Source organism: Tinamus guttatus, unplaced genomic scaffold (genome assembly GCF_059628265.1).
Source record: "Tinamus guttatus ecotype Peru unplaced genomic scaffold, ASM5962826v1 Tinamus_guttatus_pri_ptg000071l, whole genome shotgun sequence".
In the NCBI taxonomy this organism is placed as follows: domain Eukaryota; kingdom Metazoa; phylum Chordata; class Aves; order Tinamiformes; family Tinamidae; genus Tinamus; species Tinamus guttatus.
In genome coordinates, this window is record NW_028288605.1 from 191245 (window position 1) to 263333 (window position 72089).

General features: G+C 41.5%; 1 protein-coding gene across 1 annotated transcript; it reads left to right on the forward strand.

Moving 5' to 3' along the window:
* Nucleotides 1–25305: 25305 nt before the first annotated feature.
* Nucleotides 25306–55473, forward strand: LOC148595723 (uncharacterized). Its single transcript, XM_088519789.1, has 2 exons — nucleotides 25306–25935; nucleotides 55375–55473. The coding sequence occupies exons 1-2, from the start codon at nucleotides 25306–25308 to the stop codon at nucleotides 55471–55473; spliced, it is 729 nt and encodes a 242-aa protein (XP_088375915.1).
* Nucleotides 55474–72089: the final 16616 nt, after the last annotated feature.

The window sequence follows — 72089 nt, forward strand, 5'->3', positions numbered from 1 at the left end:
GCCGCCGCCTGCGCTTATCCACCGCCTACGCTTATCCCCCATCTTTGTAGCCGCCTATGCTTATCTGCCTATGCTTATCCGCTGCCTACCCTTATCTGCCACCTTTGCCGTCACCCACGCTTATCCGCCTACCTTTATCCGCTGCCTATACTTAGCCGCCGTCTTTGCCGCTGCCTATACTTAGCCGCGCCCCCCCAGGCTCAGGTCTTCACACACAGCTTCCCCTCACCCGGACAGTGGATTCAAGGAGGTTGTGGTGTCACCACCCATGGAAGCAGGCGGGGATAGTAAAAGGGAAAGAACCGAGAATCCATGGGTGATGGTTAGGCATGAGGCATTGCAGGATGGTGATTTCGACATAGGAGAGGCAGCAGGGCAGGAAATGGAAGATAACTTGGGCGATCTGTTGCAGATGCTTGCCAGAGCTTATGCGTCTCTTGCCACAGCTCAGTCGTCAATGGGTTCCGGAGTTTGCTATGTGTGTGGACAGATGGGTCACTTTAAGCGAGATCATCCGCAGCACCGTAAACCGCCTGCGGCACTGGTACCCTGCCCCCGCTGTGATAAGGGAAGGCATTGCGCACATCAATGCCGCTCTTTAGCTCATCAAGATGGGCGAATTTTGCCTAAGGCGGGAAACAGGAAGAGCAGTGCAGGGGGATGCACGCCACGGACGTGGATCCCGGGATAGCCGTTCCCATGAATTTCAACTGGGAACGGCCGCCGAGGCAGGGCGAACAGTAAAGTGGACCACCGCTGATCCCCAAAAGGTTCCTTTGCGGGTCATACAGTGAAAGGAGGGACCAGTTCTAGTATTGGGATCAGAAGGGTCGGGCGTTTGGGTAACACCTCTGTAAATCCCCTCACCCGAAAAGCACAGAATATATGCTCAAGTCTCAGCCCCACGTCCACCCCAAAAGGTGCGTGCTGGGGATCCGATAGCCTGGGTCTATTGGCTGACCCAGATACAAGCAGAACAATGACTAATGTGATCCACCCAGCTCACAGCTGGGGCAGCCAAGTGCACAATCGTGGGTTTAATAGACAGTGGGGCTGATGTAACAATTGCGCAGAAAGATTGGCCACGAACATGGCCAACCCAAGCCACGCTCCTGGAAGTGACAGGGCGGGGGGGGGGGGTACTGTAACTTGTATTAAGTGCCTTATAAAGGACTTATGAGCTAGTACTTAATCTGCATAGATAGGTATAACTGGAGCAACATGGGTGAGTCAGGTTCCCAGAGGTGGTATTGGAGGTGCTGGGAGAAGGTAGTGCATGTGCCATGGGGCAAGCAGTGCAAACCTGAGTGGGGAACTGCAAGCGTTTGCTGTGCAAATAGATTTGACTTCAATTAAGCAAGTGTAAGTTTGGCTCTACCAAAGTTATTTCCAGAATGAGATGTCTTTGGGGAAGAGTTATTTTCCCTTTTTTTTGCCTTACCTCTCTAGGCAAGATGCCTTTATAGCGAGAGTGCTGCTAAGGGTCTCTCATGAAGCAAGGACCGACTCCTGTGAGAAATGTAATGACCAGGTGTCAGACAAGATGGTGATGAACAGTGTTCCTTCAAAGAGTGAGAAAGGAAACTTGCTTTCCTTCCATTGACATCAGAAACAAATCCATGGCCCACAGGACATTTGAAAGTAGAAATTCTGTTTTCAAAGGAGGGTATTACTACTGATACAATAGCTAGCCTCTGGCTAACTTCCTTGGAGTCTTTCTCAACTCTGTTATACAAACTAATTATTTCATCATTCATTAGTAGCAATCTCCTCCATAACATTTTTATTGTAACCCACTAATACATGACTTGCACAACTTTTCTTACTGCAGTACTTCGCTTAGGCAAAATTAGCCCAGAGACATCCATATCCTTTTTCTGGTGGCATTTTGTGTACACTTTGTACAAATGTAAATGAGCATATAAAATGCAGCTTAAAGTTAATATATATATAAATTTCAAACAAATTTTAAACAATCAGATTTGCAACCTTTCTAGACAAGATGCTCGTCTAAAGCAGAACTTAAGCCACAGAATGAAGTGACTTCATCACAGAAAAAAAAGAAATCACAACCATGTATTTAAGATCTTATTTAGGGTAACTTTAGGGCACTCACACTGGTCCTCATGCTTATTACCTGAAAATCATCAGAAACATTTTTTTCTACAGATCATCTGAAGGCTAAATACTAAAAGCAAAGGGGAAAAGGAAGTATTTAAAATATCTTAAATGGGCATCTTCATTTTAAAGTATATAGAAATAAAAGGAGGAAATAGTGTTTAATACTATAGTCACTATTATTAGTATTGCCTAAAGAGAGGACTTCATATTACTCATTTTTTTTTTGTACGGAAGAATATTTAAAGTCCGGAATTTGATTAATTTTATAACTTTGAAATTCTGGTGAGATTCATGGTGAAATGTGTAATAGAGCTTATCAGCAGAACTGTAACCTTAGAAATATTTGGCTTAATCTTCCTTTTAATCACATGCAAGGATGAGTTACTTTTATTCCCGTCCATGTTAATCCTAGTACCTTCTCATGGCTTCTTGTTCTGATACAGTGAATTGTTTGACTTAGGCCTGGGTGATACGAATCTGTTTTAGAGTTTTGGGGGATGATTATTAAATGTTATGGCTTGAGGTTTATTCTATATATTTAATTTGAAGATATTTTCTTTGTCTAAAGCAGCCTGCTGGCAGAATGTTTAGTCAGACAGTAATGAGGAAGCGGGTCATGAAATCATGCTACTAATGTATCTCTCTCTTGTTCATTGCTTTTTTCCTATCTGACCACATTTGAATGGTACCAAGTAACTTCCCGGTGGTCTGTGTATTGGTCCTGTTCTAAGGACTGTATACTGTTATTTAATAAAACATACACAGTTCAAGGCCTACATATTACAGCCTGGGTTCCATCCTTACATACATGTTGCTCACTTAATGCTAAATCCCACTTGCTCTTGAATGCATCTTTCACCTGATTTTGAAAATGGGTTTAGCTGTAATATAAGACTAGTGTATAACAGTCTCAGCTTCAGTATATTGAGCTGTCTGGAATTTCCCCTTCAGAGGTGGAAACCCAGATCATTGATGCTCTGGAAAAATGTCCTACTGGACACAACACACTAGCTAGTTTTGTGGAGAGCTGATCCTATTAATGGTAGTTGAGCTCAGGTGAGACTAGCAGAACCACCTAATCTGAGGATGCTTCTTAGGCTAAGATGTCTTAGGCTAAACATGTCCTGAACTGCACAGCTGTGGAAAGTCCAGGACACTCCTGTTTTCAGCACAAGTCCAGAACTTCAGGAAGCCAGGAAAGTATATTAATAATCCTACAGACTTTACACTTTTACTTGGGAATTTTGTGGGTTCATTTTGTGTACCAAAATCCCCCTAACCAAACCTTTTTAGAGGTCTGGCCTGTATTTGTACATGGGTGTAGATGTTTGGCCATGGACATCATGAAAATGTGCTGGGTTGCCATGCCTCTGACAAAAATGCACAAAGCAGCCCATAGGGTGCAACTTCCCCTTTAGGTAAAGTGGGTGGCACAAAAAATGGACAGAGAAGGAAGATGCTGGGACTTGTTTTCTTAACTGTTTCAATTAGGTTAGAAAAGCTGAAATAAAGTGCTTTGAGTAGAAGGAAAGGAATTGGGACTCAAAGGCTGTCTGAATTGATGGTCTCCTGGGGCTATTACTAGTAGGGTGACACGAGCTGCCCTCCTGTTTTTGTGAGCTATGCTTTCTGTCATGGTTTAGCCTGTATAAAATCTTCAACATCTTTCCTGTGCTGCCTCCCTGAATACATTAATTTGTCCCAATGTTGCGCAACGTACCCACAGAGGTTCATACAAGTAAAATGGATTAAAAAAATGTGTGTAATTTGCTGTACATGATCTGGATTCAGGTGAAGTATTCACAGTGCAGAGTTAATTATTCTGCTGGCTATTTTTAAAGTTGCTTGTGGGATTCAGTCTTTATTGTTTCACAATCTCTGAAGATCAGCAAGTTTTACAATTGTTCTGTGGTTATTCATACAACTAGTGTATGCAGAGAATTTAAACTCTCGGAAATCCATATCCAGTTCTTTCCCTTGATATGTGTGTGGATGCCATGCACTGCTGTTGATTTAATTCAGTTTTGGAAGTCATCGTCAAAGAATACCACAGGGCCAGAAGTATAAATAGCTTTAAAAGAATTTAGGCCAACTTGTAAAAGATAAGTCTTTTAATGACTATTGTTCAATAGAACAGTCCATATGTGCTTCCAACTCTGTGAGCCTTTTAAGTGCCTGTGGGTGGTAGCTGGGGAGAAGGGTCCTCAACCTAATCTCCCCTGGAGAATCTGGCCCTGGTCACAGCCATGTGTTGGATTTGGGACTCCTTGGACCTTTGGGCAGGCTCAGCATGGCTGCTCTTACATTCTAATGGCATTTGTGTTTTGCCTCTTGGATTTGTACTACTTTTTAATATTAGTACATTTTGTTCTCAGATATGCAGTATTGGGTGGGGGGCGGGGAGTGATTCCTGCCAGTCCTATAGATTAGGAAGGCCATTCGTTTCTAGGTATTTCTATGTATTGCTTATTGCCTTCTATATTCTTACAATCATAGTCCTGTTAGCCTTATCTGCTTTTATTATTTTATAGATATGTGATCTCGAGAGAAAGATTTATCTTTTTAATATTTTTTATTTCCTTTTAAAGTAATCGTATTCTCTACTGCAATAATGAGCATCCACACTAAACCGGGAGCTTCTTACTTTTTTTATACTCCCCTCAGATTAGTTCAGCACAATCTTGCAATTCAATGTTATGCTGCCACTGGATGAACTTCTGTTCATGATAAATTTCATAATGAAATGGTTTTTGTTCTAGCCCTATAGGTGGCATATTTATCCAAGTGCCTGCTGCAATGCTCTCTTTGTATGAGAGACTCCAGTGTAACTTTGCAGAGGGATGCAAGTCAATGATGAGTGAAGCAACCTCCTATTCCACAAATATCAGTAGAATTACCCAATGTCTCGTAGGACTGAAGTGCATTGTGTTGGTCTGCCTGACTTGCATGACTGCTGTTTGTGGCATCAAATTTGTTTTCAATTTGCCGAGGGGAATATACAGCACATATGAATCAACATCTCGGTTTATTAAGGCCATAGTGTCTAAAGTCTACTTCCTACACAACATTTTCATTTAAATGTATGTGAAAAGGATGAAAAACTTATTTGTATATATAAAAAGAGGTGAGGAGTGTGTGTGTGTGTGTGTGTTTTTTTTTTTCCAAAAACTACGTGTAAAGAGTGCATTTAGTTTAGGAAATGATGCTAATGGGGATTGAAAAAAAATGCCTCTGTTCAGACTTGGCACAGACAGATCATGAAAGAAATCTGTAGGCTGAAGGGCCTTACTCCATATACATTCCTAGTTTATATCTGGAAGTGACATAGTATAATGCTGCTTTTTTTATATAACACATGCAAAAAGAAAAATAGAATGGATGCTATTGCTAATCTGATTAGTGTAGAACTCCAAGTATTTCTACTAAGCTTAGAACATCCTCTGGCAAGTCTTGGCTCTTGTGCTGTTGTCAAGAGGAGGGCTGCTGAAAATTAAATGGATTAGGAAAAGCTAGCTGGTCCTGGCCAGTGGGATGTTTGCCTTTTCCTGTTCTATTGTTTGGTGTGAAGGGGTTGAGCTGGGTTGGGGGAGGTGCAGGAAGGTGAAGATGTGCAGCAGGAGGCTGATGAAAGCTGAGGAGATTGCTGGTGGTCTCTAGGACTTGCTTTGAATGTGCTTAGCCCAGGGATCACTGAGTCAGTTCCTATGCCCTGCTGCTGAATGGCCCCCTTTGGGAAGGTTTCTTGCAGGCATGTTTACAGTGTGAGACAATATGCAGTGAAGGTATGAGCTGTTTTACCAGAAGTACTGTAGTCAGAGCAGCTGTATGGGAGGTGGAAATTTGTATGATCTGTAAAGTCATAAAACTATTGTGCGAAACCTTGAGAAAGAAGATGTTTGCCCACCTGGGCTGAGCGATAAGGAGCACGGAGGTGGCTGCTCAGCCAGGTTCACAGCTGACCTCCTCCAAAAGCACTTGAAGGCAGCTGCTCGACTGGGCTCATAGCCAACATAACCGCAGGCATCCTCTAAACTAGGTTTGAAGGTCAAATGCCTGAGAAGGAGGAGGAAGATGAGGAAGGCAGGACCCTCAGACCAAGGACTGGGACCCCCTACTGGTATGCACGCCCACGCACCCAGGAGGGAAGGTTATGTGACTGAGGGTGGAGTTTGTCTGCCCCTGGCCTGCCTACTGGCATGTACTGGCCCTACGTGGCAGGATTCACCGGGCATAGAGAAGACACTGCAGAGAGAGGTTGGGGGAGGAGAAACTCCTCACAATGAGGCCTATGCTGTCTCCATGGGAGCCAGTCAGCAACTCTCCCTAATCTGCAAGCTTGAGAGGATGTTTGGTTCCAGTATCCTGCCAGCAGGTATTATCTTGTGAGTAACTATCTGTACTTTGCTTCTTTTATGTGTTTTCACCTGAATAAATGCTTGACATAGCCACCTCCTTCTGTGTGATTATTGCTGAATTCTGAACCCATCTGGAACAGCAGCCCAGCAGGAGCTTTCCTTAAGAGGGTGAATTAGCCCACTTGGAGATCTATGTCTTACAGCTGGACTGCTTCCAGGTCTAGCTGGGTTAGAGCTAAATGTACTGCCTTATGTTGCATATACATGTCCATAGAGACCTACAATGGAACTGAGAAACTGGAAAAAGTTTTGGTCTGTCTCAAACAATTTTGAGAAATAGGGATATCTTGAAATGAGTTATAGGCAAGTAGCAGGATACCTGGAGATTCCCTCTATGCTGAGTCTTAGACTTCCCTTCTGATATGCAGCTTTAACTCTTTGGGAACCTGACCAGCTTCAGTGTATGTGCAAAGATTGAGGGCTATGTCCGTACCCTTTTTTTGCAGCTCTGATATCAGGTATCTTAGCTGAATGAAGACTCATGGAAGCACAAAGATATTACTAACTTATATGGCCTTTTCACTGACCACTGCCACTAAAGAAAGTCTCCTAATAGTCTTCCCCTAGAGAGAGGGATTAAGACCACAATGTCCTTAATTTAGTTTGTCACCATTTTTGCTAATGTAGAGATGAACAGCATCAATAAAACTGATGGAGTACTTTGGTGTCATGTAGTGACACTGCTTGAGAGCAGCCAGAGGACAACCACCATACTCCATACTGGTTCCTGCCCAGGTTGCTTGTGCTCCTGGAGTTCAAGGTCTGCATTCCTACCTGCGCATAAGGGGCTATCTGCATATAAAAGACTCCCTCTAGGCAGATTGGATACGGATTTAGAGTATATGAGTTATTCCAAGGAGATGCCCACATGAATGCTTTTGCTACTTCAGAATCAATAAAGCCACATGCTCTCATCCTTTTTCGCTTTTACAGTGTGGTATGGGTATTCCTGTGGGTGCTCTAGGCCTGGCATTCTATATACCCACAACTGAATTTGCCTTCTACTAATTTGTTTGTGGAGCTGTCTTGTAGGAGACATAAAAGTAGAATACAGGCCAGTTAAGGACGGTATTCTCAAAGTAAAAACAATACCCCAAACACCTGCCGACTAGAGAGATAAGGAGAAAGGAGAAAACTTAGGCAGGTATATATCAAGTGATCCTTCCCCTGATGTGCCTTCCCACCTTCCAGTTACTTTTGCCTGTGGATTTCCTGAGCAGGAAGCTAAATGTGAAACATGATTTTAATAGCTACTGATGGACTGATCTCTCTGAATTTGTCTAAACCCTTTTGATACTACCTGTGTTTTTCACAGAATGGTTGAGTTTGGAAAGGACCTCTGGAGATAATGCAAACCAACCCTCCTGCTAACAGTGTGTTGCCCAGGATCCTATCTAGTTGACTTTTGAGTATCTCAAAGATGGAGATTGTACAACCTCTCTAGGCAACCTGTTCCAGTGCTCAGTTACTCTTGCAGTAAAGAAGCTTCTCCTTTTGCTCAGGTGGAACTTCCAGTTTGCGTCTCTTGTCCCTCATCCTATTCCTGGGCACCACTGAAGAGTTTGGCCCCATTCTCCTTACACCCTCCCTTCAGATACGTATGCATGTTAAGATCCCCCTCAGTCTTCTCCAGATTGAAGAGTCCTGACTTTCAGCCTTTCCCCATATACGAGATACTCTAGCTTGTTCATCTGACTAGCCTTTTGCTGGAATTGCTACAGTAGCTCCATGTCTCTCTCATATTGGGGGGGACTGGAACAGGATGCAGTACTGTAGATATGGCTTCACCAGGGCTGAATGGGGGAAGAGGGAGGGTCACATTTCTTGCTGGCAGTGCTCTTCCTAATCTAATACAGGCTACCATTGGCATTCTTGTCCTTAAGGGCATGTTGTTGGCTCATGGTCAACCTGTTCACCAGGACTCCTCTGCAGATGTGCTCTCCAGCAGGACAGATCTCAGCAAATATCAGTGCATGGGCTTATTCATCCCTAGGTGCAGGACGCCCCACTTGCCTTTGAATTCCATGAGGTTTCCCTCTGCCCATCTCTCCAGTCTAAGTTTCGTTTGCATGGCAGTACATCCCTCTGGGATATCAGCTACAACTCCCAGTTCTGCATCCTCAGCAAACTTGCTAAGGATGCCTTCTGTCTCTTCATCCTGGTCATTGATGAAGAATTTAAACAATATTAGACCCCATACTGACCCCTCTTAGCATGGCATTTTTTTTCCACAAGGAGCTCTCTCTATAGTTGTCAAGTTAAATAACTTACAACCACATAAAATAAACTTTTGAAATATCAGTTTTAAGCTTTTCTAGAGCTTGTTCTGTGACTTTCAAATACTTTGCCTTGCTTTCTGGCTTGTGTTTCCATTGGAGCTTTAGCAAAGAATAAGACATACCAAGCTCTCCCATCACAAAATTAGTATTAACAGTACAGCAGCTCCATAGTCATTTTTGCTCCCAATTAACTTGTAGATGCTAAAAACAAAAGCATCTTTTTGGTGCATTTCATTGAAATATTTATGCTGCTTTGAAGATACTGCTGTGATGTGATTCATGATTGTAATGTGAGGTCATGGAATGGTGAGAATATTGAGTTTGTGATTGCATGTTTTCTCAAAAGTGGATAGCAATCAATACAGACAAGCCCACCTAAGGAAATGTTGAAGTGGGCAAGCTTTTCTAGGCAGATATTTTCTTTCATGCTTGTTATTAGCTGCTTGGACCTTTCCTGTCTTGACCTCGTTGTCTATGCATAGAGTCAACTTAGTGTAGCACAGCGACAGGGCATAGAAATGGGGAGTTTTATGTAATGGCATCTTGTATTCAAACTTACTGGGATATGTGTCATGGGAGAGCTTTTTAAACATTAAATGTAATTTATGCTTAACTAAAAAAATGAAATGTTGAAAAATGAAATGAAGAAAACAGAAGAAATGCCATTATTTGGCATTAAAAATTGTTGCATTTTTCCCTAGATCCCAAGACTGTTTCTTCCTGATGTTCTCTTTGGCAATTTTCCCTTGCGCTATGTTTCATGATTACGTCACTAGGGAGAAAAGCAGCCTGCTGTAAGGTAGATGTGTGTGTGTTAAAGCAGGAGGATCCGTTAAGGGATCAACCATTGAAAAAAGATTTTTCTTTCTTTTAGGAAATATGTTATAAAGTGTTTAAGAAGTACAATGATAAGTACAAATGTGAGAAACCATAGAGTCTTATCTTTCTAATACCTGCCTCCTTGATACTTATTGCTGTACTATTGTGGAAGAATTGTTTGAAAGCAGGAACTGAGAAGAAAACTAGGGCCTAACAGAAGTTTTGGCATTACAAAAGCTTGCTTGGGGTGATACACAGTTGCCACTTCCAGGATGGCTGGTACGCATGGACTCAGCTCCTCCACGGTTCCCTGGGCAGCACAATCTGCCCTCCTTGCAGCTGCAAAGGGGAGTAACAGAGGATGGAGCGGAGCGAAGACACCGCGGCCAAACTCTGTTGCACTCCCTGTGCTGGGCTGCTGATAAGCCGCACAGTGGCTGTCTAATGGGAGATTTACGAGAACATGTCCGGTGCTGAGCCTGCAAAGGTGGCAAATCACTCCTTTCGGATGAACTTTGCTTGAACTTTGCTCATTATAATGTCAAAACCACACCTCCATCCCAAAAGTTACCTGCCTCTGAGATACGACCGCTCGGTTGACTGTACCTTTAAATGAAAGCGAGAAACTTTTTCACCAATCAATAACAATATTAAGTATGACTAGTCATTCAAGCTCCACCTGAATGTAAAGAAAAGTATAAAAAGTGAACTAAGGATGAAAAGTCTGGAGGGAAGAAACCATCGTAACTCCTGGGTCAGTCGACAGGCTGAGCCCCCTTCCCTCCCCTCAGGTCGGGGCGCTGCCTGAGGAGACTAAGAAGCGAGAGGGAAGCATCCACCGTAACTTTTGGATCAGTCGATGTGCTGATCCCCCTTTCCTCCCCTCGGACTGGAACGCCGCCTGAGGAGACTTGAGACCGAGAGCCCTCTCCCATCTTCTGGGGTGAGTGATGATTGCACATTTGTACATCAGAGCTAGCAAAAAACCCCACGCTGTAGTAGAGAATTTCCTGTACTGACATCCGAAACCTGCTTTGTAAATGTTGCATTTGAATAAATCATACTGTTTGTGAACTCGACTACTTGTTTGGGGGGAGGCAGTCGGACCTACAGTTGACGGACTGTTCATGAATCCGATACTGCCAGAGTCAAGCTTATAGTTGATCACACTATTTGGGAACTCGATTCGCTCCTAGGAAGGCGATCAGACCTACGGTCCACGGACTGTTTGTGAATCCGATACTGATTTGATATCTCCTCCCCCCCACCACCACCACTACAGCTTTCGAACTGCAACATTTCATTATACAGAAGAAAAAAAATCTGTAATTAGTAAGGTGGGGGTGAATTGAGGAATGGCTAAAGCTGTCTTCCATTTGCCTGCTTCTGGTTTGTTTGGTCAATACTGCTATTCCTCCTGTTTGTGAAAAGTACCCTTTTAAGTAGCTTGGGAGTTCTCCCAAGCTGAGCTGTTTCATATGCTTAGACAGCTGACCCAGTATAGTTTTGTGTACACTCTTTGGGTCTAATATATTAGTGGGGGTTTTAGACCTCTTAACTTCATAGTGACTGCTTTCTTTTATTTTGCAGTGAAGGCTACAAGACAAATGATGCCCTAAAAAAAGTGTTTTTTCTTCTCATCTTGGCTTCCTCTGTTTCCATCTTTCATCATGAAACAATGTGGCTACTAATGCTCAAATGTAAGGTCACTTAGAATATTCTTTTTGCAACATCTGAGGGGACTTCATTTGGAAGACTGAGAAAGATCTGAATATGTATATCTAAACTGTCAGCAGAGCTTCCAAACAGATTGCAGTTTCCTTCTCATGAGAAAATGTCTGTGTTCACTGAATTGGATAGTGTTTAAACCCAGAATGTGCTGAAGCATTGCATATAAATTATCTCCTGTGACCCGGATTCAACTTTTCTTGGAATGGTTGATGACATAAAATGCATTTGGCTGTCTCTCTTTAGTCCTTGTTTATTTTCCTGAAAAGCTGCACTGCAGACTGGCACAGTTGGCAAGCTCTACTTGGCAGAGACAGAAAAGAAAGGATGGAGGGTGAATTAACATTAAGGACATTAGCAAAAGCATGGCAGAAAACATGCATGAGACTTCCTTCAATTATACCTAGATCTCACAAATTATTCCCTCTAAGTAGATGAGCTCAAGCTGTGAAGTTGATATGGATCCATATTTCAATGCCTTCAAAGACCAGAGGTCTTAACTGCTCCAGGAGAGTGTTTTGGACCCAAAGACAGAGTACATGTGAAACCGTGTTTGGGCTAGAGTTAAAATCTAGGCAGGCCCTGGAGTTGAGGAACATTTGAATTTGGAGTTATGGTTGGAGCCACTGTTCAGCAATAAATATGAACTTTGCTCAAAATACTACACAAAAAAATGTAAGATAGAGATGAGAGAGAATCTGCAGTTAAATGAGTAACAGATTTGTTGTTAGCTAAATGAAATTAAAAGTATATGGGTGTAAGCCAACAAATGTATTCTACTGTGAGAAAAACTTTTTTTTTAATTTGTGATAGCACTGAGAAACTAAACAGGGTAACAATACGAATCATTGCTTCCTTGCAGCATTGTTGCTGAGAGCTGGCAATGTATGCAGACTTCTAGACTGCTTGTCTAAAGCCTCCTTCCCCTCCTGTATTAATACTTGAACAACTCTTTTTGAAGATAAACCTTAAAAATCTGTATGGAAGTTGCCAATATATATTTAATATGCCAGCTGCAACATGAAGCCATCTTAGAATAAATATGTGTCTACTTGGGCAGCAGATGCCCTATGGTAATAGCTCTTGAGGGCCAGGTGTAGAAATTATTGTTCTAAGTATAAATATTGTTGGATTTAAGTCAGTAATCTGGGAGGACTACAGACTTACCTAGGTTAATTTACATACAGAAGATGATTATTTTTAAGCCAGTACTTAACTGAGAGTGAAAGGTGAACTTTATTTTATCTTCCTATCCTCCCCTTCAACCTTTATTTCTTTTTTCCCCTCCAATGATTACATACTACTAGAGTCAGTGCTTAAACTCTGTAGGATTAAAAGTATGCTTTCTTCATCTTTCTGAACTTTCTTCCATAAAAAGCTTAGAAAGATGATCTCTAATTTCACTTCCTCAGCATGAAAAGTAAAACATCTGTTTGTCTTAGTTTCCCACCCTAACAGGTGACTTGCAAGAGAGCAAGTAAGTAATGATATGCTTGGGTTTAAAAAAAAAAAAAAAAAAACTGCTATGTACGTGCTGGCACCATGGAGAAAAGCATGCAAGTTTCTGTAACGCTTGTAATTACTGAGTGCAGATAACAAGCTGCAGTTAGCACTTTAGTATATCCTGGCCCCGGCTCTATATTATTTTTTGCCATCATCAATGGCAAGTTGATGGAAACAGCTGATAGGGGCTTCCCCTTATATAAATATAAGAGAAACATAACCAGCTGCTCTTATTAGTTCTTGCTTCCCCCTGCCTCTCATGCACATACTTTGAATGTGCGTTTGGTACAAGATAAGATACTGTGACTGGGACACTCATAACTGGTGGGATAATCAGTAGGGGCCTTTGATAAGAATTAGAGCACTCGAAATAACTCTTGCATATCAGCTTGCTTCATAAGGAAAGGGAAGTTGAGGAAAGTGAAAACCAGATAATGTTTGGGCCCAGTAGAGGTTAAGATGCTGACTTTATGTATGCCTGTCTTAAAGCACAGTGCCATGATAGTCCAACAATGGAATTCAGCAGAACTTAACTGTGGAAGTCATCAAAAGGAGCAGGGGCTTAAGGTTTAGGACCAGAAGCCATTTTATTGAGCATCAGACCAAACTTATATATTCTCCCAGTATGTGAGCATATACTGTCCACGCGCTGTCCACACGTTCCCTCCCCCTGCCTCCAGCCAATTCCTTGACTCTATTGCTATCTGGGTCCAATCCTGCTAACGGACAACAGGTAACCAACCAGAGATTGGTGCGCCCAGCCTGTGTTTTAGGTTTCTCTATCTGCTAATCTGTTATTCCTAACTTTCACAGTTTCTCACTCCTAACTTTCACTGTTCCCACGGCTTCCCACATTTCTCACGGTTTCTCAGTTTCCCACACTTAACCTATTCCTTGCTAATTATGTTACTCCCTCTTCGTCTGTTCCACTTGGATACTCAATGAGCAATTTTTCTTCTTGTATTTATCTTTCAATGGCTACCTGCAGCCATTAATATAATGGGATATTCTGCTTTCTTTAGTTTATTCCTTCCTAGTAATGCTCAGCTAGCACAACTCATTCTTCACCTGGGTGCAATACCTTTAGAGAGAGAAATTAAGGGAATGTTAGCAAAGAGGGGAAAAATGATCTATATACTTGATGCTTCTAGGTTTTTGCAATGACTAATTTTAAAAGTATTAATCGGAATCCTTTTTCAGTAATATCTTGTGACCTGTACTTCACTGACCACTACCTTGAAATATTTTAGGGTGGGATTCTACTCTGTCTGGGTCTCTATATATAGCTGACTGCTCTAGGAACTTCCATTGTCTTTCTGTATTGAAGTTACTCTTCTTGTGAGGGCTGGAGAATTCATAGCATAATTATTCAGGTTGAAAAGGACCTCAGGAGGTCTTTTGCACAAAGCAGGGTCATCTGAGGTCAGACTGCATTGATCAGGGCTTTTTATAGTCTGGTCTTGAAAACTTCCAGGGCTGGAGATGGCACAGCTACTCTAGATAGCAGTTCCAATGCTAGACTCTCATCACAGGGAAGATGTTTCTCCTTGTTTCAGGCTGAACCTCTCTTAAGTCTGTCTCTCATCCTCCCAATGTGCTCTGAAGAGCCCAGTTCCATCTTCTTGCTAACCTCCTTGTAGGTATTGGGGAGGATCTGTTAGGTCTCCTGAAGCAATCTCTTCTCCTGGCTGAACAAGACAAGCTCCCTCAGCAAGTGCTCCAGCCCTTCATCATCTTGCTGGCCCTCTGTTGTATTTGCTTCAACTGGTTAGCATCTTCTTGTAGTGGGGCTCCAAAACTACCCCGTATATTCTATTTACAGCCCAACTAATGCTAAGTAGAGAAGGATAGTCTCTTCCCCTCATCTGCTGGCTGTGCTCCTGCCAATGCAGCTGAGGATGCTGTTAGCTTTTGATGATGCCAGGGTTAATATGGTGCTAATATCTAAAGGCTTGATGTGTGTTCTTTTTTTGTTTGTTTGTTTTCTGTAAGCTTATGTGTCCTCTTCCCGCCCCCCAAGTCTTTTGGGTCTACAATATGGCCAGAACAGCATGCATTTATCTATCATGAAACTCTTTAAAGTGTGTTGAGTGACTCTAAGAATAAAACCATCTGCACCTTCCTGACTTATTTCCTTATCTTGCTTATGTGTGATATTTCAGTCACTCTAAGAAATGTCAAGCAAATAATTTATTCATGGTTTTGATCACCCTCCTTTTCTATATGAATTCTTTCTTAATTACAAAAGTGTGACTTGGAGGTTGTCTGCTTTGTAAGACAACTTACTGTTAGTGCTGATAGTGTCTGCTGTGACAATAAGATTTTCAATATTGATTTGGTAGCTTTCTCAATATGCATTTTTCTCAACTTGCTAATACAGCCCAATTAACGCTTCTGCTCTGAAGAAATAACCTGGGGTGTAGCCCAGATGTATTTTAATAATAGAAATTTTCTCTATTTCTATATGTCCTTGTTTTTATTCAGAAGCACAAGTTACCATCTACCTGAAGGGGTAGCCAAGCTTACTGCTAGATGATACAGAAAATCTTTCTTATCATTCTGCCATTTTCAATGTGCACATACAAATGATCAAATCAAATGCTTGATTTATGTGATCATGCAACAGATTCACTATAAACTCGTGGCCAAGAAGGTCCTGGCCTGCATCAGGAGGAGCGTTACCAGCAGGTCGAGGGAGGTGATCCTGCCCCTCTCCTCAGCTCTGGTGAGGCCGCGCCTGGAGTATTGGGGGCAGTTCTGGGCTCCCCAGTACAAGAGGGACATTGAGCTTCTAGAGAGGATCCAGCGTAGAGCCACGAAGATGATTAAGGGACTGGAGCATCTATCGTATGAGGACAGACTAAGCGAGCTGGGCCTGTTTAGTCTGGAGAAAAGAAGGCTGAGAGGAGATTTGATCAACATGTTCAAGTACCTGAGGGGTGATTGTAGGGAGGATGGGGCCAGGCTCTTCTCTGTGGTGGCCAGTGACAGGACAAGGGGTAACGGGTGTAAGTTGAAACATAGGAAGTTTAATCTCCATATGAGGAAGAATTTCTTTCCTATGAGGGTGACAGAGCCCTGGAACGGGCTGCCCACAGAGGTTGTGGAGTTTCCTTCTTTGGAGATCTTCCAAACCTGCCTGGATGCCACCCTGTGCCACGTGCTCTAGGTGTCCCTGCTGGAGCAGGGGGATTGGACTAGATGATCTCTAGAGGTCCCTTCCAACTTAAAGCATTCTGTAAACCTGATACTAAAGTCTGAGAACTTTTGTGTAGCCAGAAAGGTGAGCGTGGGAACCATTTTTAGGGGGTAATGTGAAGTGGGGATTTACAGCTTGTTTGCTGTACTGACAGCTGCTTTAGGTATGCTGCTGCCTTGAAGCAGTACATATTGTATAATGTCTTACTCTGCAGCGAAAGAAGGGTAAGCTATCATTCCCATGTTATAGGAAAGAAAGATATATCCAGACCTTTAGATAGCATGCTGAAAAAGGATTGACCATCTTTGCATCTATTCCCAAGTGTATCATTCAGGGAAGGGATTAGTCCAGGTATAATAGAGAAATGTCTGATCTACCATTTCTTGTTTCAATGGGCTACGTTTGTCATTACATGAGAAATACCTACATATTTTCTCAATTACCTATATCTCATATTTGAAGAATAAGAAATAACTGCTTAGAACATCATAAGAGAGCACTAAGCACACATGCTGCATCTGACAGCTGTGACAGTCTGTGCAGTAATGAAAATGGATTCACATTTCTAAAGACAGTAAATTCCTAAGGTAGATAGAGTAGCTGTAGACAGAACACAAATGAAATACTGGTTGCTCTTAAGTACAACAGATGAAATGTGACTCATCTCAAACTTCTGGCTGAAAAATATGCTTTCCCAAAGCAGCAAATGCTTGATTCACATTTTTTTTCTTTTCTTTCTTTCTTTCCCCCTCTCTCTCCCCCTTTCCACTGCTGCATGCGTCTAGCTTTCTGATTTGGAATGAAAGCTTAAGCTGAGCACCAAAGCCCCCATAATAAAAGCTGTTTCCTGAATATTTTTTGCATGCTCAGAAACTTAGCTGGTTTTATTATATTATTGCCTGATAATACAGGCTTAAAAGGCTTTGGTCACATGAATATTTTGGCCGAGTTTTTCTATGCAACAAAACTTTCAGGACTCATCTAAGCCAACCTTTCACTCCTATAGTAATTCATCTATCTCTAATGATAATGTGAGTAGACAGACAAGGATAAAACAGGTTTAAATCCTTTTAAGCCAAAAAAAGAAGGGAACTCAAAGATATCTGTCTGGATTGGCATTTTGGTCAGAGACCAAGTCCACACCCATGATACAGTAAGCATCTGGACTACATCAAACTATATGGGTGGAGAGGGCAAGTATTTTTCGCTTAAGTCTTTTATCGAAGATTATATGTGTGTATTTTTTTTTTCTTCAAATTTAGTTGCAATAAAGTGCCTTAATCTTATATTTGCAATTACTTTGGAAGCTTAGGTTACTCATTTTTAGGGTTGGCTATAAAACAAAGATCTTGTTTGCAACAGAAAAAGTTTAAATATTTCGCTTTCATTTTGAAGCAGAACAAATTTTAAATCTCTTGAATATCCAGTTGCAAAAAAGCAAATCTGTGCACCACCCACGAACGTGTACAAACATCATGACTGTTGTGCAGGTGGCGGGGGGGGGGGCGGGGGAAGGCAGGTAGAAGGAAACAGAGTCATTTGATTTCCACAAATAAGTGGGTTTTGGCTATCCCTCTCCTGCCTTGAAAATTACACATTCTCACATTTCTCCTCAGCTCTGTGATATGATAAAAGCTTTCACCTGGTGCCATCTCAGCCTGAATGACTTAGGTTAGAAGGTGGCTGCACACAGCAAGCCCTGAGGGTGCCCAGTGTGCAAGGGGGAGCAAAGACATGCAATGCCTTCTTGGCTGCACAGTTCCCTTCTGTAGCAAGAATGTTTTGAAGGCACAATCTGGGCCATCCCAAAGAATGAAACAACTAATGCTGTACTACTTTCTACTGTTGGTGAACATCACTGCCAAAATGAGGAGAGGCAAAATAAACAATCTGCCCAAGATGAGTCTGCTGGCATCTGATGATCTTTTTTTCTTTCTTTTTGGCTTGAAGATACCCGTGTCTGTGGCTTGTGCAGCAGAGGACACTGCCCTCCCTGTTTGGTTGTGGTTATTTTGTTTTCTTTTTCAAATATATTTAATGCTTATGTTAAAATCTCTGCAGGGCCACCTGCTACAGCAGGCCTGTAGGCACTAAGCTTTGAAGGGAGCAACGCTCCTCTGTGGTGCATAAGGAAGCAGCTGAGAGGAAGGACTGCTGGCTTCCTCAGAGGCTGAGACAGGAGAGTGGCCTTGCCATGCTTCCTGGGGCACCTGGCCTGGAGATGTGCAGTCGCAAAGTTTCCATTCCCACCGCAGCCCCCACAGTGAAATGGGGCTAATAATAGCTGTCTGTATCGTGGGGGTGGTGTGAGCATTAGTGCTAATGGTGGTAAGGCTTCCTGGTACCCCGATGACAGGGGCTGCCTGAGTGCTGTGACAGAAGGCAGGAGTGAGGGAGCCCACCACAGAACAGGCAAATGTGTTTGCTGCCCTGGGCTCATTGGGAAACAACAGGAGAGCAATGAGGGGAAGGCCAGCAGCCATAAAAGCTGAAATGACTGTAGGTGGTGAGATGCGTGTTCATTCTTATTCCCACTGCTCGCTTGTGTCTGTGTGCTGTGCAAGTACATGTTGTAAAACCCATCTCATCTGTGAGGAAAACATGGGTGTCCTGTGTGCTGGCATGGCATCTTGCTTGAGACCGAAGTAGTTCAAAACAGTTCATCCATCATAGCACAAAACAGAGGGAGAGAGGCACAGTAGCAGGAGAGGGAATCCAGAGCCAGGTAGTAAAAGGAGAGTTGTAGCAGGAAGTATGTAGTTTGTTTGCCTAATCCACCAGCTAGGAAGGCATGGGTGATAGTGTATGTGGCTTTTGTGCATGCTGACATGATGCCACCATATGCTGATGTGAATTAGAGGCCAGGATTCCTAATGGATGTTCATGCTCCTTCTGAAGGACCCTGTCATCCTTCTCTTTGTTTCTTTTGATGACAGAACTCAAACTAGGGCAACTTATTCCTTTTCTCTCCAACAACTGTTCCTTAAGGGAAAACAGTCTCTTCACCAATAATTTACTGGCAACTATCAGTGACCCAACAAAACAGTTTGTATTTTTTAAAAAGGTATTTAAGGTTTTTTTTTTTTATGTCAGAATTTGGTGGGAGTTTCTGTTTTTTCAGATTTGTCTATCTTGATTCAAACTCTTGCTAAAACGTTATTGCATCTGCATTAGCACAGTCAGGACCTGGTGTGAGGTTTCTCTTGATCTAAATCAAGACCCATTAAATGTCAAAGTCTGATTTGGGTCCAGATGCAAGTAATTTTTTTCTTAGATTTCCCCATGACCCTAGGATGTGACATTTCCTTCATTCCTCTGATTGTTACTACTTGGGGGAGCAGCTGTAGTGTGGGACTGCAGTGTCCAGTTGTCATGGCAGAGTGCCTGGCTGCTTGGCTGAGCTGTGACACTGCTTGCAGCTGAACAGGAAACCTACATAGATGTGACAAAGAGCAGAGCAGTGTGATGATATGCCTTTCTTCAAGCTGTATTTCAGCAAAGCTGAGAACATCTTCATCATTTGAATGTGGAAGGAGACACCTGTTATCATATATAAGAACTGATCATGTGTTACCTTGGGGAGGCATTATGTAGATGCTACTGTTTTTTTTTTTTTCTTCTTCCCTGAGGGAAATAAACACTTCTCAATACACTGAAGATCTCATTAAAGTAGAGATGATGGCGAAATACTAGTAGCACTTCAGCAGATGGATCTAAAGCCAGGCCTAAGGGTTCTGCAAATCCTCATGCTGTTATGCGCTCATTAATGTCTCCTTAACGTGTCATTTTTTCTGGTCCTTTAAAATGTTTTCCGTAGGCTATGTGGTAGGATGGTGTCCCGCTGCTTGTACTGGAATTAATACTCTGACTTGCCTGGGACTGCAAGGTTTTTTTAAATGCACACAAAATAAAAGAGCACTCATCTTTCATGACAAGTTGCAATTAGTATAGTTATAATCTTTCTAGCATGTGTAATATTTCTGTTCAAGGATGATCAAACTTTACTGAAGCCCTCAGTGCTTGTTACTCAGTATACTTTTGAACAGAAATACCGTTATAGGTCTGTATTGCAGCAAGATGTGAGGAGGCCCTGTCCATGTTGTTGCTGGAAAAGCTGTGACTACATATGGTAGAAAGTATGAGGATCCATAATTCAGCCAGAAATCCTGCTTAGCAACTAAGCCTATTTCATTTTGGAGAATAGGCAGAATGAGTTTGCCATGCAGACATGGTAAATCTCAGAGAAGTCCCCACTTCTCACATACGATCTCAAAACTGAAATCTTTCAAAATGATAGGTATTTGTGCACATATTTGACCAATAGGATGTGTCTTCATATACCAACACAAAGCATATTTGTCCATTTGTGTAACTTTCTACATCTAATTTGCAATCCTTATAGTTCAGGGTTTGCAAGGTATTAATAAATTGCTTCTCTCATGAAGAGCTGCATGCTTTTCAGGACTGTTAATTTCAAGCGGTCTGAATTTTGAAAATCCACTTATTTTTCTGGTGACTTCATAGTCCAGATAGATAGCTATTTAACTTCCTGTGATGTCTGGTGAGAAATTACTTGCTTTAAGAATTCTTGATTTAATTAAATCAAGGTTTTATCTGAAGGATACCGATCTGTTTCTGAAAGCAATTTGTTTTGCTTACACAGTATGGGAGCATAAATATATTGTACAGACTAAAAAGCAATATTTTCAAATTGTGGGGGAATGTGAAATTACAGTAAGCTATAATTTGTTTAATGGGATTCTCTACGTCATCCTCGCAGAGGCTAGACTGACAGCAAGGTCTTAATTTACAGTACACACTAAAACTGTCTGTGAAAAACCTGGCAAAAGAAGTTGCTTCTCTGTTCCCCTGTTTAGAGACTTGAAATCACCACAACTACAATGTGCAAGAGAAATTGATTTTGTGGTAGTGAATAAGAGGTAGCTCATTCATTTCTATGGAAGTTGAGGAGACTTGCTGCCTGATAGGATACAGCCATAAGTGTGTAAAAGATGCTGGAAGTTAGGGCTGTTGGCAATGCTGATCTCTGCAGGGATATGAAAGAAAGGAGAAGAATCATAACTGGAGAAGGAGAGTCAGGACACCCGGCCTATGCTCTGTGTATGTACTCCTTGCTGCTCAGATGAGGCTCATGAATGACATTGGGATTAGTCAGCCCTGTTTTGCCATATTTCTAAGTTATGCCAGATGTGGAGAGGCAGAAAAAAAGGAAAACACAATTTACTTGGCCAGGCAGGACCCCAGGCCTGGAGACTGGAGGTGTTCTGAAGGTGGGAACCTCTGGCTTCCAGATGCTAAAGAGCACCTGCTCTGCACCCTGGGGAAAGGAATTGTAAAGCAGATGTGCTGAGGTCCCTGAGTGTCAACTGCTTCCTGGGATTGAGGGTCTGATCTACAGTACAGTGACTTGCTTATTTTTCAGTCTTCTGGCCCGTGCATAAGGCCAGCTCCTCCAAATTACTTGGGCTTGGCTGGAGGCCTGAGTCTCCTACAACATGATCTGTGTGAGAGCAGCTGCATGGTGCAGACTGCTGGCTGGATGGGTGCCAGGTCCTGCTATGCCTTTACGGGATACCCTGGGAGAGAGACCCAGTGACCCTGGGTCAGACATAGTGGCTCTAGCAGCTGCCCTAGCCCCATGGAGGGCTGTTTGCTATGGTTTGTGAGTGCAACCTTAACTCTCCTGTAAATCCCCTTTTGGCCACTGTAGCTGTTTCTGGTGGCATTACAGCTCTCAAATCCCTCTCAACATTCTCTAACAACCATGATGAGGTGCTGAAACATGGAATCTGAAATCCCTGCATTATTGTTCTCTATCTAAGTAGACCTGAAAGGGAACATGCCTTGAAAACATCTGGTGTGGGCTGGGAATTAGGACCAGATATGGCCTTAGAGTGACCAGATTATTGCACATGACACCATTGCCAAAAACAGGGAACTCCTTGTTTTAATTTCTCCAAAACCAAAACAAAACTTACATTTTTTTCTCTAATAAATATATGCCTTTGTTTGAAGAGTATATCTTATACTGGATAAATAGAGGAAAGAATCAATTTTCTATGATAAGCATGGAGCAAAAAAAAAAAAAAAGAAAGTAGAATGAGTAGAAATATTGTCCATTAATACTTCCTGTAAGAAGGAAAAGCGCTCCTCTATCTCTGCTGTGTTGTAACTTTTGAAAGTAGATCCATATAATAGTAATCCTTAAAATACTGATGCATTTTCCCTAAAGGTGGAGATTAGATTTTGTTAAAGAAAGACAAATGTTGAACATTTTCTTCTTTTTTTTGAGTTTTTAGCAGATATTGTCAGTCTCGTTCTGTCAGAATAGTGAATTTCTTAAGTATTGTCTTAACAATTAAGAATTCCCATCCTTTTGGTGCTTGGAGCTTCTTCATGCCAATATCTCATGTGACATTAACAGAGTCACTTTCTTCTGACTTTGAACAAGAAAATTTCCTTAGAACAAAGAAGCTAACGGTTATTCCTGAAGCTATTCTGCCTCTGCCTTGGGATTAGCTCATTTCCTTCAGACTTTCCTAGCTCCCCTGCTGCCTCGTATCTTGACGGCCTATGCTCACCCAGCAAGCCTTTCTCATTAAAGCCCTTTCCAGTAAAGGAGTGCTAACACAGGCATACTGTTGGGAAACAGAGGCAAGTTGCCAAGGGAGCCTCTTGTCATGCAAATATGTGTGCAGTGATCCCCCAACTGGAAAGCACCCTGATACTGAAGAGTCAGGGAAGATTTGGAAAGAATTGTTTCTGATTCTAGTGGCTATTTGGACCTGGAAGAATTTAAGGATCACCTTCTCCCCTGAGGTAAACAGGCTGATGCTGTTATGCTTGGCAAGAAGTCTGTAGGAGATGCTAATGTCTGGGTAACGATCAGCAGAGGTAATATCTGCTGTGCCATGAGGTTTAACTGCAGCAGTGGGGAGTTATGTAGCCATGTTGAACCTAGTTATAAACAGCAATATGAAAAGTTTAGCTCTTATAGTAGCAGAGCCAATACAATATTGAAAACACATTTTTTGCGCATTTTTAATGACTGTGCTTCAATAATGCTACTATCCCATTTGTTCTTGGATTAGCTAGCTAAAAACTCACCAATAGTGATTTCATGGAAAAGAAATTTCTACTTCTTGCTCAGAGCAATATTTTGTGCCAGAAAGTGTTTGCATGCTGACTGAATTGGAACAAAATACCTTTTGTACTATCTCACTGACCATAATTAACTTGCAGGAGGCATATCTAACACCAAACCCAGTGAACTGTTTGAAATCCACCTGAGAAACTGAATGGAGGAAGAAATGTCATAGAAAATTCCTAATAGTAAACACCTTTGGAAAATTGAGATGTTAACAGAACTGACGCATTGTGGGTAAAATTCTAATTCCTTCCATGGAGATGTGTATCTTTCTGTAAGTCCAGGATTTTGCACTTCATTTCTAAAGTGATCATGCATGCTTCCTGCAAACTTAAGAGGGCCTATTAATGTTTGAATGTTAATAGCAGTTTCTGCTCAGGCTCAGAGACCCACAGGGATATTGTGGAGGATTGTGGAAGAAGTGTTTGTGGAAGAATTTTTTGAAAGCAGGAACTGAGAGGAAAACTAGGGCCTAACACAGCTCTGGCATTACAGAGGCCTGCTTGGGGTGCTACACAGTTGCCACTTCCAGGACAGTTGGTATGCACGGACTCTGCTCCTCCACGGTTCCCTGGGCAACGCAATCTGCCCTCCTCACAGCTGCAAAAGGGAGTAACGGAGGATGGAGCGGGGTGAAGACACCGCGGCCAAACTCTGTTGCACTCCCTGTGCTGGGCTGCTGATAAGCTGCACAGTGGCTGTCTAATGAGAGATATACAATAACAAGTCCGGTGCTGAGCCAGCAAAGGTGGCAAATGATGAACTTTGCTTGAACTTTGCTCATTATAATGTGAAAACCATACCTCCATCCCAAAAGTTACCCGCCTCCGAGGTACGACCACCCCTCACTGAGCATGCGCTCTAGATTTTTGGTTGACTGTAACTTTAAATGAAAGCAAGAAACTTTTTCACCAATCAATAACAATATTAAGTATGACTCTAGTCACTCAAGCTCCACCTGAATGTAAATAAAAGTATAAAAGGTGAACTAAGGATGAAAAGTCTGGAGGGAAGAAACCATCGTAACTCCTGGGTCAGTCGACAGGCTGATCCTCCTTCCCTCCCCTCGCGCTGGGACGCTGCCTGAAGAGACTAAGAAGTTAGAGGGAAGAATCCATCATAAATTCTGGATCAGTTGATGCGCTGATCCCCCCCTTCCTCCCCTTGCGTCAGGACGCCGCCTGAGGAGACTCGAGACTGAGAGCCCTCTCCCATCTTCTGGGGTGAGTGATGATTGCACATTTGTACATCACAGCTAGCTAAAAACCCCACGCTCTAGTAGAGAATTTCCTGTACTGACATCCGAAACCTGCTTTGTAAATGTTGCATTTGAATAAATCATACTGTTTGTGAACTCGACTACTTGTTTGGGGGGAGGCAATCGGACCTACAGTTGACAGACTGTTCGTGAATCTGATACTGCCAGAGTTGAGCTTATAGTTGATCACACTATTTGGGAACTCGATTCGCTCCTAGGAAGGCGATCGGACCTACGGTCCACGGACTGTTCGTGAATCCGATACTGCCAGGGTCGAGCTTATAGTGGATCACACTATTTGGGAACTCGATTCGCTCCTAGGAAGGCGATCGGACCTACAGTCCACGGACTGTTTGTGAATCCGATACTTTTTTTTTTTTGATATCTCCTTCCCCCCCACCACCACTACCACTATGGCTTTCAAACAGCAACATTTTCAACACAAAATTGGCGTAGTCGGCAGGATGTCGATAAAGGAATTCCTACGGAGACAAAAATGTGGTCCCTCAGAAGGTGGGGAAGATTGGGCCAGAGATAATTGGTCAGATCCTGAAAGGGTTTTGCAAAGAATGGAGGAATGCCATGCTAAGTTTAAGGACGGCAAAGGCAAGGGTGTTATTTGTGCTATTCTGGGCGGTTGCTTAATTCAGGCGCAGAAGGACTATAAAATATTTGAGAAATTGAAATTAGATTATCAAGGTAAGAATTCAGAAATTCAACATTTGCAGTATGAATTAGAGAAGGAAAAGAGACGTACCCAGTTATTGGAGCAGCGATTTGAAACAATGCTGATGCAGGCACCCCGACCCCCTAATATGCGGCAAATCAGAAAGTTAATTACTAACACTGAGCCTGAGGACTGGGACGGGGACATATGGGGAGATCCAGATGAAGAGATACAAGAAGAATCCTCAGAATTAGTGGCTGTTCGGCCACTGATAAAGACCGAAACATCTGAAGGACCCCGAGGTCGGAATCCCCGCACCACAGTTCGGACTACTCCTTATTCAGGTTCAGAATTAGGAGAACTGCAGACTAAATTTTCAAGAAAGCCTGGGGAAACCGAAACTGAATACTTGTGGAGAGTTTCCCTTTCAGGTGGCGACAGAATATTGTTAGACAGAGAAGAATCTTTAGGCTTCTGGGGACCAGGAGTGTTTCTAGATGAGGGGTTCCCAGATGATAATCGATCTATTACTGCTCGAGTTGCTTACTGGGCAGGGGGAATAGACCCCAGAGAAAGAGGTGAGCCACTAATAATCAAAGTTAGGGGACTGTCTGGCTTATCAGAGGCAATGCAGAAAGCTGCTTGTATTCAGGCAATGTATGACCGAGGACGCTTTGATGTTCCGTTAATGGCTCCGGTAGACCCAGTCCACCTAAGGCCCCTTATTAAGGGTCTGCCTGACACAGCAAAGATATATATGCAAAATTTAAAGGAAAGGGTCATTCGGGCCCAACAGCATAATGATCAGAACCTTCACGCCCCCCCTGCACACGTCCCTACTTGGGCAGAGCTGTTACATGACATGGTGAGTTATGGACGAGAGATGGCATGGTCGAACCTTGAGCCTCTATCGGAACAATCAGGGAGAGGTAGGAAGGTATTTCACACAAGAAAATTGGAGGGTCGACCATACCCAAAACATGAACTGGAACCCTTTCAGGGTCTGCCGGCATCAGTAAATCAAATTAACAGCCCTCTGTGCAATGATTTATGGCGACAGGCATTAGCTTTAGGAGTGCCCCGCGCTATGCTGCAGGGGCAATCCACTAGCTGCATCAGAAAATTGGTTGAAATCCTGGAACGCAGAGCAGCTGAATCTCCTCCTCCAAGCAGACAAGAGAAGAACTCCCCCTCTGCCCCCGCCTCTGACGGAACAAACAATCCCTTTGCGCCTCTAAGTGAAGAGTTTAGGAGATCAAAAAACTAAGCAATGCGGATTGGGATTCGGGCCGCCCAACCCGCATGATACATATTTTTCAATGGTCTGAAAACAAAGAACCCTATATATCAATTCCTGTTGGTCCAAAAAAACTTAGTCTAGAATTTTTGATTGATACTGGAGCACAGATTAGTGTTCTGAACAAGTTGCAAGCAGAATCATTAGGAATTAAACCCTCTCAAAAATTTATTGTGATTAGTGGAGTAACAGGTGCTAAAGAAAAATGCCCACTTGCTAGGACACAATTATGGTTGCCTGGGGAAAAGAGGATGACAGCTGTGGATGTGGTACTAAGTTCACACCCAGGGAACATTCTAGGATACGATGTGCTTAGAGGAAAGCGATGGTATCTGCCTAATGGTAGTGTTTGGAATTTTGGAGGAAAGGAGCAGGAAAGCATAATGGTAAGAGTGCTGGAAGTAACGCATGCCCTGCCCCCATCTCATGTGACCAATGTTCCCCAGTACCCTTTGCCTGCAACTGCAAAGAAGGGAATAACTGAAGTAATTGTGGACTTAGAAAAGCGAGGCATAATTGGCCAAACACATTCTCCGTATAACTCCTCGGTGTGGCCTGTCATGAAGCCGGATGGCAAGTGGAGAATGACAATTGATTACTGAAAACTTAATCATAACACCGGTCCACTAACAGCGGCAGTCCCTAGCATAGCTGAGATTGTCATGGCTATACGATCAGCTGCACACTCCTGGATGGCCACCCTAGATATCAAAGATATGTTCTTTATGGCACCCTTAGATGATAAAGATAAGCCACAGTTTGCATTTACATGGGATCGTGTACAATACACCTTTAATCGATTGCCACAGGGATATAAACACTCACCCACTATTGCACATAATGCGCTCGCAAAGCTTCTAGCCACAGTAAAGAAACCCCCTGAAATATGCATTTATCAATATGTAGATGATATACTAATAGGTGGGAACAACAAAGAGTCTGTACGAGAAACTGCTCAAACTGTTTGGCAACTATTAACAAACCATGACATGGAGGTACCACCATCCAAATGTCAAGGTCCAGCCCAAGAAGTTAAATTCCTGGGGACTTTGTGGATATCAGGAGCTGTAGCTGTGCCCGATGATACATTAACAGAGATTGAAAAGGGACGCCTACCCCAAAACAAGAAGGAACTACAACAACTAATGGGAACACTAGGGTATTGGAGGAAACATGTTCCTGGGTTCTCTGTAATTGCCCGTCCTCTGTATGATTTGCTGAGAAAGAACAAACCGTGGGATTGGACTCCGATCCATGCAGAAGCTATTAAAACCCTAAAGGATGCATTAGTTATCAATCAGAGGCTAGGCCCCCTAAATCCAGTGGACCCTTTTTGGGCTGAATGGGGTTTCTCTGAACATGCCTCCTATTGTGGCATCTTTCAAAAAGGAGCTTCAGGTTCTTCATGACCCCTGCTTTCCTCGTCTACCTCCTTTAAAGAGACAGAGCAGCGTTATTCTGAGTGGGAAAAGGGACTTCTCTCCTTAGTTCGTGCAGTGAAAGAGGCAGAAAAACTACGAACCTCACAGGATATCATCGTTCAGGGGCCTTTTCCATTGTTAAGCCCTATCCTTCAAGGCGCCCCCCCCTCCTGAAGGTGTCGCACAGAAGGGAATGATCCGCAAATGGTATGCTTATCTAGAAGGAATAAGTCACTTGCTAGCACTAAAAGAAGGACCAACTAAGACCTCCAAATTACAACAGCCAGTAAGCTCAGACATTACAAAGTTATGTCTTCCTTATAAACCTTCACCTATTAAGGTAGCTCCAGAATTCACTATATCCTCTAAAAAGGATGGAGTGTGGTTTACTGATGCCTCTGCCTGAAGAACAAGCACGGGGTGGAATTATAAGGCAGCAGCCCTGGAAATAAGCTCAGGACGGTCAGTAACTGAGAAAGGTGATGGTAGCACCCAGGTCGGGGAACTCCGAGCCCTGCTGTTAGCTGTGGAAAATGGAGCTGAGGTAGTTTATACTGATTCCTATGCCACATTTAAGGGAGCAACAGAATGGATATGTCAATGGGAAGCAAATAATTGGGAGGTAAATCGTGTACCAGTGTGGAGGACAAGTGACTGGCAGAGACTTTTGGAAGTAAGCAGACACCGACCTTTAGAAATAGGATGGGTAAAGGCACATGCAAAAACTAGTGCACCAGCGACAAAGTGGAATGAGGAAGTCGATAGGTTAGCACAAGTGCAAACAGTAGCTGCTGAAGGAGAGGAGTGGCAAAGGCTAATCGAATGGTTGCATGTAAAAAGGGGACATTCGGGGAAAAATGACCTATATCACGAATGTGTGGCACGGGGATGGCCTGTGTCAGTTGCATTAGTTAGTGAAATCATATCAGCTTGCCCTCAATGCCAACTCCGACTGAAAATGAATCATCCTAATCAAGCCCCCCCTCAGCACATTCAGAGAAACAAAGTCTTATGGAGCACCTGGCAAATTGATTATGTAGGACCATTAAGACCTGCTCCTGGTCGAAAATATATCCTGGTAGGCGTGGAAGTAGTATCCAGACTAACCATGGCTACGGCAGTAAGTGCAGCCACTGGTGAGAATACTGTGAAAACCCTGCAGGACTGGTTTAGTAGCCTCCCAGCACCAGAGTGCATACAAAGTGATAATGGCAGTCACTTCACTGCTACTGTAGTGCAAGATTGGGCAAAACAAGAAGGAATAAAATGGGTGTTTCACACTCCCTATTATCCCCAAGCTAATGGTATAGTGGAAAGAGTCAATGGCTTGATTAAGAAACATGCAAAAGTGTCACAGCCTAACTGGGATCTGTGGCTATCCCAAGCAGTCTACACAGTAAATAACAGATGGGGAACTTATGGAAGCCCCAAAATACAAGCTTTCTGTCCCACAGGACTGCCTGCTCCCACCTTATCAGAGCCCTCAGAGTCACAAAGGCATACACCTATTCAAATGCAGGTGGGACAGCCCGTGATGGCAAAATTGCCCTCTATTGGTGTTGTTCCTTTAATTTTGGCTAAGCCTCGAGGACTATGTGCCTGGGAAGCCACTGATGCTAGTGGGAAGACACACCGCATAAGCAGTTGGTGGATCATTCCAGACTTCTGACCAAATATAATTGCTTGTTCATGCTTGCAAAATCAATAACAATCCAATTTATGCCGGTCAAGGCAGAGACCGAGCATTCTTTCTTTTGTTTTCCAGGATGTCAAAAACCCGGAATGCTGGACAATTGTACCTGGAACCAAGGACTCTCCTATACTGATCTTCAGTATCCATCAGGATTGTTAGTTTCCTGCATAGTGTTGTTTTGATATTTGTAAATCAGATATTTGTAAAAGGGTTATAGAGCTGTAGTTAGGATTAGCAAATATGATATTTACAACTTGCATTGGGAAGATATGCTTTGGCTTGATATGTTTAGTGCACTGGAATCAAGGAGATAGATACTCAAAGTGACAACGCACAAACCTTATCCGCCCCTGACTCTGCCACCCATGGTTTGAAGGATAACTTATCCCTAAACTTTAATAAAGGGGTTTGCAACTGCTCTCAATGAATCTAGTATTACCACTTGCTTGCCTCTACCCAAATCTGTAGCACCATTTGGCCCAGGATTTTCTTTTGGCTCAGTATCAAACAAGTCAGCGTTGTGGTATTGCCAAAATGTGATAAATTGCTCCAATTGGGAACAACACGATTGGGTCAGACACTATTGGCCAGTTTACATTTCCCTAAAAATGGGCTGTCTGTGCCATAATCACAGCATAAAATATAAATCAGTAAGTGAAGACTTTGTGCCTCGTAATGATTGCCGTATAGCTTCTGGTGACGCTCCGGCTGGTTTGATCTGGGCCTGCAGTGATGGCAATATGTATACCTCCTTATGCGCTGGATTACCTGAACTCCAGTGTACCTTGGGCCTTCCAACATTGTGCCCCATGTGGAAGAGGACTCCTCTCTGACCTCACTGGATGGCTCAAGCAAAACCAGTAAAAATAGAACTGTCAGGACATGTAGAGGGATGGCAGGACTGAGAAGAAACCAGGGTCTTCCCATCATGACTAGGGTCCTGGGAGCTCCAGTGTGCACACAGTAAATAATAAATGAGGGCTACATATTTAGCACAGGTATGGTTAGATGTGTTACAGAATGTTGGAGAAGGTATGTGCATGTTAAAAGATGTTTAAATGAAAGCGAGAAACTTTTTCACCAATCAATAACAATATTAAGTATGACTCTAGTCACTCAAGCTCCACCTGAATGTAAAGAAAAGTATAAAAGGTGAACTAAGGATGAAAAGTCTGGAGGGAAGAAACCATCGTAACTCCTGGGTCAGTCGACAGGCTGATCCTCCTTCCCTCCCCTCGCGCTGGGACGCTGCCTGAAGAGACTAAGAAGTTAGAGGGAAGAATCCATCATAAATTCTGGATCAGTTGATGCGCTGATCCCCCCCTTCCTCCCCTTGCGTCAGGACGCCGCCTGAGGAGACTCGAGACTGAGAGCCCTCTCCCATCTTCTGGGGTGAGTGATGATTGCACATTTGTACATCACAGCTAGCTAAAAACCCCACGCTCTAGTAGAGAATTTCCTGTACTGACATCCGAAACCTGCTTTGTAAATGTTGCATTTGAATAAATCATACTGTTTGTGAACTCGACTACTTGTTTGGGGGGAGGCGATTGGACCTACAGTTGACAGACTGTTCGTGAATCCGATACTGCCAGAGTTGAGCTTATAGTTGATCACACTATTTGGGAACTCGATTCGCTCCTAGGAAGGCGATCGGACCTACAGTCCACGGACTGTTTGTGAATCCGATACTTTTTTTTGATATCTCCTTCCCCCCCCCCCACCACCACTACCACTACGGCTTTCAAACTGCAACATTTTCCACACAAGGATGAACTGTGGGTCAGAAAGGAGAAGCTTATTTTGCTTGTCTTGACTGTCTAAGCAACCGGGCCTCTCCCCATGGGCATGTCATAGATCAGAAATTGATGTTTGGCTGGTAGTGCTGCAATGATTCCTCACAGCCTGTGGAAGTAACCTTAAAATCATGAGCATTTTACTAAAGACCAAAAAGCAACTTGTCTGCTAGAACAAGAAGGATTAGAGCTCATCTCTTGTAAGTTGCTAAGAGCCGCCCTGGTAACTCATCTGTTATTTCTACTGTATTCTAGTAACAATAGATGGTCTAAGTTTCGAAATGAAAGGCAGGGTTTTTCCAGGGACACAGCATTTATATGTCTATGACTACTTTCTGTCAAATTCCAGTGAGAGTTAAGCTTCCAATTCTTTTACAATCCTTATAAAATCTCTTCTAAAGACAAAAAAAAGAAAAAAAAAGAAAAGAAAACTTCTTAAAATCTGCTCATAAGTTATTTTCTAGTTTAACTTGATACAATACCTAATAAAAATAAGGAAGGAATAATGTAGTTATCACCCTATCTCTGTGTTTGTAGCCCAGTGTTAAATTGTGGGGAACATCCTTCCTTCAGGCTTTTTCTTTGTCCTTAACAAAGTTATTGTTAAATTTCGTCTAGAATAGCAAGAAAAAAGCACAAAGCTTCTGTTCAGGGAATAATTTTTACAAATTACATTTTAGTATTACATACCGTACAGCATATTTCAACTGGAAGGTGCTTATTATTTCATGAGTTCTATATCATATAGTAGATCTATTGAGGCAACTTCAGCTATCTATCTGCAATGGGAGAAACTGTCATTTTTGTTCTTTTATGCCAATAAGATGTTTGAAGATCCAAAGGGGATCTTGAGGTAGTTGTTTTGGCGAAGGAAATTTCCTAGGCACAAGAAGTTTGACTTTTGAGGTGTGAAACAAAGTGTAGTTCTGCCTGAAGAAAAGATGATAAAAGCTTCTAGTTCACAGCATAGTTCACTTGTAGGGAAAATTGTTGTTTAGAGACCGTTGTACTTCTAGATCATTCAGATGCTGACTTTTGGATACCTCTAATCTTAGGTTTATATTGCCTTAGGCTATTTAGAGATTAAGTAGATTTAGATCTGTTGTTAACATTCTGCAGGGTCTTTTGTCAGAACTGCCTGTAAATGAAATCCTGAATTTATAGAAGCTTTTGTAATCCTGATTTATATACACATGTTGTTTAGATGAAAAACTGGCAAAGTGCAAGTTTCCCATTTATGTAAAATCTTTACTTGACCAGCTGGATTACTTTTGTTAAACATTATAATGCTTGCTAAGGGGAGAGCTAGAGCCAAGAATAGGAAAAAATAGCTGGTCCCAATGAGCAAACTATCTAGCCTGACAAAAGGAAAATGTAAATAGCCTCCACTGCTGGATGAGACTCAAGCTAGAGCTTTCTGGGGTGGCTCAAACATTTTAGTAGTTGTGAGAATGACTACCAAAATTTAACCTGCTTTTACACATGGGCATTGTATGCAAATGTGCACTTCTGCTTTGGGTTTGATACTTTATTAAGAGCTTGTGAGTAAGAGAAGGACTGGTGCTGTGGGTGTAATTCCTGCATGGAGCAAGGGAGATCTGGAGAGAATTGATCTGTCCTGTATCATGAAACCTATTGGTGAGGTGTATGAGGCCAGATAATGCCTCCCAGCACCCCTTTTATTGCATGTGCATTAAGGCCTTCTGAAATCTCTTATGGTTGTTACTAGACTTAACTAATGTCAATCTTTTTATTCTCACTTCTGCTTAGTCCTTCTAGCAGAAAGCTTCTGAGAACCCTGATGTTAATCTTATCACCTTTAGCTACAGGTGCTCTTGGTTCTCCATCTCTCATAAAGGCCCTGACCTACAAATGTATTATGTCTCTCACCTTGTGTCTGCTTTTTTTTATCAATAGTCTTGCACAATAGAGCTTGTGAAAGAGTTTTTGGAAATCCAAATAAAATGTCAGCTGAACTCTTTAGGGCTTTTTTTTCCTCAAAACTAGAAAAGTATTTTCACCTTTCCAGGAGGCATTTGGATTTCCTGTTATGCCACATCTGGAATATTTGACTTCTATGTTTTATATTGTGTTTAAATTTATAGTATTAAGATGATTCATTGTACACTGATTTAATTTTAGTCATTCAAAGGGATCTACATTTGTTTACATGAAAAAAAGTCTTGCAATTAACTGTGCTAGCATGAGTTAGTGGAACTTTGAACTATTTGAGTAAAATGTCGTGTGACATCAACTTTTACTCTTGACAGTTTAGCTTAAACATGTGTTAAATCTTCCATTTTTGACTCAGGGAAAGCTTTCCTCAACCCCATCTCACACTAGCAGTGCTATTGACGCGATAGCCACAAAAATTAGCATTGCTGAGACATTCCTCCCACATTAAAAAGTGTTAATATGTTGCTTGGAAAACATTCAGTAAGGACTTTGGCACTGTATCCACTAACACCTTATCATAAATTACTAACAATGCTTAATGCATGACTAAGAAAGCTGTGTCATGACTGAGAAAGCCAAAAACTTTCCTCTAAGTTCATGCCATTAACATTTGACATTTTACTGTATATATTCAGCCAGCCAATTTAAATATTCTATATATAAATTGTTAAGCATTTTTTACCATTCACAGCCAGCTGAGGATTTTTTTTTTCCATCTCACCTCTTCTGCGAATATACTAAACTGACTCATAGATTATTGTGCAAATGATAAGAGCTGGTATTAGTAGTGGTCTCTATGGAAATGGTAATTAAACCTGGTACCTGGTTCTGCTTCCAAATTGTCTTATAAAAAGGAGTCATATTTTTTTTTTATTAAGGAAAGAGTATACTTCATAGTAACAAGTATTAAAGTATCATAAGGCAGCTTCAGGCTATAAGTACCTTAGCTTTTTTAACATTTTATGTTTGTTGTTGTTTGGGAAATACACTAAGAAGATGTACAAAAGCAGCAAGTGTGCAAAGATCCCAACAGATTCTTAAAGGAAGTAGTGTTAAGTTTGAATAGTGTATGGAAAGAAGTAAATACACTAAGCCACCTTTTGTGATTTTAAAGCAGAAGGGGCTGAAAATATGAATATTGGACGATGAATAAAAAAGAGTGGGTGCTTGTAACTATCCTATTAAAAGTAACAGTTGAATCTGAGCATAAGGAGTAAGGGTTCATCCACACTGCAAATGGTTTTGCACTGTTGGTAGGTGAGACTGTTAACATTTGTCAACTGACATTATTGTTGTCATGAACTTCTGTTCTTTTAGGAAAAATCCTCCCCAGAATAAACCTGAAAAATATTTTGTATGCAGGTGTCTGATCATATTCTTCTCTGCAGAAGATTGTTTTCTCATTGTCTATCATTAGCAATGGGATTTGCTATAGAAAAGAATTGTCACAAATAGATTATTATAAAAAATCGCAGGATAGCCTGGTAATAGAACTGTCTTTTAAAAGAGTGGAGTTCTAGTGTTTTTCAGGATTATCTGTAGATTTGTTTTATTTAAGATTTTGCTGTTTAATCTTTGCTGTGTTGCTATTGATAAATCAGTGCAACACCCTGCTTACCTTGTGCAAGTCAAGCTTTAGAAAAAGTATTAAAGTATTTTGGATTTTTCTTCAAATACAGTGTGATTCAAATCTTACTTGTCTATGCCTGCACCAGAAAAGCCTTTTCTAGAGTTATGGTACTACAGAATCATAGAATCATAGAATCATAGAATGCTTAGGGTTGGAAGGGACCTCTAGAGATCATCTAGTCCAACCCCCCTGCACACGCAGGGTCACCTAGAGCACGTGGCACAGGACTGCGTCCAAGCGGGTTTTGAAGATCTCCAGAGAAGGAGACTCCACAACCTCTCTGGGCAGCCTGGTCCAGGGCTCTGTCACCCTCACTGTTAAAAAATTTTTCCTTAAGTTCCTGTGGAACTTTTGGTGCTTCAGTTTGTGGCCATTACCTCTAGTTCTGTCAGTGGCCACCACTGAAAAGAGACCAGCACCATCCTCCTCACTCCCTCCCTTGAGGTACTTATATACACTGATTAGATCCCCTCTCAGCCTTCTCTTCTCCAAGCTGAACAGGCCCAGCTCCCTCAGCCTCTCCTCATGAAATCAAAATAAAACCTGAAGGTGATCAATACAATATTGATGTGCTTTAATATAATATTTTGGAAGTCTGCTTATGAACTTCTATTCTGCTATGCCAAAATCCCAAGTAGGTAGGTATAGATCAATCTTTAGCTAAACCTAAAGGTTTTAGGATGCAGATATCCTAAAGGAATATCCTTAGGAATAGTGCTTCAGCTTCACTGTGGGTTCTTCACGCAGTGTGTAAATGACTTCACTTTAGGAGTTGGACATCTTGAGTAGCTGGAATTTCCTGCCAGTTTTGTGTTGCAATTGGGAAGGGTTCTTACATGAAGACTCTTGTGTTCTTGCATGAAGGCCGTGCTTGCTTTGTGTTGCTCTGTGCTTAGGACTGGAACTTGTTCTTGCCATGTGTTGATCGTGGAAGACCTAGGCTTTGGCTAATCAAAGTGAGACTAAGGTTTAATGACAAGGGACGTACTTTTGCTCTTTGCTCACTAAGACATGAGTGACCTTTCCACTAAAATTAACTTCCCTGCCTTTAACCTTGACCCTGAAACTTCTCCATTCTTGATCACTCTCTATCCATGTTTGCCAGTGCTCTGGCCTTGTTATGTCCTTAGCTGCTCTAAACATTGTACTGTTTCACTTTAGAAGAAAATCCACTTTCTAAAGGCAACCTTTTTGAAGGAAATGAGGAAGAATTCTAGCACCTTTCAGCTCCTAAGCATAATTTGTATTCAGATGCCTTGTGTGCTTTCAGTTGCTTAAATCTAAGTGTCTTTTCCTGGCTGCAGTGTTGAACAGTATTCCTGCTGGCTGTTATTCTGTAAAGGCCCAGGACTCCCACAGACACGGTGTGATACCTGCAAGCCCAGGGCTGATATCCTGGGTGCCCTGAAGTCCAAAGTGGTAGGAGAGGTCTCTGCTGAGCAATTAAATTGCTCCTCTTGTATTTAATCAGAAACGATCAACTCTGCTGTTGAGAAACCTTCATAACATCTACTGCAGGTTGTATTAATCTGTGTTTTCTAACGGATTTTAGGTGGCTAGGATTTTCTGAAATATTTAATCAACTGAAATTGCAAAAATAACAGTAATCTTCATATTTTGTGTGCAGCTGATCCACAGAACTATGTTCAGTAGAAAAAAAAAGTGCACAGCAGTTTCAGACCTATGTTAGTGGTTGGGGAAAAGTTGGAAAGCAATTTGTTAGTTCAAAAGCCACAGAGTAGTCTGTAGAGTAGTAGTATCTATCTGTAGTAGTAGCAGTATATCTACATTTGGGGGAGGTGTGTGCTGTCATTTTGTTTGTTGTTGTTTTTCTTGTCTAAGCGTCCAGAGTGAACACATGAGGATTCTCAAAAGTGCTATGATACAGAAAGCACAGCTGTGATGGTAATAGCTCTGCACAACCACCATAATGTTAAGAATTTGCAGTGCTAAACAAAATGCTGATTATACTTAAAAACGCAAATTTTCTTTCCCAGTAATCATAGAATCATAGAATGCTTAAGGTTGGAAGGGACCTCTAGAGGTCATCTAGTCCAACCTCCCTGCACATGCAGGGTCACTTAGAGCACGTGGCACAGGGTGGCATCCAGGCAGGTTTTGAAGATCTCCAGAGAAGGAGACTCCACAACCTCTCTGGGCAGCCTGGTCCAGTGCTCTGTCACCCTCACTGTTAAGAATTTTTTCCTTAAGTTCCTGTGGAACTTTTGGTGCTTCAGTTTGTGGCCATTACCTCTAGTTCTGTCAGTGGTCACCACTGAAAAGAGGCCAGCCCCATCCTCCTCACTCCCTCCCTTGAGGTACTTATAGACACTGATTAGATCCCCTCTCAACCTGCTCTTCTCCAGGCTGAACAGGCCCAGCTCCCTCAGCCTCTCCTCATAGGGCAGATGTTCCAGGCCCCTGATCATCCTTGTGGCCCTGCACTGGACTCTCTCCAGCAGCTCCACATCCCTCTTGTACTGTGGAGCCCAGAACTGGACACAATACTCCAGATGCGGCCTCACCAGGGCTGAGTAGAGGGGCAGGATCACCTCCCTCGACCTGCTGGAGACCTTCTTCTTAATGCACCCCAGGATCCCATTGGCCTTCTTGGCCACGAGGGCACACTGCTGCCTCATGGTCAACTTCTTGTGCACCATGACACCCAGGTCCCTCTCTGCAGAGCTGCTCTCCAGAAGGTCGGTCCCCAGCCTGTACTGGTGTCTGGGGTTATTCCTCCCCAGGTGCAGGACCTTGCACTTGGCCTTGTTGAATTTCATGCGGTTTTTCACCGCCCAGTTGTCCAGTCTGTCCAGGTCCCTCTGGATGGCAGCGCAGCCCTCTGGGGTATCGGCTACTCCTCCCAGTTTGGTATCATCAGCAAACTTGCTGAGGGAGCACTCTGTGCCTTCATCCAGGTCATTGATGAATAAATTGAACAGGACTGGACCAAGGACTGACCCCTGGGGGACACTGCTAACCACAGGCCTCCAACTGGCCTCTGCACTGTTGATCACCACCGTCTGAGCTCTGCCATCCAGCCAATTCCTAATCCACCTCACTATCCACTCATCTATCCCATACTTCTGAAGCTTGCCCGGGAGGATGTTCTGAGGGATGGTGTCAAAAGCCTTGGTGAAGTCAAGATAGATGACATCCACCGCTCTCCCCTCATCTACCCAGCTGGTCATTCCATCATAGAAGGCTATCAGGTTAGTCAAGCAAGATTTCACCTTGGTGAATCCATGCTGACTACTCCTGAAGCACCTTCTTGTCCTCCATGTGCTTGGAGACAACGGCTAGTATGAGCCGTTCCATCACTTTTCCGGGGACAGAGGTGAGGCTCACTGGCCTGTAGTTGCCTGGGTCCTCCTTCTTGCCTTTTTTGAAGACTGGCATGACATTGGCTTTCCTCCAGTCCTCTGGCACCTCCCCCGTTCTCCAGGATCTTTCACCGATGATGGAGTGTGGCTTAGCTATGACATCCGCCAGCGCACGCAGAACTCTGGGGTGCATCCCATCAGGGCCCATGGATTGGTGGGTATTGAGGTTCCTTAGGTGCTCTCTGACCCAATCTTCCTCTACCCAGGGCAAGTCTTCCTCTCTCCAGGCTTCTTCTCTTGTCCCTAGGGCCTGGGGCTCTAAAGGGCTGCCCTTGGTAAACAAGGAAGCAAAGAAGGCATTCAGCAACTGCTTTTTCTGTGTTATTCGTAACAAGGGTGCCCATCCTGTTCACCAGTGGACCCACGTTTTCCCTGATCTTCCTTTTGCTGTTAATATATTTGAAGAAGTTTTTCTTGTTGTTTTTAACATCCCTTGCCAGATTGCGTTACAAACGCACCTTAGCTTTCCTTGTTGCATCTCTGCATTCCCTGACTACGTTCCTGTATTTCTCCCAGGGGGCCCGTCCTTTACATTCTGTAAACCGCCTTCTTCTGCTTAAGCATTGCCACAAGCTCTTTGCTCATCCATGCAGGTCTCCTGCCCCCTCTTCCTGACTTCTTACACACAGGGATGCACTGTTGCTGGGCGTGGAGGAAGTGCCGCTTGAAAACTAACTAGCTCTCTTGGGCCTCCCTTCCTTCTAGAGCTCTAGCCCATGGGATTCTCCCGAGGAGGCCTCTGAAGGGGCTAAAGTTGGCCCTCCTGAAGTCCATCATTGCAAGGCTACTTACAGCCCTGCCTCCTCCTCGTTGAATCCTGAACTCCACCAACTCATGGTCACTGCAGCCGAGGCTACCCCCCACCTTCACATCTCCTACAAGTCCCTCTCTATTTGTTAGCATGAGGTCCAGTAGGCCACCTCTCCTCGTCGGTTCCTCTACAACCTGCATCAAAAAGTTATCATCGACGCTCTGCAGGAACCTCCAGGACTGTTTTTTGCCTGGCTGTGTCGTCCTTCCAGTTGATGTCAGGGTAGTTGAAGTCCCCCATGAGAACCAGGGCCTGTGAGGCAATATCCAGCTGACTACAGAAGGCCTCACCAACCTCCTCATCCTGGACAGGTGGCCTGTAGTAGACACCCACCACAGTGTCTCCCACATTAGCCTGCCCTCTAATCCTTACCCACAAGCTCTCAACTCGCTCATCCTCCACTCCCAGGTTGAGCTCCATGCATTCCAGTTGCTCTCTCACATAAAGAGCAACTCCACCACCTCGCCTTCCCAGCCTGTCCTTCCTAAAGAGCACATAGCCTTCCATGGCAGTGCTCCAGTCTTGTGAGATATCCCACCATGTCTCTGTGATTCCAATGAGATCATGACGCTGGGACTACACACAGATCTCCAGTTCGTCCTGCTTATTCCCCATGCTTCGCGCATTGGTGTACAGGCATTTCAGGGAAGTAACCGAGCCTGCAGGTTTCCCAGGAGGGGTGAAAGAGGACCCTCTGTGATCATCTCCTATCCTCACTTCCCCACTAGCATACTCCCGCTGGACGCCATCTGACCTTGGCTGCGTGGTACTGTTCGCCATGTCTGTGTGACACTCCCCTTCCCACTTCTCGTCTAGTTTAAAGCCCTCCTAACCAGGTTGGCCAGCCTTTTGGCAAAGAGACGTGTGCCCCTCTTGCTGAGGTGGTTCCCATCATTCCCCACTAGCTGGTGGTCATAAAACAGAGTCCCATGGTCATAGAAGCCAAAACCCTGTTTCCAAGCCCAGTGGCGCAGCCAGTTGTTAATCTGCCATATCCGCCTTCTCCTCCTTGAATCCATTCCCCTCGTTGACAGGATAGAGGAGAGCAATACCTGGGCTCCCATACCTTTGACGGCCATCCCTAGGGCTCTGAAGTCACGCTTGATATCCCTCAGTTTCCCCATGGCATCATTTGTGCCCATGTGAAACAGTACCAGTGGGTAATAGTCAGACTCCTGGACAAGCCTTGGGAGCCTTTCTGTAACATCCTTTATTTTGGCCCCTGGCAAGCAGCAGACCTCTCTGGATAAGGGGTCCGGTCTACAGATCAGTGCCTCTGTGCCCTGTAGCATGGAGTCACCCACGACGATCACCTGCCACTTCTTCCGGGTGCTCCTTTTCTCCTTAGGGGGAGCAACCTCAGGGCGTGGACCTGACTGCCTCTCTTTAGACAGCCCCCTAGATGGGCCTTGGATCATGACCTCCTCTATCTGATCCCCAAGTTCCAGGGCCTCGTACCTGTTGGATGTGGTCACTGGTGGAGGTGAGGCGGGCCGTGGTAGGGTTCTCCTGCCACCTCAAATAGGGACCTGTTTCCATTGTTGTTCATCCCTTGATACTGTTAATTCTGCCCCCTCTGCCCTATGGCAAGAGGGTACTGGATTTACAGACTGAATTGGGGGGTTCTCTGGGTTCTCTGGGTCACTTTCCTGGGAAGACTGCAGAACACAGCTCCACCAGTCTATTTCTCTTTCACATTCTCTGATGGCCCTCAGCCTTTCTACCTCCTCCTTTAGCTCCACCACCAGGCTGAGCAGGTCGTCCACCTGCTCACACCTAAGGCCGGCTGTGTTTTTGCTACTCCCTGGTAACATGGAGAGGCTCAGGCATTCCCCACAGCCAGAAACCTGGACCGCTGCATGTTTCTGTGGTGTTTCAGTCTGTGTAGCCACAGTCTTCCTGGTGGAAGCTCTCCACCGAGTGGAGACCATGGCTTCACCTGATCTCCTGCTGGTGGAAGAGTCTGTGGAGAGAATTCTTTTCCACACCTGGGAGGAGACTCCCTGCCCCCTGCCTGCACCTTTTGCCTGTGCGAACTGCCGAGCTAACTGCTGCGCCACGCCCTGTCTGACGCGCCACACTCTGTTTGCCCCCTCTGTTTGCCGCGCTCCTGGTCAATGCATGATGTAGAGGAATTTCTTCTTATGAACAGTTTAGCAGCTGGGGAGACATGCTTTATTAGTGCGTGTGAGAGAATATTTCCCTAAGGCATGGACTAATTTTTGAGAAAGAGGGCAACAAGGCTTCAGAGTTCTCAGTTTGCAGCTTTTTCCTTGGCACCAGGAGAGAATCTTGGAGTATAAAAAGTAATTATTTTCCTTCTGTAACAAGAAATTGCATTTGAATGGATACTCTCTTGTTTTTAGAGAACAAGCTCTGAAGATTAGACTTCCAATTCTAACTGCCATCTTTCTCAATGATAAATGCAGTTGGTATTATTCTGGTACCTTAGATAAATGTGTACATTACTAATTCAGATATGAAACATTATTAAAGATTATTTGCAGCCCAGACTTTTATTTCCTATGTATATTACTTGCAGAGGAGTTAGGCAAGTTCTACCCTGTTGTGAAATCCTAACAAAGAGTATAATCTGGTTCTTCTGGGATCAATGGGAGCTTGATGAAGCATTTATCTTGATAAAAAGTTTATCCATGTTTCATAGTCTGCAATGCTATATAATTCCAAGGGCTGTTCGGGCTTTTTATGGTTTTAACCAATAGCCCGGCGGGTTTTAGAACCTCTCTACTTTATAAACCTATATATGCTCATTATTGAAATTGTTCGCTTTACTACCCATATTTCCAGATAAATGTCTTTTATAAATAAGTGATATGTCATAAAATATTCCATGACATAAGTTTATACTTTGTGTTGCAACAATGATATGGCACAGATACTATCTGGCAAAGCTAAAATCTAACCGTTAGGCTAAGAACTGAAATAGCTTTGCCATGGTTGCATGGAATTATAAACCAATGTGTAGATCTGGTTCATTTGGCAAATTAGTAATGCATGCTTTAAAATATTAGAACTTAGGCTTCTTTATGGCTTCTCTAGCATAATAATTCATATCCTTCTTTGCAAGTATTTCTCTGTGACACAGCTGGGGCCATGACTTTTGAGCTCTTCCTGAGAATAGATTGGTAAGGTTGCTCTGTGCTTGGTGTGTCCTTCATTATTCCATAGCAAGTGCTGCAAGTTTCTAGTGACAGAAGGATGTGGTAAACAAGAGAAGGGCTGCCTCTTGTATGAAGAGCAGATCTGCCTTTTTTTAGTCTAGTTATGCATGATGTGGTAGCCAACTTACTATTTGCAAAGAGCCTGGGACAGATGAACCAGAGTGGTGCGCTTTCTCAAGATGGTTAAAAGCAGAGGGCAGCAGAAATGCCTGCGTACTGCTAAAAGTTAAAATCAATTGGTCTTAGGTGGGAACTGGAGATTTTTGGATGGGACAGAGGACTCTATTCTCAAGTTTTGCTATCTAACTAACTTGTTCACTGCTGCTTTACATGCATCTGTCTTCTGTGTGGTGCACTGAGGAGGCTAGCCTTGCAAATTCAACCACGGTGAAGCAGAAGCAAGTCATGTTAGCTACACGTTATCATGCTGTCTTCTCTCATCTATTAACTCCCACGGGCCCTGACTATAGACAGACAGTCATGTCTTTAATCGATACTTTATTTGATTCAATTTTGACAATTATTTGTTGGCTAGTTTATGCAGGTTGGCAGTAACTTTCATGTTTGTTATATAGTCTACTCCTTCCTTTGGCATAAGAAAAAGTCTCTTTTTTTTTTTCTGGGATTTTCCACCTTTACCTGTTTCCATGCTTGCTTAGAAAATGTACTCCCCTTGATTTCAGTCTCCTGTAATAGGAAGGAGAAACTTCCCCCATTTCTAACCCTTTTCCTATATTCAAGAAGATGAGAAAAGAGACACCTACTTAGCTTCTGAAGAATGCACTGGTGTTTTTTCATCCTAGCATCTCAGTCATTCAGTCCCTCAGGGCCTGAGGAAGGAAAGACTCTCACTATTTGTATCATTTTTAATTATGCCATTTGATTTCCATACTGGCTTCCCATTTTTCATTGATGCTTTTTGTGCAGGTGTTTGTGGAAAGGAGCCCACCATGTGGGAAACGATAGAATAAGAGGTAATGGTCAAGGAAAACTAAGTTATCCAAAACCAATATTCTTTCTTTGGTGTTACAGCTAGCAAAGCATAAAATTAAATATCTCTCTATATCATTGACTTGAAGAGCTGTCAGTTTTCCCTCAGAAGATGAAGGCATTTATTTGTACCTTGCTATAAACTTAGGTGCCTAGCTTCGAGTGTCTATCTTTGAAAACTTCAGCTGTGATGGTATGGTGGCAAGGGAAGTTTGAGTCTCATGTCAGTTTTTGGACAGTTTTGTGGGGAAGTTGAGCAGTACTGCTAGTGATCAGACCAATAAGGGGAAAACAATGTGGCTGTCAGGGTAGGTTATGTGATTTCACAGACCAAGAGGATCACCTTGTTGAGATCACCTTTGCGTCCTGTACACACTACTAGGTCTGTGGATGGATTGTCAAAAGGGGAATTTTAGTCATAAGCCTGTTTAAAGTAACCATGATGTTCTTTTAGTTGCAAATTTGGTAAGCTTGATATAGTCTTATGTGATGAAGTGATAGCTAGAAATTGGATGATGGTTCTGGATATTTGCGATTACCTCAGTGACAAGGTCATAATTATCAACTGAAAAGCGATCTCTTGCTGTTTTAAAATTAGAACCACAGTGAAGAAACTTTGAAATCAAATCCCTTAGCCATTAAATTTCCCACACAACTTTTTATGATGAGCAGAAAACCAGTCATGTGTGACAAAGGAAAATTCCATGTTGTGTCAGAAAGGAAGGAAAGTACTGGGAAAGTGACTTAATAGCTGTAGCAATTTCAGGTCAGATGCTGTGTCTGTGTTAAGGGAAACGATGTTATGTGAATTATCTTTTAGGAATAGGTTGTGTGATAATCTAACACCTGACAGAAAGCAGCAGAAACAAAAATGAGACTGGGAAAGAAGATTAAACTTTAAAAAATAAGCATAATAGAGCATTGCTTTTATAAAATAGCAGAAATGGAGCTAAAAGGATTCTGGAGGCTATAGGATCTGTAGTTTTGTCATGAATGATGCTCTGTCAATGGATGAGATGACCTAAGATATGCCCCCAAAACATTTTGGTCTTGTTTGGATCTTGACAATATACTTCAGGTATGAATTGCTGTTAGAGGAATTCTCAGCACAACTGAATGGATTTTATATATGTGCTAAAGGATATCTAGAAACTCTTAAGAGGCAACACAGGTGACCAAAATGTTCTAGTTGTATTTGTGTATGCTTTCTATTTACGTGCATCCTTATCCCTTCAGTAAATGCATATTTTTGCTCCTGTGTAGAAAGTTTCTGTGGTCTATCAGACTTGCATGCTTGAGTGTTTTGCTGTACAACTTCCATTGATAATGTTGTAAATCACAAAAAAATAGCTGAGATTAGTTAGCCCTTTTGGGAGGGGGATAGTAAGCAATTGACTATCATTTTATTGCCCTGAGCATATTGTCTAGTAACATCTGGTGGTAATTTTTGTGGCCATACAATGAGAAATGTCTTTTCCATCCCAAGCAAGCATTTTTCATGTACTATATTTTGAGATGGGGAGTGATTATACTTTTTCAAAGAATAAATTCTTATTCTTCTGAGAGTTTGGCTCTGTATAGATAGCCATTATGTATCCTAGGTAAACTCACTAGGCCAGAGACTTCTGGTATGGATCTGAATAAATATTACATGATCCAAAAATTCTAACTAATACATAGCTATGATTTTGAGGAATTAATCCTTTATTCAAAAATGATGAGATAAGAAGATAATAAAAGTCATATTCTAGTCTCAGAACTGATCATTTACATTTTCATTCCAAGAGAATAAAGCAACAGATTGTTGAAATCAAACTTTTGGGAAAGAAAGCTGAGTTAGACATTCCAAGCTTGTGACAGCAGTTGTTCCAGTTGGACATGCAATATAGAACGATGGCTGGGAACCAAGTGGTAATGGCCAACCTTAGTATGTTACAATTGTATTATGATATATGATAATGTTATAAAATGTCAGCTTTAAGATATCCATTCCACTTTGAGTTATTAGTGCTTAAATGGCTAAGATCTGTAGCACAGTTTAAACCAGCTAGTACCTGCCTAGAAGAGCTCTAAGTAGATCCCACTCCTTCAGCAATGTATGTGTGTATATGTGTGTACACATGTATGTTATACACATATACTACTTTGGTAATATTTTTCACAATGCTTATTGTCAACTAATGCTCTAACAATAGTCTTGGCTGATGCCACAATATTCCTAAATGTGGTGTGAAACCCCTTAACGGAGTATCTGTTGAAAACTGAATCAGTTCGCTTTGACTAGGTCAGCAATTGTCTCTACAAATTTCCTTGATCAACAAAATGAAATACTCTAACAGTATTCTTGGTTAGACTCAATTAGTCTCTTATCCAAGTGTTTTGAGATTTACATGTTAAAAAAAAAAAAGTAAATCTGTTTAAATATGAGGAAGAATTGCAAAATAAACCATTCGGTCACTTCCAAGGATCCAAAGCTATAATACAACTTGTAGATTTGGACTCAGAGATATAAAAGTAATGTCCAAACATGACTGTCACCAGAAGAAATGTTTGTGTCAGGCCTCTTACACCAGTAAGGCTAAAAAGTATATCTGTGCTGATCACTTTGAAATGCTGTTGGAATGCTAATTTACTGGTCCAAATGTTTACCCAGAAAGTAGAAGCCATGGGTTCTTCACTCTCAGGCCTCATCTCCTCTAGGGATACTGCTGTCTATCCCTTGGCCGTGCAGAGTCTGCAGGGAGACATCTTCCACTGCTCACCCTGAAGTTGGGCAGTTCCAAGGCAGCTGCTGAAATTTCTTTTAGGCGCTCATTATATAACTGAAGCAGCAGAAATGGGGATTCTGGCCCATGCTAATTGTATTTTTTTTCTTTACTTGATCTCACATCTCCTTGTATTGTTTTTTTGTGTTGGGCATTTTTCTATCTCTGCCACTTCTTTCTCCTCAGCAAACACTACTTGTGTTTTGCACTGTTCATCTTGAATCAATGGAGTGGTGTTGAAAGGAGTTTGTCAGTCCTTGACTGAGCGCAGACTTTCTGCATGGGGAAGAGATGCTGGGGAAAATGCTGAAGTTAAGGAAGTCTGGAGCCTAATCGAACAAATAGCTAGGTCAATGTTTGTGGGGCAAGGACTGCAGTAGATGTATGCACTGTATGGTCACACATTGCTTATGATAGTGCCAGAAGTGGTCTTAAAAGGTTCTTTGTTTTCCTACTTCTCCATCTGGAGTCTGAACCCTGGGACTGATAAAGGGCCAGGTGGTGGTGCTTGGCTTGTTAGGATGCAAACTGCTGCCTCAGCAAGGAGTTGATAAATGACTCGCCAAGACTAGTGAATTATTCAGTAATGGAATTGAAGAGTGCCTTATGTGCAGGTCACAGCACCGGAGACTCATCTGTATATTATATTGTAAAATATTATGACAAGGAGCGATGAAGTCTGTTTGTGTATGTGCAATTCAGAGCCCCTCACCAAGGCATACTAAATAAATATAATAAACTTGTCATAGAGAGCACTTTTGTGGTTTGTGACCTGTTTTTCCATTAAAATATATTTTCCAAATACAAGATGAGTGGTCTGAAGGAGTCTAGGTAATAAGTTATACTGTTAGGATTCTTGTGGCCACATATTGAATCATTGTATCAAGTCGCAAAGTCTGCAAGTCAGCAAGATCATCACCTCACCATATGAAAGAGAAAAATAGGGAACAGGAAGAAATCCTTGTTCTCCATGATAGCTTTGTGTTTTGCTAGGAAGAAGCTGCATGAGTGTGGTGGCTTTAAAATTAAAAAAAAAAAAAAAAAGGGAATGGAAAATACAGGATAGTTGGAAAGAAACAACTAAATGATCTTAAGCAGTTAAGCTTTTCACTCTCTTTAGTTTGGTTCTGTCTTCTCAGATACTAGATATTCTTCCTTGGCAGAGCTGGGCTGAACAGCTCAGGTATAGGTGGGCAAATAGCTCTGTATTTTATATTTGGTTCCCCTGAGTTTTGGGGGCTTACCAGCAGAATTGTCACATGATGTTCTTTTTCTTCCTTGAAGAAACTTGGGTACAAAACTCAAGCTTCCAGTATCAAAAAAGGCACGCGCAGAAGAGCCTCAGCAAATGCCTTTAGTTTTGTGCAAGATTCTTGTGCCTTAACCTACCCCATGCTGCATACTGTGCTTTTTACATACATACAAAGTATGTACATACATACAAAGCTTTTTATTGCTTATATATGCTTAAATTGAAGCACCTACGTGGTACCTTGTATCAAGTGAATGTGAACTGTTATGCAAGTTGGTTGCTCCCAGTCATTCCCAAACTTCCTGTTTCCTGTTAACAAATTGTAGGGGGGTCTACACACAGTCAGGTCATTAAGAGTTGGTTACCCAGTGTTCTGTAGGTGCAACTTCTAAAGTAGCTATTTATGGATGGATTTGAAATGAACAGAATGAGAGATTATGGGTAAATGTAAGCAGCTTTTGAGGCATAAAGTGCAGCAAAAAAAGGGAGTTGTTTAGAAGTGAGCATTCAAATCCAATATTACTGATGGATTAAGGGTGAAGGAAAGCACTCATTTCTGTAAGTGAGGAAGGAAATATTTTAAAGGGTTATAAAAGCAAGAATGAAGATCTATGCAAGAGGAATATGAAGAAGGTGGCGGCAGAGTCAAACCAACAGAACAGGTCATGATCTGAAGCAGCTGATTTGTGGTCAAGTGGGAGTAGATTTGCTGTTGGGAAGCCAGACAGCACATGGTTATTTGTTATTTGGCTCAACAAGCAAGGGGAGAGAGCCTGAAAATGGACAGAACCTTTTTCTTTTCTCTCTGACTTGGAACTGTTCTGCTTAGATAAGCAGGAAGGATTTGGAAGGCCATTTCTTGAAACTCTGTGCTGCACAGATGAATGTGCCAAAGACCCTGTGTTTCTTTCATTTATTCTGTATGAGGAAAAAAGCCCCTTTCTATTACTTCCACGAGTCACCATGAATCCAGAGGCCAGTGCTTTTCATGTCTCTGGGGTCTTAAGAAGCAGTATCATTAAACTAGTGGAGTGATATGAAAACTTCTTCAGCAGGCAGATTCACAGAGAAACACAGAGAAGTCATTTGGGGAAGAATAAGATGACTGTTGCATATTTATAAACTTTTCTTGCACTGGGATCTCTTCATTCAAACCCCATAGCCCCAGGCACGTTGCTAATGATGATAATTTGAAAAGCCATCTTGGGTATCAGGGTTTTATGTCTGTAGTAAATAGCAAACAATTCACATGTCAAAAATGGTTTATTATTAGGAAGGGATGTCTTCCTCTTCCTCTCTCTTCTGAAGTTTTACCAGTGTATTAAAACAATCATGAGAATTTGGAGTTAACATTTGTTCTGGAGACTGATCAGTGCATTTCCTTGGCTTCCCTTATTAGCTACAAAGGGCGGAGGGAAGGAAAATAAGCATGTAGCTTAATAGGAAATCAGAATTGATTTGTGAATGTGTCTGGCTTATTCATGACTGTGATACACATATAAAATATGCTGGTGGTGCTGCACAGTCAGAAGAGCAGCTTGCCAGTGCTGCTAAATTACTATTTATTTCCTTGGAATTCCACTGGGTGTGACATGTACATCCAAATACATCTATCATTTTTTTTGACTTTTCTTTAACCCTACTGCAGCCCTGAGAGGTTATTTAAGTTTCTGCATATGGGAATGACCAGCTCTGAGGACTTCAGAAGTGAAAAGAGTATTTTAATATTTTGACCTAACTTGACTCTAAAATAGCAGAGCTTTTGTGTTTCAAAACAAGTCTTTTAACAGAATAAGTCAAAGACTTTATAATTTTAAACTTAAAATTTCATTAAAAATACTTGTTGTCTTTTGGGGGAATGCACAGTATGTTTTGACCACTGAAAATGCCAAAAGTAAATGCTGTCATCTGATATGAGTGACATGATAGACTTTTCTGACTAGTTGATATGGGATATAAAACATGACACTGAGCATGTCAAGGAGCTGTGCGTTTGAATTGTGTGTATTTACATCAAATTGCAATAGAGATTGGTGGAGTTCCACGACATTTGTTTTTGGCCCCTATATGACCAAGAGCTGACCTACACAATTACAACAAATTGCTGAAATAAGGGTGTAGCCACGTGCTTCCACAGTTGCACTGGAGATGCCCTCTGACTGCTTCCCACTCTGAGTTTGAGAGAAAAGTTTCTTTTGTCAGTGTAGTATAGCTTCCAAACAGCTCTTTGAAGTAACAGAGATTGTTTTGTGTGAGATGTCTCTTAGAAGTTCTGCATTTGTTGGAGAAAATTATTAATTATCTTCTCTATAGACAGGCAGGAATCATTTTGTGTTGTGAAATGTTTATACCCGGGTCCTTGAGAACATTGTCATTTCACCCGTATGTCAATGGGAATTATGTGAGTTAATATTGTACTCTTTTTGGAAAGTCTGTCAGATTTAGTTTAATGACACATTTGTTAACTTTAAAGGCCACTGGCTTTTTTTCAGTAGAAAGTAATGGGCAAGGTGTAGTGTCCAAGGCTATTTTGCTTCAGAGGTATCAGAAGCTTGAGTGAAAACACAAGGTGACTCATGTTTCATCACAGGAACTGAGACCTCATTTGTCAAATAAGAGCAGCATGGTACACTGTGAATTGAGAGGAACTGGAGATTACCTGTGGTATAGTAGTCAGAGCAGGTTATGAAATTTATGTCTTCTATGCCCGTCATGCTGATTACATTGCATTATACCAATTGAAGGAGAAGTACTGTCCTCACTAGTGCAATATCAATGAATAGGAACCTTATAAAATATGTTATAAGCCCTAGTGGCCTGTGACTAGAATGACTAATATTTATGTTTGAGTAAAACAAGGCCAAAATCAGAAGGAAAAAAAAAAAAAGCTGAAAAACCTTCCTTAACTGGGAAAGTTCTACGTAGATAATGTAAAGAATTTGCATGAGTCTGAGATGAGACTTAGATCGGACTTTCCTGGCTTATGTTTTGCTATATCTCCCCTAGTATTTTAAACTATTAGGAAGATGTTACTTATCTTTTCATGCTGTGACTATTTTGTGAAGAAAAGGAGAAGGGGGAAAGAAAAAGACTAGATTATCATGAGCCTTCTAAGCAGGCTCTGCCCTTTGCATCCAACTGCAAATTTCTGACTAATGTTAGTGGGAAAGAACTGGGCTCACAATATCTTCATTGCCATTCCCGACCTGCTGCTGAGGCACTGGCAAGAAGGAAAAGGGGGCTTTGCATGCAGGAAGTCCAGGCATGGTTTGGGGTTCAGTGCACCAGTCGTTGCACTTGAAAGTGATGATAATACTGGCCATACTTCTGATAAATTGTCAACTACAAAATAATATGATTTTATACCTGTGTTTTGTAAAAATAGCATTCACATAAGCATAGCTATGACAGCTTTCAGGAGCTTTGCTTCTGGTGGCTTTAGAGTGACCGCAGGTTGCTTTATTTGTGAATAACGTGCTGTCCTCACAGACAACATGAGTTGTTTCAGTCGGTTCGCTCAGCAAATCTCAGCAGCAGTAGAGAGTAACTGCCTGAGAGCACTAGCAGAGTATTGGTTTCCTCTACCCCACTGCAACTTCACCTCCTGGCTACAGCACAGTCCCATTGCCCACTCCTGTGATTCCAAGGTAGAAAGGGCATTTGTGAAACCATAATATTGTTTCCAGACCATGAAATCTTCGAGTCATCCTTAGACTCAACTCTGTTTCCTCCTAACTACCTATGCCTGCACTTTGGCTTATCAGTCTCTACAGAGCATCAGACCCTTACAGTGATCCCGTCGCTTACTCACACGCGTTTCCTGGCATGACTACTACTGTTTTTCAATTTAGTCTTCTGAAATCCCTGCTTTGAGTTTGAGGTCATTTAGAGTGCAGATGTGAATTAAAGTTAATATACCACAAATCCATAATCGGCAAAAAATTCCCTCTGTCCAAAGAACAACACGTTTCAGGTCTTATCACACAAGTTAATAATTAATTGCATTGCTAAGCAGTAAATTTGGATTTGTGTGCAGCAACTGTGCACTGTTGCATTTTGTTCAGAGTGAAAACTTGTAATTGTGGCAAAATTTAGCTTTATAAACCCTAACTGAAGCAACAGCAACACCACGTGCCTAGGAACAGGCTAGGTGCCTGGGAACCAAGTGCTTTGTAGATGAACTCCTCCTCTTGCCCATAATTAATCTTTAAGACTGCCTGGGTAAGTCTATATGAGTGACAATCACAAAAGCAAAATGCAGCATAGTGAGATCCTCAGTCTTGGGCCCAGCACAGGATGTAGGGTCCATGCCCTTTCTTTCTGCTCATGTAATACTTTCAAGTGTTACATGAAAGTTACATGAAGTGTCTAGAAAATAGAGCAGGATGTTTTTCAGCTTACTTTCTCTTGATCCAATTCATGCACTTTTAATGGGGAATGTCCTTTTCTGTTCCTGCATTCAGCTTTTTAGCATTATCAGTAGTTGAAAAAGTTAGTTTTCAGCAAAATCTTAGCCTTAACTTCATATTCTTAGCCACTCGCAAAAAATACATAATTTTATTAAAGCATTTTGTACTTATTACCCAACTGATTATACAGTTTAGCACAAACAGACCCAAGTTGAGCAAAATGACTGGTTTGGGACCTACCTGCTTTTCAGGTCTCCCTAGACATACTCTGCTGCCATCATGTTTCCATCATGTTCTTCTTTTTTTTTTTTCTCTGCTCACTTCCCTGCCTTTGCATTCTTTATTACCCTTTTCTTGAACAGAAAGGCCTCTTATCTTGGCCAGATATATGTGGAGTCTCTCATTTTCTCCTTATTAAGAGAAAAAAATGATAGGACCCAAGGTTGTTTCAACCCCACACTCTGAGCTGCACTTAAAACTACAGCCTAGGCCACACAGTGTTTGTGCAACATAGAATCATAGAATCACAGAATGGTTAAGGTTGGAAGGGACCTCTAGAGATCATCTAGTCCAACCCCCCTGCTCCAGCAGGGACACCTAGAGTACGTGGCACAGGGTGGCATCCAGGCGGGTTTTGAAGATCTCCAGAGAAGGAGACTCCACAAACTCTCTTGGCAGCCTGGTCCAGGGCTCTGTCACCCTCACTGTTAAGAAATTTTTCCTTAAGTTCCTGTGGAACTTTTGGTGCTTCAGTTTGTGGCCATTACCTCTAGTTCTGTCAGTGGCCACCAGTGAAAAGAAGCTGGCCCCATCCTCTTCACTCCCTCCCTTGAGGTACTTGTAGACACTGATCAGGTCTCCTCTCAGCCTTCTCTTCTCCAGGCTGAACAGGCCCAGCTCCCTCAGCCTCTCCTCATAGGGCAGATGTTCCAGGCCCTTGATCATCCTCGCAGCCCTGCGCTGGACTCTCTCTGGTAGATCCACATCCCTCTTGTTCTGTGGGGCCCAGAACTGGACACAGTACTCCAGATGCGGCCTCACCAGGGCTGAGTAGAGGGGCAGGATCCCCTCCCTCGACCTGCTGGGGACGCTCTTCTTCATGCACCCCAGGATCCCATTGGTCTTCATGGCCACGAGGGCACACTGCTGCCTCATGGTCAGCTTGTCATCCACCGTGACGCCCAGGTCTTTCTCTGCAGAGCTGCTCTCCAGAAGGTCAGTCCCCAGCCTGTACTGGTGTCTGGGGTTATTCCTCCCCATATGCACTAACACTGATAGAGCCTCCATCTGTGATGTTATGCCAGCTTTCTAGGTAAGAGAAAGGTTTCCCAATGTGGAAGTATTACTCTTTAGTAATAGGTGCTGCTGCAATATAGTCCTGTGCATACACAGCTCCATGCGCAGGTTCAAGATACTCACTTTCCATCACCTCATATAGGACATGTTGTCCACAGACTGCTGGGTCATATTCCTGCACCTCAGACAATTTTTTTACCGTCATCCATTATTTACTGTGTCAACTTATGTTAAATCTTACAATTTGTGTGTCTGCCAGTCTAGTCTGCTTCAGCACCTATATCATAAGCATTCACTTCCTTTTCCACAGTCTGAGACTTGGAGCATATGAGAGCATGACAGGATCTTTTCCATTATATCTCTATTAATGCAACTCTGTTGGAGCCTATGCTAATATCGCTGTTTGAAAATGACAGTTTCATCTCAGACTTTAATCATGACTTGCTGTAAAAGCTTTATCAAGTGTGTGTACATGCAGTGTTATGCTCTCCCCTTCTCATAACATTTAGACCTTCGTCTGATATTGATAGGCTTGTGTGATAAAGGAGAATGGCTCTAGGAGGTCTCTGCAAACTGACTTTTAACATGGGGAAACAGTATTTTCTTCACAGTTAGTAAGAGATGAGGTATTTGGCTTAAATATTGAAAATAATTTTTCCTCACTCCAGATTAGCAAACCATTTTGGACAACAGGTATACATGGTGTAATGCAAAGATAACAACTAATAGTCACTTCCTTTCCAAGTGCAGGATAATTCAGGTCTATGAGATTTAGGTCTTTTTAAACAAGTATGACAACTTTCACCTACCTCTTAGTGCGTTTTATTGCCTGCTTAGCTCACTCTGATCACATACTTTTTCAGAATAACAGAAAATACTGTTGACAAACAACTCCCTCAAATGCAACCAATATCAACCTATACAACTGTCTGGTGTAAACAGTCCTGTTAGGCACTATTAAAATAAGTTACTAAATTATTTGCAAAATTATAGAGCAAACACTAAATGCAGATCTTAAAGGTAATCTAATATTTATTAACAGTAAATGTAATCTAATTCAGTTGTTTTCTTTAACCTTTGGAGCACTAGAACTTAGGAGGTTGCTAAATCAGCTATGTAGCTGATAGCTTTTCAAGAGGGCTGCAGATCAAGAAATGGTATTACATGTATCAACGACCACAGAGCCATTAGAAACTTTAAGTCACAATATGGAAAGAAATTGGGGAATGCTTTACCTGAAATGCAGGTCTCTAACAGTGAGTACATATGATTTATACCAATCCAGATCAAGGTTCTCAAATTCTAAATTTGTGCATTCTTAGCAGGTAGTCAGACATCACTACAGCTATGGTCCCTACCTTTATTCATATTTTATCTTAATAATAAGAGTATTATAAAATATTTGAGCAGTTACAAGCCTAGAAGACAGCTGAGTAAGCCAGAAGTGATATTTTTAGTATGCAAATTTACCTGTCACACAATAATAGGAATTGTCTAGACAGTAAAGAACTGAAAATACTTCTGTAAACACATCCTACGATCACAATGTTTTTTCTAAGAGTAGTCTTATTGCTATACAGAGTTGCCATTTTTAAGTTTGAGAAAATAAGTTTATCAAACAAAATTAAATGTTTTTACACCTTTACACCTGCATATTGAGGGGGGAAAAAAAAAAAAAGAAAAAAAAAAACTCCCCTGGAACTCAGACAACTTCTACATAGTCACATCAGCAGTATCAGTACTGACTTGGCATTAATAAGCACACCTCATACTGGAGTTAGTTACATTATGATTGCTAATACTGTACACGATGGTCCATTTGCAGGAGCAGAGGGTGTCTGCTAAGGGACAGGCCATCCAGCCTGTGAGAGAATAGTCGATGATGCTCTATCTGTTCTGCCAAAAGTTCCTTCCCTTTTCTGGTGTTTGACAGTGTGCTGTAGGAGACGTTCCACATCAGGTGTTCCACATCAGCTGAGAAGAGGTGCAACTTGATGCTGTCTGGCTATGACTGCTGCTGTATGCTGCATGTGTTTCCTGTGCGTGGTACCATGCAGGAGCTGGCTAACTGTCTGGGGACCTGCCCAGAGCCTGCCTTTTTTCACTGCTAAAGAGATATAACGCTGCTAGCACGTGGAGAGAATCTGCTCCCCAGATTCTCAGGTTAGTGATGAAACAGAATTACAGAAGGTTACACAGATGCATCATTTCTGACTTTCAAATTGCTCAGTGGCATAGTTATCCACTAGACCACAGATAAAAAATTAATTTACTCCATTAACAGACTTAAGTTCTGTGTAAAAGGCATTTAAGAAAGATCTGTTCCTGCCTCTTAGGGGGTGGTGTTTCCAGCCTCCAAAACTGCCCAGCAGTGTCAGTGCAGCGAGGATTCCTTGAAGCAGCAAATTCCTGCTGTGAAGCACTCGGAGGTATAAAGGCAGCATCAGAGCTGTTTGCTTTAGACAAAGTTCAATTTCCTTTTGCTGTGCACAGCCTTCCATCTTACTGTGAGCTACCTTTTCCAAGGTACAGTTTCCAGAAAAATATTACAGAAAACTACTAAGGCTCCCAACTCCAGCATTAAGTTGTAATCCTCAGAAAAAGAGGCTCTTTCACTAGCAGGACTCTAAAATACAGGAGTAACAAACCTTCCACAGCAAAAGAAAAATAAAATCTCCCATAACACCTCCCATAAGTAGGGGTGCCTGCTGCAGTGACATTACAAGATATTGTCATCATCTGGCATATATTTACTTAAACTTCAAATAACTGAGTGAATTAATGTCCGTAGTTTCACATCTGTTTAAAATAAATTTTTGAGGAAGTCCACCTCCTACAGTTTAGAGTATTACAATTTTCATATGGGTTTTACTTTCCTACTCTTAATTTTCTTGAAAGAAAAATCACCATGTGGCAGGATTAAACATTGTTTTGCACGACTTTGTAAATATGTAACCACTCACTGGTTATTAAAGTCTTATGTGCATGTGAAAAGGTTGTTTAAACATACTGGGTAAGTTAAATGCAAAGGAAGCCAGTAGGCATTCTCATTTTAAAGAGACAGCACTTTTCTGCATGTCTTTTGACTCTAACCCAAATAAAATCATAGGAATCATCTTCAAAGGCCACTTCCTATACTGAAGATATTGTGCTGTTTTATAAGGAAATACGTAGTTTGACTCATTCGTCAGACAATCTAAAAGAAAATCAAATTAGATCACACCAAACAAGTTCAAACAAAATTAATAAAATAGTTTACATGAAGAAGGGACAAGAAAGAAGCTCAGTATAGGGCACAAAATCGTATGATACCTTGAATCCAACAAAAGCTCACAATTTCTCAAACTTATTAGAAGATCAGTTATTAGAGGCAGACTGTGTGATGAACTACTTTTTTTAACTGCATCAAGCTGACAGGGCCCTCATAAAATATTCCTTTAAATAGCTTTTTAAACAGTGTATATAGTAAAAAGGAAAGATATGTTTGCAGTTTCCTAAGTAAAAAGATGGTAAGGTAAGGTTTACTCTTCAACTTTGAATAAACCCAAATGCAGCTCAGACTTATTTCTGACAGCTGTCACCTTGCCAGGGTACTTCAATTAAAATATAAAGACTGAAATTTTGGTTCTGCTATTTGTATTATCAAGATTGGACAAAACATCTGCAATCATTTTAACAGGTTTTCTGCAAAACAAAAAAAAATACATCAGTCCTTTTCTGCATCAGTGCTTTGATGTACTAGAAGAAAAGCTCTTTCCTTTCAAAGCCTGGGACGCAGAAAAGGGAGCTGCCACACTTTCCTGCAAGTTCAAAGAGAAACAATAATATCACAGATTACAAGTACCATATTTCTGCTGTTCAAGCAATTTGAAGAACAGTGTTTTATGATAGATTTTTAATTTTAAAAATCTTTTGGGGATATTCCTTAATGATAAAGCTGAGCTTCACTGTATATTCCTTCTTCCATTTAAAAATAAATTCAGAGTAAGGATGAAAATAAATAAGACTGTTATGGGAAGATGCCTAAAATCAGATATAGGTGGTCAGATTCCATACAGATGTTGCTTGCTAGCAACAACTCTAAATAATTTAAATGTAGATAGAGGAAAAGAGAGAAAAATGTGATTAAACAGAACTTTTGCATGCAGTAAGAAGTACAAAAGATCCTTACACAGTAGCTACACAGTTGTGTATTAACATTTAAAAAATGCAGGCTTCTGCAACACTGCAAAACCCCCTTTTCTGTCTTCTCCAGATTTCATGGAGGTGAAACCTGCATTTTTTTAAAAAATGATGCAAGTGTGTGGCTTTCATTGCTACATAGCAACATTATCCTAATAAATGAACATAGTATAGAAAATATTGGTCTTGACTTTGATGAATCTTGACTGATTCATTTAATTCTTTCCTCTTTCAAGCAGTGCAAGTAAAAAGAACTTTTTTAGTGCTGATACTGTTCTCAGTATCACAAAACACTAGATGCTTCCATGGAGTACAGGCTATGAAGCAAAAAAATAGTCAAATACCGTCTACCATTTGTTTTTGCATGCAAGAACAACAAAGGTACATTTATAGAATCAGTGTTATATTATTTTAAATAATATTATTTTAAAAATAGGAAATGGAAAAGAATAAACCCATAGTTCAATGTTCTACATTACAGTGGCTCAGGCACAAAATTATGCAAAGAAAAAAAAAAGAAGAACCAGTAAAATCACAGAATGGGAAATAACTATTTGTAATTTTTATGCAGGATTTTAAAGCATGTTTTCCTGCAGATACAAGAGATGGTAAATCTGAGTATTTTACATTTAATGCTTTTTAGTATCTCTTTTGCATTTCCCTTAGTAGATTAAAAAGTGTGTTACTTGTGTTGAAAGAGGTTATAAAAAAAAATTCTAGATCTGGTTCTATTTTTTACTAAGGGTTACCTTGCTAAAGTCTCTCTAATCCTGCCCCCTACCCAAGAGGTTCATTCTCACAAGTAAAATAACTAAGGGGAAAAGCAGGATTCAAGTATTCAAGAACATCTAAAGGAAGGATAAGCAAGTTTGCCATATTATTTCTCTTTTTAACTACACTAATTGCATATTGACAACAATGTGAACAGCAAAAGTGATAGAGAACACTTTAAAAAAAAGATGTGTGTATGTGTGTGTGTGTGTGTGTGTGTGTTGGGGGGTCATGTTTGTAGCATGCCTGGTTGCAATGCAGGAAAAACATGCCTATTCATATAATTGATAACTAAGCTGTTTTCTCCTTCTCCTGCTATGTTGTGATCAGTAGTGAGTTCAGCTATGCTGTTTGTGGGGTGTATCTCCGCTGTGTGGGTATTGCAGCTCTCCAGGTGCTTTCCCAGGGGCTTTGAACCCACCTCCACACTGGTCTGATTACCTGTCTCCTAGGGCCTTGGCAATAGCACGTTTGCTCCTGGTTTCAAGGCAGACATGAAGGTTTGGGCTACTTGCATCTGTGTACTTCAGCAGTCTGCATACCTTGCATTTTCTTTTAAGAATTCTGTGCTATTAAATATATTTCTAGCTGGAGTTCTATGGTTTTAGCTCACTGCAGTGTCTACCACTTTCTACCTAGTAGTATTCCTTTGGTTATGATGGTATCATTTTCCACTTACTGGGAAGGGATCAGAGTTCTGATGTTGAATAGACCAAGTTCCTGCTGCACAAGAGCAAGAACAGCAGCTTTTGCAAGCTACTTTCTCATTTCTCAACTTTTGTTACTGAAAAAAAAGAAAATGGATGTTGGGCAGGTCAGAACCAAGAATTCCAAGAGGCAGCTGGTGACCAAGGGTTTCGGAAATGAAAGTAAAAGGCTTTTTGACCAAAATATTTCTAGTTGACCAATTAATGCCTAAAGTGTTCTAGTACTTGCGTTTATTAGAAAAAAAAAAGTTTCTATTTGTGTTTTAGATCTTTTGACCTCAAACTCAAATTATTTCTAAACATGTCAAAAGACTATATAGCTGTTATATAGCTCCACAATGATTACTGCATGTAGACAATCACACTTTTACAGGCTGAGAGGCTTTTGCAGTGAAATAACCTAAGGATACCTATGCACTTTTAGAAGTTGCATGCAAGGAAAAGGGCATTCATGTACAAATCTGCAAGAACAAAATAAATAGCTCCATAGTTCTATGTACATGGTGTTCACATACACTTTGCCTCACAGTCGCAACACGGCTTTTTTTTGCCATTTTGGTGGGTGTTTTTTTTTTTTTCTCTCTTCACTGTCTTATTGCACTTTGTTCCTAGCCCACTAAAATCTTCTCAAAGGGCATTCTCCTGTTATCTTGAAGCTGCTTGGGTGGCATTTAGAAAACAAACCCTAGGCCTTTATCACTTCATAAAAGCCATTTTGCTTCATCAGCCATGGTAGGGGGTCTCCAAACCTTGTAAGTTCAGGAATCAGAAAGCAAGAGGTCTTTGCTGATGTCATTAAATCAGCAAACTGATTGGTGGAAATGTTGACTTTTCCCTTATTGATGAGGAAGGTGAGATCCTCACAAAATAGTGAGAACGTGGTTTCATCAGCTGCCCTTATTGCAATCAGTAGGTTAGGATTTTAAAGTCACTGACAACATGAGGTCTGACAAGCCATCCAACCCATAACCACATAAAAAGTAGCAATAAAAAGGTAAACCTTCTTAAAAGGTTTTTACCTGGCATTGATATAGACCAGTAGATCTGTTCTTGCAAAGTGCTAACTGAGCAAAAAATAACAAATTGAGATTTGGAGCTTCAAAACAGCTATGAACAACTTGTGGGTGCATCTGTAAGTTCACATGGGTAGGATAGCCTATACAAGTAACCCAGCTATTCTTTATTCTCCCCTTTATATTCACTTTCATCCTTGTTCTTCTGATGCAAGTGGATTGTGTCAGTCTGACTTTCAAACCTGTAACTTTCTGGCACAACTCAAAACGTGCGCAACTTGCCATTTATTCCCAGTCTTCGGAACTAATTTAGAAGTGATGATTGTGCAAGTGGCATTGGTTACCTGGAGGAAAAAATATAGCCAAAAAAAATGGTGGAGGGGACCCATTGAAGCACAGAAGTATTAACAGGATTTTAATCTTTGCATGCAAGTCTCAGAATGCTGCAAAATAGAGCTGCTGTGTGATTATCAGGTCAATCCCACTGCAGTTGCTATAGGAAGTGTGAGCTAGACCCTGTTGCAATGCTTAAGCAGCTCTGCTGCACCTGAGCTAACCCAGCTTTCTGGTGAGCGGCGAGGAGAAAGCTATGTTGTGGTATGTGTTCTCATCTAGCGGTAGTATGAAACTGTAAATCTCCTTCTGCTCTGCTTAAAGGCTATTGCTCAGGACAAAGCACATGGAAACACTCAGGATGCTTCAGGCCTTCAGGGAAAATGAAGGTTTAAAAATCCATTTGGCTTGGTAGAAAAATACATAATATTTTGGCAGAAGTCCTTGGGATGAAATATACCGCTATGTGGATGTGTGACATCACTTTGCAACACAGCTTCTCAGCCAACAGAAACATGATTCTTTACTTAATATCTCAACAGATTTAAGTTTACCAAGTGTACTATTTACTTAGAAAATGTAGATAAGACTTAACATTTCTCCTTTCTGTTACTTAGATATTGTATTGCTACTTTTTATGCTATTAATTTGGAGCAGGAATAATCCAGTAAGATCTTCTCTATGGTGAGATGAAATATCACTAGAATATATTTTATCCAGTATGTCTAGACATTTCCATTTAAGCATGGAATATGGTAGTGAAGAGGGATGGGGTTTTAACAGTGTATGACTTCTATAAAAAAAATCTACCATTCAGCAAACAAAGTTCAGTGCTTCCATGACAACATTTTGTTCTCCAGGATAAAGGAATCTATATCTATTTAAAAAACAAAAATAAAATATGTCCAACATCTATATAAGTACAAACATACAGCTCAAATGCCCAACTCCTGCACTGTCAGCACCCTTTGAAAACATTTTATGAAGAGTTCTATTGTACTTGAGACAGATTTGCCTGAAAAATAAACGGAGTAGATCCAGATTAAAGGAAATATTTCTTGCCAAAAACAGCACTAAAATTTTAATCAGTAAAATAAATATTCTTACTCCTTACTGTGTATACCTCCTTGACTATCATGTTATCTTCCATTAGCCAAAAAAAACGGAAACAAAACTCCAGAAACCCACAGTCCTTAATGAAGTCATCCCTTCTTTCCATCTTTATCATGATCAAAAGAAATCTCTTATGTCAATGGTAACCCTATGGCCTTATGAAAAAAAGGACACAAAAATTTTCATGTCAGTAATCCAAATGAAAAAACTAGCACATCATGAATATTTATACTGTAAACCCTATGCTAAAAAGAATGAGAAAGAAAGGCAATTTCAAAAATTAATTACATGAAGATTTTTTTAGAAGACAAATCTTCAGAATTCCTTGGAAGAACAAGGATTGATTTAAAACTCTTTCTGAAATGCAATTGTAGAAGTGGTAGAGTCACCATCCCTGGCAGTGTTCAAGAAATGTGCAGATGAGGACTTAGGGACATGGTTTAGCAGGCAGGGCAGTGGTGGGTTTGCAGTTGGACTTTATCTTGAAGACCTTTTCTAACCATAATGATTCTGTGATTTTAAGTGATGAGAGATGCTCAGGGAGGTAACACTTTATTTAATTGCAAATGATCTGGTAGAAAAATGAAGACAAGTCAAAGACCTACAGGCCAAAAGCTTGTCTGTCTTTTCTAGCTTTAAATTACCCCTTGTTTTTATAAATATAATCTCCTTTACATTAATGTCAGGTGAGTGAACCACTATGGATGGCCTCAGTGGCTTCTAGGTCAAAGTTGCCCAATCATTACTTTAAAAACAAAACATTTAAATTAGTCCTGCTCCTTGGATTCAAGGCCAAATAATATTCTTATTAGCCCAAAGAAAATTGATAAGCCAAAAGGTGAATGAATTTTAAAAGATAAGGAAGGTACAGATTTGGTCCTGTAAATCTCCCCATTTACCAAAATTCCCAAAATTCTGCTACTGAGCAAGTTAAAGAAGATTGTTGGCTGTTTTATAGCACTATGCAGAGGAGAAAAAGGTCAGTCTTCTACAAAAACTGGAATAAAAATAAGAATAAAAGTGCAAGATGTAGTTGCAGTGAAAAGAAGCTTTTAAAGTCTTTTTTTTTTTTTTTTTTTTTTTTTACAAATTCCTGAATCTTGGAGAATGCAAAACAATGATTTTACAAAAAGGCTACAGAAATAAGGATAGTGTTGCATGTTTTAAGTATTTACATGTTTTTTTGAGTTGTAGATTATTGTTGAAATCCTATTTCAAACTTGTGTATCCAAAACAAGTAGAATAATATGGCCTCAGCTATTAATCTTTCATACTTCAACTTTAAGAATCAAGAATAACTGTAGTCAGAGCTGTATGTAGAGAAAAATTGTTTCCTTTTTGATACATATTCTGAATCTTCAAATAAGAATCTAATGAGGAAAGTTGCAAGTCTATAGAAATAACTCTAGTAGGGCAACATTAGCTGACATTTGTTGTTTCATAAATCCTTACTGTAAAATTGCACTAATTGTAAATACTTTAACTTTTACAAGAAGGCAAAAAGGAAGATTCTATCTCTGAAGATGAGAGAAATACAACATAATTGACTTAATAGAAGGCACAATAGTCACCTTACAGCTCTGCTCCCAGGCACCTGTTCCAAGGCCAGGTTGTGGAAATCCATTAGCAGCAGGCTCAGAGTTACAAAAAACAGATGTTTCTGCTCTGCCAAGAGCAAACATAGCTGCAAGCCGCATCACTAGAATATGGCAGTGGTGAAGGGGAAGAATACTTGACAACTAAAGCAGCGGCAGCTAAGACCAAATGACAAGAAATATGAAGAAGAATCCTTAGTATATTGCTTTATAAAGGCTACAGACAAATTTGGCAAATCTGTAAGAATATATGCAATGAAGCCTTCCTAAACTATAGAAAGACAACCAAGTAATTTTATCTTAAAATCATCATTTTTTTGGAAAATTTTAAATATTCTTTGATATAAATACACTTTCTTCAAGCTGCTAATTATATAAGAAATGCTAGACAAATAGATAAAGAAGTAAAGAAGCAACATTTGAAAGCTACCTCTCTGCCTGTGGGGTATAAACAGGAACAGTTCTTGAGAATCCTCTACTGTATCTGGCTATTTGCTAAACATTCACAAAACTTTAGTGATATTTTAATTCATCTCATGGGATTATTTTACTTTAATGAAGCGTGAGTTTTGTGTGGCCAAAATGTTTTTAGCATCAAACTGTGGAAGAATTGTTTGTGGAAGAATTGTTTGAAAGCAGGAACTGAGAGGAAAACTAGGGACTAACCGAAGTTTTGGAATTACAGAAGCTTGCTTGGGGTGATACACAGTTGCCACTTCCAGGATGGTTGGTACACACGGACTCAGCTCCTCCACGGTTCCCTAGGCAATACAATCTGCCCTCCTCGCAGCTGCAAAGGGGAGTAACGGAGGATGGAGCGGAGTGAAGACACCGCGGCCAATCTCTGTTGCATTCCCTGTGCTGGGCTGCTGATAAGCCGCACAGTGGCTGTCTAATGGGAGATATACAATAACATGTCCGGTGCTGAGCCAGCAAGGGTGGCAAATCACTCCTTTCAGATGAACTTTACTTGAACTTTGCTCATTATAATGTCAAAACCACACCTCCATCCCAAAAGTTACCCGCCTCCGAGGTACGACCACCCCTCACTGAGCATGCGCTCTAGATTTTTGATTGACTGTACCTTTAAATGAAAGCGAGAAACTTTTTCACCAATCAATAACAATATTAAGTATGACTCTAGTCACTCAAGCTCCACCTGAATGTAAAGAAAAGTATAAAAGGTGAACTAAGGATGAAAAGGAGGAGGGAAGAATCCATTGTAACTCTTGGGTCAGTTGACGGGCTGATCCCCCTTTCCTCCCCTCGGACTGGAATGCCGCCTGAGGAGACTCGAGACTGAGAGCCCTCTCCCATCTTCTGGGGTGAGTGATGATTGCACATTTGTACATCACAGCTAGCTAAAACCCCACGCTCTAGTAGAGAATTTCCTGTACTGACATCCAAAACCTGCTTTGTAAATGGTGCATTTGAATAAATCATACTGTTTGTGAACTCGACTACTTGTTCGGGGGGGGGGGGAGGTGATCGGACCTACGGTCCCAGGGCTGTTCGTGAATCCGATACTGCCAGGGTCGAGCTTATAGGTGATCACGCTATTTGGGAACTCGATTCACTCCTAGGAAGGCGATCAGACCTACGGTCCACGGACTGTTTGTGAATCCGTTACTGATTTGATATCTCCTTCCCTCCCCACCACCACTACCACTGCGGCTTTCAAACTGCAACATTTCACACAAACTATAAGCAACTACTACTGCTTCCATGAAACTACTGCTTCCATTTTCTGCAAGTGTAAACATGGTAAGAGCAAGTGCTCACTTAAGGATGGCTGTTATCTTCAAAATCTAGTGCAAACTTTGGAAAAGTTAGCTGAGCTCTTTTTCTCCAAGTGCCACATCTTTGCTCCAATTAACAATAGAGTAGTAACCTCTGTGGTCTTTTTTCTTTTTCTTTCTTTTTTTTTTTTTCCCCAGTAGGTTCACTGAAATTTTTAGAGGAAATATGGGTGAACTTGACTTTGCAATTCCTAGTTTCTAATGACTAGTCCCAATCTGAGACTAAAGTTCCTTTCTCAATGTGAAATTGATTCAGCTTCACAAGCTGTAGCTTTAATATTTTTTACTTAGTGTTCCCCAACTTAGAACATCAGGTATTGTGCTGAATGTAATAACTTAGCACTTGTCTAATGTTATGTGTCTAATGTTTATTGGAAATGCTTTATTTTCTCTTTATGCAGTTACCCTGATTTTTCAGCTTCTATTTATTTTAACTCCAAAAAAGGCAAAGCAAATGGAATAAATTCACGCTTCATTCTGGGATTCTGTATTGCTGATGAATTCCTATTTCAATGCCTCATTTTTCCGACTGCTCAATCCAGGTGGCTTTGTTATGTAGGACTATTTAATTAAGTATAAATACTTAACACTTATGAAGGGATGTTATATTGCAGTTCCCTTTTCCTAGCAGAGAACTAGGTAGGATCTCTTAAGTGCGTGCTGGAGCTTCTGGAGGCACATCTCTGTAGGGCTGCTGTGGGCACTTTATTCCTATATTTTTTGAAGATCTAAGAACTTTTTTTTCCCCCCTAAAAATTAAGCAAAACAACAGCACAAAAATCACACGCTTTTCTCCCCAAGCCATTAGCTAAATCATTACTTTATTGTTTTAGTTTAGCTAGCTAATCTGTTGTCCGTTCAGTCCATTGCAATTTGCCCTAGAGCAGTGTTCCTCACCAGCAGGGGCCTCTGGCCTTTGCAGTAGGCACAAGCTTTTGCGACTTCCAAAACCAGGGAACTTTCAAATGCTGAACAAACCAAATCCTGCCACCTCTCAGAGGCAGCATCTCCAGACTCCTGCAGGTCTAGGAACTGCTGGGGCTGGATCCAAGAGTGGCTGTCTCTCAGCCAAGTGAGCTACTCCCTATCAAGTGATTAATTTGATCTGTCCTTGGGGAGAGACAGCTGCACTCAACACCGCATGGCCAGAGCATGGTTCTCATGAACTCCTGCAGCTGCTTCCCCCAAAGGTAGCAACCTGAGGGGTACTTCACTGCACAAAAGTGGCAGAATGGCACACTGCCCCATTTCCCTCACCTTCAGCAATGGCTGAAAATGCATACTCATGAAATGTGTTATTAGTCCATCAATAGGGGGTACTATATAACACAAAGTTCTTTGTTGGGCTTTCTATGTGGTGGCTAGATACATAGCTTAGGGCATTGCTATAGTTATATATGCCTAAGGATTCCCCTGAAAAGTGCTTTGACTTACTCATAAAGTCGCTTTAAAAGGACAATAATGCATATTTTAAAATTGTTTACAATTTTAACCTGGAAATAATTCCTAAAGTGGATTGCTTCAAATTTTGCATCTGAAATAATTCTTATAACCCAGCTAAATTTATAGAACTTGTAATAAAAAGCTGCTGTAAGTGTGTCATACGTTTCTTGCGATCCTTTTCACACATAGCTTAATAGGTTAACGCAGTATTTCTAAAATGCAGTTAGCAATGCAGGTGGGTTGCAACTCTTTTGGTTAAACTAGGCTCCTCCAATCTAGAAGTAATCTTCTAGAATTTTTCAGAAGGACTGAACTGGCTCCATGTAGATCCTGTGAGCCTAATTCCTTTTATAAAAATAATCCAGGGATTTTGCCTTTCAGTCTTTATCTACATGGTGGTGAAAAGACAACTACCTTCCTAGGATTTCAACTGCAAATGCAGAAAACAAGAGGCACTAGGATGCTATTCTGATTTTAGGCAGTTAGTAGAGATGGTGGCTTTCATTAGATATGCTTAGATTTTCTACACCTTATTAGTATAGTTTATGTTATTGAATAATTGTACTTTTTTTCCCTTCCGCTCCAGGTACTGTCTCCAGCTATTTGTGGAACACTATCACATCACCTGAAGTGCTATGGAGGTAGTGTTAAGACCATCCCTTCTAAGAGCTACCTGGCTGAAGGCTCTTTGAAGGCTCTTGAAAATTCTCCCTACATTTATAAATTAAAAACTGCCTCAATACTATTTCCCTTATGTCATCTAGAACAGTCGCAGTAAAAATAATTCCATAATAACACACAGAAACAAACATAATAAACACGCTTAAAAGCTCTTGAGTTCAGATTGACAGTATTGGAATGCACTAACTATGCTCATGTTACTAGATGGCAGTTAGAAGAGCAACATCATAGCTTGAGACATCTGAACGTTTATAAGCTTACATGTCAATTAAATTCGCTTAGATCACCTGGCAAAACTACACCGGAAAACTAAGAAAGGGTTGTTAAAACAATACTGGTTTGTGCTTAATAAAAAGTATATAAATACTGGTCTAGTTCGCACATTTGGTTGCTCCAGTATGAATAGGGTTTATGTTTACTGCACATTTACCCCAGTATATAGTTTCCAAGGATTTTAGCTACAATACTTAGCACTCATTCACATCTCTTCCAGTGTATAATGGTTCTGTCTAACATACATTTTTTGCATTCATAGACAATTAGGTTAGGGCTCTATTAGACAAACAGTGCATCTTTCCTCTAGACAGTTATTGAAGAAACATGTTGTCCAGTTACAGTGCATAGGAACTTATGGATATGCTTTTCAGTCAGCTGAAGACTAATAAATCTGTTTAAATTATAACCAATCTTTTTAAACAATAACTCATTAAGAAAATTAAACAGTTTCTGTATTTGGCTAAAACTCTCAACTGTAAAACAATTTATAGTGTAATTTAAAATAGCACTATAATGACATCAAGGTGACAATGCTGAAATTCTATGCTGTTCTGGATGGGCTCGGGATTTGGCAATAATCATGCCAGAACGATGTGACTACATCGAGGATTTATTCAGGTGAAAGCACCTAAAAGAAGCAAAGTGTGGATAACTACTCACGATGTGATACCAGCCAGCAGGATACTGGACCCGAACACCCTCTCGAGCTGGCAGATCAGAGAGAGAGAGTTGCTGACCGGCTCCCGTGGAGACAGCGTAGGCCTCAGATTTAGGAGTTTCTCCTCTCCCCCGCTCTCTGTCTCCGCACTGTCCTCTCTATGCCTGGTGCATCCTGCCACGGGTCCCAGACCTCAGTTCGAGGGTCCTGCCTTCCTCCTCCTCTTCCTCATTTCCGGGTGTTTGGCCTCCAAAGCTAGCTTGGAGGATGTCTGCGGTTAAGTTGGCTACAAGCCCGGCCGAGCGGCCGGCTTCAACAGGTTTCCCGAGGGGGCTGCCTGTGAACCGGGCTGAGCAGCTGCATCCCTGCTCCTTATCGCTCAGCCTAGGCAGGCAAACATCTTCTTTCCCAAGGTCTGGCCTCTTCTTCTCACAGGAGATTTTTATGACTACAGATCACAGAAATTTCCATCTCCAATACATATGCTTACTTGCGTTCTTTATTTTTTGCCCTGATACATATACAATAGCTTCATAAGTGCACTCTTAGTATAAATAGCAGATGCAGCATTCCACCCCCCGCCAAAGGAAAAAAGGGGGAAAAAAAGCGCAAAGAAAACACTCTATTTTTGCTTATCTGGGTTAATGGAACACTTGGGTTTGTATGTCCATGTCTTTATTCAATAAATACAGATTTATGTTCCTCTAAATCTTCTGAAATTATTTACAGCGTGCAATTTTGCAGAGATTATTTTCCCTCTTCTCTCTCGTTACATAATAGGAGCTATTTCTATAATTATCTTTTTTATAGGCTGAAACCAATTATGTTATCCAGAGTAACAAGAAACTAATAGTACTTTCTGGAACTATAAATAGAGTGAGTGCTCTTCATCCATTGCTATAGTGTTCTCTAAATTGACATAAATATTGACTTGTAGAACTTTTGCCACTTCTCTCAAAAATCTGCATGTTAGGTAGTTCTAAGTGAGAACCTTCTCAGGTTTAGTTTTAATGTAAAGTTAGTTTACTCTTCTTTCCACCCCCCATACCACGTGTGGTACATTTTTCAGTGCCAGCAGGAAAAGCTCTATAGCATTTTCAGATATAAATTCCAATAGTTAATGGATGAAATTGACACAGAATGTTTTGGAAGGAAGTAAACAAGACATTTTCTGCTTATAACTAAATTGCTGGGCTTTACTTTTTTTCTGTGTTTCTTAAGTAAAAACAGCTATGCTATTATACTGCATCCATTCCACTATTAGTAAGCTTTTGATCTATTGAGCAGCTTCTACCTCCTTTCAAAATTAGTTTAAGTTAAAATATTTTTCTTCTATCCAACAGTTGCCCCTTCCTTCCCTCTTTCCTTTTGTGAGGGCACTGCTTCTATATATTCTGTTTGGCAGCAGCTGACCCTGCAACTAGCAAAAGATTTTCATTAGCTTTCGTTAACTACTGTTCATGATAACCAACCTCACAAGCTGACAACTTATTTTCTGCAGTCTCATGGCACCAGAGGTTGCACCATAGACAGCCCAAGCTCTGGGATATAACAGGAGGGGAACGGCTTCCCTGAAGAAAGCTCAACTCCACAAGACTGCCAGGTCTTTTTCATCTACCCTTCTTTTGGAAACCTTGAAACTTTCTGGAACTGAACCATCTGACAACTCAGGACATACTGATCTTTTAATACATATGTGGTAGGTGCAAAGGGGTTCACTGGAAGTACTTCACTGGTGATGAATAACCTGTCCTAAGAGTGAAATTGCTAATTTTAAAATTAATTCTGTAGTGCAGAGCAAAACAAGTAAAACCCTTTACATGTACAGAGAAAGGCTTTCTTAGCTTATCTTGGCTATTTATTTGTTTTCACTTTTAATCTTAACATCATGAAGCTGCACTGCTGATAGGAGCATCTTTGCCTTAGCAGAAAGACTAGTCTGTGACTGGGACCCAAACACAAATCCCTGGTTTGTCTCCTATGGAGGTAGGCACAGGAAGGATGTTGGGATCGCAGGGCACAGGTGGCAGCACCGCTCGGGCTCCCAGCCCCGAGCTCCAGGCCCCGACCTGAGCCTCCTCCCCGGGCAAACGCGCGGTGCCTCGATGCTCCTCCCTGAAACGTGAGGCCAGGCACAAGGCCAGGACATGGCCTCGAGGTTAAGAAGGCGGCGCCGGAAACGGTGCAGAGCCCGCCCATTAGCTAGGGTGGTAGAGCCCAACCCGGTGGGGGCTTCTTGGTCCCCTCCTGCCGCGGGCACCGGGTGCGGTCCGCCTGGCTGCCCGCCCGGCTCAAAGCCTTACCATGGTGATGTGCGCTAGCCTGCAGCACCCTCCTCATTGGGTGGAGTGGTGGTGGGAGAAGTGGGACGAGGAGACGGCGCGCTTACAGCAGTGGGTCGCGCGCGCCTCTCATTGGCTGAGGCGCGGCTCATGGGAGTGCGGCCTTTTCAGCGAGGTGGAAGCGGCGCGTGACGATGAAGGGATGGGAGCGCCCCGACCCAACAGCCCAGTGCCCTTGGTTGGAGTGCGCCTGTTTGTTGAGTTGTTTGGTTTTGAGCTACTGTGACTCGCTATAATAAATGTTCTGTGCTACTCTTGACCTGGTACACTCCCGTGTGAGAGGGAAAACCCTGTTAAGCTCTAAAATCTGCGATGGTTCCTGCGTGTGGCTTCTTTAGCAGTAGACTCGGCCAAGACTTGTGTGTTGTGATGAGCTCTAGAAGAATGTTATGCTTAACTTTTATTTACAATAAGGTACTTGGGTCTTGCTGTTGTGGTATAACTATAACCATATACATCGTGTATAACTATGACCAACAAATAGTCAAAGCTGTAACGGTTAACGTGTCTCTTGATTTTTTAACTCATTGATGTGCTTCTAGATTAGAGAAAGAAACAAGTTTGGCTTTTCTTTTTGATTTCACTTTTGATTCTATAGCTTGAATTTGTTTCTAAAATGGGATAAATCATTCTGCATCTGCAGAGGAGACTGGAACTGTCAGCTTCTGGTTGCACGCTACCCAAAGCTGCTTCCAGGTGCTCAGCTAGTCATTTTCTCTAGTTCAGTATTTTAGTGGCAGCTGATTATGAGAAGTATTTTTGTATAATATTTTCTACTTTAATAGCCTATAATGAAATTACATGCAAAATCCATTGCATATTTTAAATGCTTTTTATTTACCCTAACAATTTTATTTAAGTGAAAATTCCAACAGTCTGAAGTTCTAGAAGAAATTTTATCAGTTACATGCTGTAGTAAAATGTTTTAGCTCTATATTTTGTTGGGGGGAGGGAATAATTTCCTCACTAATGATATCCGTAGTGGGAGCCTTAGTGCGTTACGTGATTTGAAAGGTGGTACATCCATCATAACAATGTCTTTTGGGACATTACTGTGGTGTCCATGTAGGATATTAGCTGGAATATGAGACACGAGTTTAGATGGTGATACTCTAGTTCTCCTTGTAATTGATTTTCTATGAAAACATATTAGTTGGGAGAAAAATTTCAAGTGACTGAGTATCAACTGAGTTACAGCAGGCACTAGCTGGATATGTGTTCTTGTCTGTTCAGATTTAAAAATTATAAGTTAAAACAATTATATTGAGGTGTATATCAATATTCGAATAACCTAAGAAAGCCATACTAGGAATGCTGGTTTGCTGTGTATTTTCTAAGAGGTTTAATGGTATTTGCTGTGCTCCTTAATAAGGAGGTGGACAATAGAAATGTTTTATTGGTGTGATTCATTAGGGAAAAGATTGACTAATATTCAGCTGAATGTTTAAGCAGGGATGCATGCCAAGGGGTTTTTGTGTACATTAAGAGGGAAAAAAAAGGGGGGGAGGGCACTTCTGAGAATAAGCTTTCAGGTCTTCTTCAAATACAAGCGAAATACTGACAAAACAGTGTCAGCTTGCACGCAAGAGGCTAAATTTTTAGCTTTTCATGTTTTCTTTAGCTTTCTTAAAATGTAGGAGGATTGCATGAGATGGTTAAAAATATTACAGGCCAGTGACTGATGTGACAGCTAGATCCCTACAAAGTTTATGTGCATAATAAATGTGCAAATGGCTTTTTTTTCACCTCATGTACGCATGCACATAAGCCACCTTGCTTTAGGATTGCTTCCCTGATGGATCTGATGTGGGTGTCCTGGATCTTTGGCTTTCCCAGAGTTTTTGCCTCTGTGCATGTGAGAGTATAAAACAGAAGATAGTGAAAGGAACCTGTAAATGTAAAGATTCTTAGTGCAATTTAGTAGTGGGTAATGGTAACGCTGGCGTCATGTCAAGACCTTCCAGATTACGTATGGTACCACGTTGACACAAGCTTCAGCCAAGTTTAGGGGAAAATTACTGAATGTGTTGCTGTTGTTTACTAATCTGCCAGTCAAAACTAATTAAAATAAGCTGTGTATGTTAAAGGAAAAGTTCCAAGTTGAAGAAGTATTTTTGTTATGACTAGCCAAAGAGCTC

Coding starts and splice junctions, on each gene's coding strand:
- LOC148595723 (XM_088519789.1), top strand. CDS start 25,306: ATGCGGCAAATCAGAAAGTTAATTACTAACACTGAGCCTGAGGACTGG. Junction 25,936..55,374: donor TGCAAAATTTAAAGGAAAGG/GTCATTCGGGCC, acceptor CCTGCCTCTTAG/GGGGTGGTGTTTCCAGCCTC.